General features: G+C 42.3%; 3 protein-coding genes across 5 annotated transcripts; 2 read left to right on the top strand and 1 right to left on the bottom strand.

Moving 5' to 3' along the window:
- Positions 1–37,345: 37,345 nt before the first annotated feature.
- LOC122739221 (zinc finger protein 79-like) lies at positions 37,346–43,597 on the bottom strand. 2 transcript variants are annotated; one of them, XM_043981031.1, is made up of 3 exons: positions 43,475–43,567; positions 41,548–41,645; positions 37,346–40,171 (listed from the first exon to the last, which is right to left on the bottom strand). In XM_043981031.1, exons 2-3 carry the CDS (start codon positions 41,569–41,571, stop codon positions 38,945–38,947), a joined length of 1,251 nt encoding a protein of 416 aa, XP_043836966.1. In that variant the 5' UTR covers positions 41,572–41,645; positions 43,475–43,567; the 3' UTR covers positions 37,346–38,944. The 2 variants fall into 2 exon arrangements, with proteins under 2 accessions (XP_043836966.1, XP_043836974.1); XM_043981039.1 differs by lacking the exon at positions 41,548–41,645 and having other exon boundaries at positions 43,475–43,597.
- A 10,247-nt stretch (positions 43,598–53,844) lies between these two features.
- On the top strand, positions 53,845–68,738 carry ZNF205 (zinc finger protein 205). Of its 2 annotated transcripts, none has more exons than XM_043976567.1 (6): positions 53,845–53,973; positions 56,387–56,588; positions 58,071–58,278; positions 59,324–59,415; positions 61,654–61,774; positions 66,874–68,738. In XM_043976567.1, exons 2-6 carry the CDS (start codon positions 56,532–56,534, stop codon positions 67,977–67,979), a joined length of 1,584 nt encoding a protein of 527 aa, XP_043832502.1. In that variant the 5' UTR covers positions 53,845–53,973; positions 56,387–56,531; the 3' UTR covers positions 67,980–68,738. The 2 variants fall into 2 exon arrangements, with proteins under 2 accessions (XP_043832502.1, XP_043832503.1); XM_043976568.1 differs by having other exon boundaries at positions 53,869–53,973; positions 56,441–56,588.
- LOC122735207 (glyceraldehyde-3-phosphate dehydrogenase-like) lies at positions 63,226–64,300 on the top strand. Its single transcript, XM_043976569.1, has one exon. The coding sequence runs from the start codon at positions 63,241–63,243 to the stop codon at positions 64,240–64,242; it is 1,002 nt and encodes a 333-aa protein (XP_043832504.1). The 5' UTR covers positions 63,226–63,240; the 3' UTR covers positions 64,243–64,300.
- Positions 68,739–71,237: the final 2,499 nt, after the last annotated feature.

The following is a 71,237-nucleotide window of genomic DNA, read 5'->3' as shown; positions in this document are numbered from 1 at the left end:
CATCTGTAAGAGGGCCGCACTCAGCTTCCGAAGGGCTACCTACAATTGATTCAAAAGCGAGTGCTCACCCCTGCAGTCTGGGGCTACCGGGCCGGAGCTGGAGTTAGGCCGGGGCCAACCCGAACTCATCCCTCTCGGGAAGATTCTCTTCGGGCTCGCCGCCCCGCCCCCCTCGGTACGGCGCTGGGGAGCGGCTAGCGCCCAGACCAGGGGAGGGGCGGAGTCGAGAGGGCTCCAGGGCGGCCCCGCCTCCGCTCGCCCCGGCAGAGCCTAGGGCCTGCGAGGCGAGACTTGGGTAGCCCCTTTTTGGAGGAGGGACTCTGCGGGAAGCTCCCGCTAGTGGCTTAGCTGCGCCGGCCTCCGGAGCCGCTGCCCCGAGTCCGGACTTTGAGCGGCTAGGGCGGGCTCGAAGATCCTGGGACTTCGGGCCTCACCTAAGTCGAGCTCGAGACTCGTGAAGCAGCTGCGCGGGGGAGAAGGGGGCGTGGATAGAACGTGCTGGGACCGGATGTTTAGAGGAAAGCGGGGGTGGGCGGAGGGAGAAGAGATAGGAGATGGGGTGGAAAGAAAAGATGGGAAGGTGGTGAAGGGATAGGAAATGGAAGACAAAGGATGGGAAGGGAGGTAGGGAAAGGAAAGGGGGTGGGGAGGGAGAGGGGAGAAGGGATAGGAAATGGAGGGCAGAGGAAGACGGAGATGGAGGAAAGGGAATGGAAGAGGAGAAAAGGGGTAGGGAGGGGAGGGGAAAAGGGATGGGAGTAGGGATTTTGGAGACCTACATGTTGGGGAGAAAGGGGTGGGATATTGGAGGGAGGCACACCGGTGGAAAACTGGGGGCAGGGTTGGCTCCGTTGTCGGTCCCTGGCCTTCTGGCCTTGCTTTTAGGATCCTCCCACCCACTAAAGCAGGATTTCTTAACCTGATGGCCCTGTTTATTTAGTGTTTTTATAGTCAGTTCTAATATAATTGGTTTCCTTTGTAATTACTTGCTTGTGATTTTCCAACTTCTGCAAACATTTTTTTGAATGTTCATTAATCAGGTTAGTTTACATCATAAAGAAAGGATTTCAGGATGCTTTTGTCTGGAGATTACTTACCCTAACTCCCCCAACTTTACAAGTGAAGTGACTCAGCTGTGGTCATGCTATTTTGCTGGAGAGAGCTATTGTATTTCCCGTCTGGAAATTTGAGGCTGGCCTCCTGGGCTTGAGGGCAGTAGCAGGTTTTATCAGAGTACTTTTATTGCCCAGATTTTAGGTATAGGTTTAACAAAATAACTTTTTGTGTGTCCTGGGTTTAGTTTCTGAACTGTTGTGTTTTTTCTTTTTCTTTTTTTGCGGAGGCAGCTAAGCGGTACAGTGGGTAAAGCACTGGCCCTGGATTCAGAAGGACCTGAGTTCAAATTCAGCCTCAGACACTTGACACTAGCAGTGTGACCCTGGGCAAGTCACTTAACCTTCATTGCTCCGCAAAAAAAAAAGCAAGCAATGGAGCGTTTCAGAGTCTGACTTTAACATAACTTTGGATTTTTTTCCTGTTTAGTTTGTTTTATTCCCTGTTATTTTCCTTACCGTTCCCTCTTCCAGTTAAATTGGCCTCCTCCTTTGGACTCCCCTCCCCACTACAACATTCCATTTTTGGTCCCCTACTATTTGTATTCGACTGGGTCTAGAAGGTGCTGGCATCTCACCTGCCTCTTGGAGTACCCAGCTTCCTGCAGGAGGGAACAGCTCGCTTGTTGCACCTGCCGGTAACCACTTAATCTAGTATTATTTTAAATACTTAGCTTTTTGTTGGGGGGGGGGGGGCTTTGCTTGTAATTCAGAGATTTCTTTGAAGTGCGTGCATATCTCTGTGTGATGGCTTTTCGGAGTCTAAAGGCTTCTTCCAGATCTGTCTCTAGACTTCAAAATGAATATTGATTTTTCTCGGTAGATAATACTGGGTTCCTGGCTGGTGTCTTAATTTTGAATATGTTGTATTCCAAGTTTTCATATCTCCTTTTTTTTCTTGAAAAGGGCTATGAATGATCCAAGACATCTCTGAAGGACTTATGAAAAATGCAGTCCATCTACAGAGAAAGAGCCTGATGGTATCTAAATACAGATGGAAGTATAATTTTGTTGTTGTTGTTAGTTCCTTTTTCTAAAGTTTTTTTTGTCTGCTATGTTTTGCATGACTGTACATGTATAGCTTATATTGAATGACAAGTTCTTAAGGGAAGGTAGGGAGGGAGGAAGAGAATTTGGAACACAGTTTTAAAAATCGACATTACAATTTGTTTTTACGTGTAAGGTGGAGAAAATTCTAAATAAATGAAAAGAGGGCTATAATCTTGACATTTTATAGATGTAATTTTTGAATGTGAAATCTTTTCAGTATAAATGGTTATAGTTGAACTATTATGTATCAGTTTTGGGCCCTTCCTGCAATTCTTTCTGTTTGTATTGCTAATTCATATGTTTTCTTAAAGATTTCCTGGAACATATCACTTAAGTGCCTTTTGTTTTTCTAAATTTTCTGGGTTGTCAGTGACCCTGAGATTGCTGGAAGCTATGATTCTGTCCAGTTTCTTGAATCTGCTTGCTTTCTTTTTGGAATTTAGTCAACTAACTCATGTTTATTAAACATTTAAATGGAGCCCTAGAGTATCTTGGGGGAAAATTCCTTGATTCTTTTCCCTCAATTTAGCAAGCAATTCTTTTTTACCTTTTTTTTCTTTTTGGTCAATAAACATGTATTAAGCATCTCCTGTGTTTCAGGCACTGTGCTAAACTATGGGGATACAAAAAAAAAAGGCAAAAGAGACTTTCTGCCCCTCTCCACGAATGTTCAATGTCACCATCATCCACATTCCAACACAATGTAATCTCTCACCACTTAGATTTTTGTTAAAAACTAGAATTTGGACAGCCACCCAGTGGATAAAGTTAACTCCCTAGTCATCTCTGCATGCAATCGATTTTTATAGCCAGGCAGCCTCTACAATTCTTTTCTTACCATGTAGTTTTGTTTCTCAGACTTGAATAATATTGAGAAAATTTTAAACATTTTCTTTTTTTTAACCCATTTTTTCTTTTAGCAACTTAAAAATTTTTCTCCAGTTTTTTACATTTCAAATTTTTATTTAATCTTATGATTTTTCTTAATAGTATTAGTTCTTGGGGGCAGCTAGGTGGCACAGTGGATAAAGCACTGGCCCTGGATTCAGGAGGACCTGAGTTCAAATCCAGCCTCAGACACTTGACACTGGTTGTGTGACCCTGGGAAAGTCACTTAACCCTCATTGCCCTGCACACAAAAAATAAATAAGTAATTTTTAAAAAAATAGTATTAGTTCTTGCTTAATTTTCCCAAATGTGCACTTTATTTGAAAATGTATTTCCAATTTTGATGCTTCTGTTACTTGGAATTAATTTTCTCTCCCCTTTTTTTTTGAGAGGTTGGAGTAAATTGTGCCCCCCAAAATTAGTAATGGCTACCATGACTTAAGAAAAAAATCAAAATAAAAAATAAAGCATTAACAGTCTATTAACAAAAATGTTGTATATAAAATATTAAACAATATTAAACATACTGTGAATTGATATTATAAAAACCAAGAACTTAAAGGACAGTTCATTGAAATGTAACAAAACAAGAGTAAAGCATTTAATAGTAAGAAATTTTAGTCTTCTATCAGAACTTGATAAGTATAACAGTATGAAAAATAGTTATAATCTTTAACAGAATGCTGAAGGAAAACTGGGATGGTTATAATTATGGAGAGATGTTAATTCAAATATTAAAAGTTTGGTCTAATGATTTTCTAAAATTTAATTAAATTTTTTTTTATTTCTCCCATCTCTTCCCTACTCTGTTAATTTTCAAGTTATTACAGCTCTAAGGGCAGCTAGGTGGCGCAACAGGTAGAACACTGGCTATCTGGTAGGAGACCAAGAGCTCAAATTTGGCCTCAGACACATTAGCTGTGTGACCTTGGGCAAGTCATTTAATCCGATTGCTCCCTCCATCCCCCCCCCATTTAAAAAAATGCATAATGCCTCTTTCTGTTTTGTTATTCTTGTGATTTTATCTTTGGTGTTGGGTTTGGGGGGGTGGGGAGAGGATCCACTTCTGCTGGTGCTTGCGGGCCTGAGGGAAGAACTGTGATTGGGATGGAAGAAATAGGTACTTGTGGAATATTATAAGTAGTCTGGCAGTCGGAACCCCTGAGGAAATACCTTTGTTTAACTGGGAAGGAACATTACAAGAGAAGTCTGGAGAAAATGCAGACAATCAAGGGGCCTTTTGTGAGAAGAAATCCTGCCTCTGGAGCAGACCTCTTGGTGGGGGAACCAAAGGCATCTGTAAGGGAAGTAATAAGAATTAGAGTAAAAAGTTACAACCTTTAGAAAGAAACCTGAAAAGATAATTGCTAGTCTCAAAAATAATTGTAGTCTCAAAAATATGGGCAAAATGCTGCTGAAACTAGAGAAACTAATTTAAATGGCAGAGGAAAGAGTTTCAAGTTATGAGACCTTAGAAGTTTGGAATTGTGGCACCAGAAAACGAGACCCAGAGCCTAGGGAGATATTTTTTGTATTTACAGGACTTGATTTGGGGGCTGTCTCTTTTAGTCAGTACTGGAAGATAAACATGTGGAAGCAGAGTTCTGACAATGGTCATAACAGCTGTCATTTATTTCATGCATCAAAACTTGAAAATTACTTATTTTAACTTGCACCTCACAACAACTCAGTGAATTAGATAGGTATTATTATACCTGTTTTACAGGTGAGGCAACTGAGGCTAAGAGAGGTGGTGTCTTGCCCATGGCCAATTACTAAGTATCAGAGGTGAGATTTGAACCCTGGTCTTTCTGACTCCAAGACTAGCACACTATGCACTATGGCATGGTGTTGTTCCAGTGTAGAATACAACACCTGTGTATGGCACTTTAATTGTTTCCTGTGAGGTAATGCAGGTACTCTCATCTTACAAATTATGATTCTACTAATAATGGCTGAAGGACCATATAATATAGAATCAGTCAGTCAACATTTACAAAGTGATCATCATAGGCCAGGTACTCTGCTCTGTGGAGATGAAAGGAAATCTGGGGAGGGAGTGAGGTGAGGAACAGATGGTGAGGAAGACTCAGAAATGCCTCTTGTAAAAAGGGAGGTCTGAACTGAGTCTGTTTTGGTTTTTGGTGAGGCAATTGGGATTAAGTGACTTGCCTAGAGTCACACAGCTACTAAGTGTTAAGTGTCTGAGGTCGGATTTGAACTCAGGTCCTCCTGACTCCAGGGTTAGCACTCTATCCACTGCACCACTTAGCTGCCCCTGAACTGAGTCTTTTTTTTTTTAATTAATAAACTATTTTATTTTTTTCCGTTACATGTAAAAATAGTTCTCAACTTCTGTTTATACAAGCTTTACAATTTCAGATTTTTCTCCCTCCCCTAGACAGCAGGTAATCTGATATAGGTTATATATATATATATATATATATATATATATATATATATATATATATATATATATATATATACACATAATAACATTAATCCTATTTCTGCATTAGTCATGTTATAAGAGAAAAAAAATCAGAACAATGATGAAAAACCTCAAAATAGAAAAAAAACAACAGCATCAAAAACAAAAGAAATAGTATGGTTCATTCAGCATCTATACTCTGCAGTTCTTTTTTTTTTTTTTCCTGGATTTGGAGATCCTCTTCCATCACGAGTTCCCTGGAACTCTTCTGTGCCATTGCATTGGTGAGAAGAATATAGTCCATCACAGTCGATCAACACTCAATGTTGATGATACTGTGTACAATGTTCTTCTGGTTCTGCTCATCTCACTCATCATCAGCTCAAGCAAGACCCTCCAGGTTTCTCTGAACTCCTCCTGCTCATCATTTCTTATAGCACAATAGTATTCCATTGTATTCACATACCACAACTTGTCCAGCCATTCCCCAATTGATGGGCACCCCCTCAACTTCCAATTCCTTGCCACCACATAAAGAGCAGCTATAAATATTTTTGTACATGTGGGTCCCTTTCCCCCTTCCATGATCTCTTTGGGAAAAATACCCAAAAGTGGTATTGCTGGGTCAAAGGGTATGCACAGCTTTATCGCCCTTTGGGCATAATTCCAAATTGTTCTCCAGAATGGTTGGATCAGTTCACAGCTCCATCAACAATGGATTAGTCTGAACTGAGTCTTAAAGGAATTCGGGAGATGGAGGTGAAGAGGGAGAGAGTATTGTAGAAACGGGGCATAGCCAGTGAATTAGTTCATAGTAGGGAGATTGAGAGCCATAGCTGAAGAACAACAAAAAGGTCAGTGTCATTGGATCAAAGAGCATGTGGAGGGCAGCTAGGTGGCGCAGTAGATAAAGCACCGGCCCTGGATTCAGGAGGACCTGAGTTCAAATATGGCCTCAAACACTTGACACATAGTAGCTGTGTGACCCTGGGCAAGTCACTTAACCCTCACTGCCCTGCAAAAACAAACAAAAACCAGGAGGGGTTTTTGGTGGGGAGGTAATAGGGAGCCACTGGAGTTTATTGAATGAGGGGTGATGGGAGTCAGACCTGTGCTTTAGGAAAATCACTGGCAGCTGACTGGTAGATGGACTGCAGTGGAGAAGACAGGTATGGAGGCCAACCAGGAGAGTTGGAATAGGCCAGGTGTAAGGTGCTGGGGACTTCTTTCAGGATGGTGTCTGTGTGAGAGGAAAGAAGTAGATGTGAATGAGCTTTCGTGAAGGTAGAAATAACAAGAATTGGCAACAAATTGGGATATTTGGGAGAGAATGCAATAGATGAGTTAGAGATGATACCTAGGTTGTGAATATGAGTGACTTGGGGAATGGTGGTACATAAAAGAGTAATCCAAAGTTGGGAAGAAGGGAGGGTTTAGAGCTAAAGAATAATGAATTCTGGGGCAGCTAGGTGGCACAGTGGATAAAGCACTGGCCCAGATTCAGGAGTACCTGAGTTCACATCTGGTCTCAGACTCTTGACACTTACTAGCTGTGTGGGCTAGTCACTGCCTGCAAAAAAAAATTTTTTTTAATTAAAAAATAATGAATTCTGTTTTGGATATGTTGATTTTGAGGTGTTTATAGAACATCCTGGTTGAGGTTTCTAGTAGGTAGTTAGAAATACCAAACTAGAGGTCTGGAGAGAGAAGTTAAGGATAGATAAATAGACCTGAAAATCATCTTCGTAGAGGTGATAATTAAACCCATGACAGTTTATGAGATTACTAACTGAAAGAGTATAGAGGGGGGAGAGAAAAGAGTCCAGAGCAACCCTTGGGGGAACACCTACAATTAGTGGACATCACTTGGATGAAGATCCAGCAAAGTAGACTGAGGAGTGGTCAGCTGGGTAGGAGAAGAACCTGGAGAGGTGAGAGTAACCCTAAGAAAAGGGTGATTACAGAGTTCTTGAAGGATGAGAACAGAGCAATTTCAATTAAATGATGAGATTGGAAGCCAGACTGCAAAGCATTTAGAAGAGAGTAAAAGTGGGCAGCTAGCTGGTGAAATAGGTTATGAGAATCTAATGTATTGAGCTGAGAAGTTAGACTGTATGAGGGAGTATTAATATATCTTTTGAAATCTCCCAATATGAAGGTAGGAGTTGGGGTGAATAGAGAGACTATGAGCCAGCCATTAAGCCATTAAAGAAGGAAGGATAGTGTCTTGAGGATTGGTAGTATAATGGGAGAAATGGGCTACTGGGGTTCTTAGGAATTCCTCTTTAAAGAATTACACCCTCTTGCACACAAAAGCAGTTAGAATAAGGTGGTAGTTTATTTAGGGGCAAGGGAAGAGAAGGGGGGAGGGAAGGGAAACCATGAAAGAAATCCTTGGACTTCTCATGGGGAGATAGGCACAAAGCATGTGGCTCAGAGGTACCAATATCCTCAAGTAGGAGACCAGCAGGTACTTTTATAGAGGACTGATGGGGGTAGACCATCTGCCTGTGGAAAAGTTCTTTTAGTGAGGGAGGACCATCCCCCACTGACAGTGACTGGAGGAATTGGGTGAGGGGTGGCTCTCTTCAGCACACAAAAGCCGCAGCCACACCCAAATTTATCTCCCCAGAATGAAGGGAGACCAATCCGAAGCTAGCTCAGTCTGATTTGGTTCTGCTTATCTCTCTAGGCCTATCTGCCCTATGGTTTAGCCTCTCAAGGACAAGATTCCTCGGTGTGCCCCAGAAAACTTCTGGGGTGCTCTGCACCCCATGACATTTGGCAACATCTACCAGAATCTTGGTGATTGGGTGATGTATTTAGACTAAGTGAACCTTATAGGAGAAGACGTTGTTGAGAGATGATAAGAGACGGAGTCTGGAAGAGGCCACAGGGAGAAAGGAGTATTCAGATTTTTCCCAGCATAACCAGTGAATCAGAGGGTGTGAGTGAAAGTACAGCTAGTATTGGAAAGGGTTTCCAGGAATGCTTTGCCATTAAGAAGAGCCAGGTTTCCGTGAGAGCTAACAGACTGAGGGAATGGATGGAAAGAGAGGTTTAAGCAAGTTTGTTAGCCATTCAATCAGCATTCTAGAAAGTATCTTGGAAGGAGCCAGTAAATGTGAAGTGGAACATTTAGGGACTAATGTAAAAAATGGTTTGTATCAATCAACTGATCAGTAAGCATTTATTAAGTACCTAATTATGTGCCTGGCCCAGTGGCTATGGTCTTGCGGATGAAAAGAAAAAAAACCCTCTGCCCTCCAGGAGTTTACCAACATGCATGTATATATATAGGTATATACAAAACACATAGACTCTGGAGGGCAGCTAGAAGGCTGGGAAGAACCTTACACTAAAGGTAGCCTTTGAGCCAAGTCTTAAATTAAACGAGAGGATTCCAAGAGGTAGAAGTGAGGAGGGAGAGTATTCCAGGTATTTTCAGAGACACAGAAGTGGGAGATAGTATCATAGTGAGGAACAGCAAAAAAGTTTATATGGCTGGATTGTAGCTGGCTTGGAGAGCAGCAGTGTATAATAAGTCCAGCTTTTATCTTATGTAGAAAATTGATCTTCAATTTGAATTCTGTGCTGAAACATACACCTATTAGGTGTTTTGTTTTGTGGGGCAATGAGGGTTAAGTGACTTGCCCAGGGTCACCCAGCTAGTAAGTGTCAAGTGTCTGAGGTCAGATTTGAACTCAGGTCCTCCAGAATCCAGGGCTAGAGCTTTATCCACCGAGCCACCTAGCTGCCCCCTACCTATTGGGTTTTTTATAGCCTCACTGAGCCTTTATTTTTTCATCTGTAAAATACAAGAATTGGACTAGAAGATATTTGAATTCTCTTCCAGTTATAGGTCTATTTTCCTGGGATCCAGATGATTTTTTGGGGACTTATTTTATTTTACATTATCCTCTTCCTCCTTTGAAACACAAAAACATTCCCCTTTCAGCCCACCTGTCCAACTTGCTGTTCTCATGCATCACATTTCATCTACTACCTCTGTGTCTTTTTTAAAATAATAAACATTTTTATTTATAGTTTTGAGTTCCAAATTTTATCCATCCATCCCTCCACTCCCCACTCCTTGAGGCAGTAATCAATCAGATATGTTTATACACATGATGTTATGTAGAACATTACCATATTAGTCATTTTGTACAAGAAAACTTGAATAAAAGAAAAAAATGAAAGAAAGTGAAAAATAGCATGCTTCAGTCTGTGTTCAATTAATTTCAGTTCTTTCTTTGTCGATGGATAGTATGTTTCATCAATAGTCCTTTGGGATTGTCTTGGATCATTGTATTGCTGAGAATAGTTAAGTCATTCACAGTTCTTCATAAAACAATGTCTCTGTGCACAACATTCTCTTTGTTCTGCTCACTTCACTATACATCAGTTCACAAGTCTTTCTGAAGTCATCCTGCTTGTCATTTCTCACAGCACAATAATATTCCATCACCATCATTTGCTCTTCAACCATTGCCCAGTTGATGGGCATTCCTTTGATTTCCAATTCTTAGCCACCACAAAAAGAGCTGCTATAAATATTTTTGTACACATAGGTGTTTTTCTCTTTTTGGGGATGTCTTTGGGATATAAAACTAGCAGTGGAATTGCTGGATCAAAGGGTATGCACAATTCTATAGCCCTTTGGGCATAGTTCTAAATTGTTCTCCAGAATAGTTGGATCTTTTCACAACAATACCAATAGTGGATTAACATCTCAGTTTTTCCACATGTCCATCAACATCCAATATTTTGCTTTTTATATTTGCTACTCTGATAGGTGTGAGGTGATACCTCAGTGTTATTTTAATTTGCATTTCTCTGATAGTGATCTAGAGCATTTTTTTCATATAATTATAGATAGCTTTGATTTCTTTGTCTGAAAACTGCCTGTTCATATCCTTTGACCATTTATCAATTGGGGAATGAGTTATATTTTTATAAATTTGATGCAGTTCTCTATGTATTTGAGAAATGAGGCCTGTATCAGAGATAATTGTTTCAAAAATTCCCAGTTTTCTGCTTCCCTTGCCATCTTGATTACATTAGTTTTGTTTGTGTAAAACTTTTTAAATTTTATATAATTAAAATGATCTATTTTAGATTTTGATTTGCTCTATATCTTCTTTGGTCCTATAAATCTAACAGATAAATGATTTCATGCTCTCTTAATTTGCTTATGGTATCATCCTTTATGTGTAAATCATGTACCCATTTTTGCCTTATTTTAGTATACAGTATGAAATGTTGGTCTATACATAGTTTCTACCATACTGTTTTCCAGTTTTCCCAGCAGTTTTTGTCAAATAATGAGTTTTTATTCCAAAAGCTTGGTTCTTTGGGTTTATCACATATACCTATTTTTATACCTGATAAAGAATCTTAATTTTAAATTAAAATATCGATTTTTTAAAAATATTGATTTTTAAAACATTGATTTTAACATGCATAGGAAGAGACATTGTTGGGTAGAAAACTGTAGGTATTTTATCCCCCCCCCCCCAATCAAATGCTTTTTAATAGTCAACAATGAATACAGTGATGTTTTTCATCTTCTACCCCTTTCAGTTGTGTGGCTGTAAGGATGTTGTTGTTTGTCTTTCATTCTCAAAAAGGACCTTGGGGCAGCTAGGTGGTGCAGTGGATAAGCATGGGCCCTGGATTCAGGAGGACCTGAGTTCAAATGTGGCTTCAGACACTTGGCACTTGCTAGCTGTGTGACCCTGGGCCAGTTACTTAACCCTCATTGCCCCGCCAAAAAAAAAAAAAAAAGAGGACCCTGACATGTCATGACTTGCAATGATTTAGATTTAAGTCAGGGAGGGGTGTGCAAAGTCACCAGCCTCACTCTGTCCTCCAGAACCATCTGGGTCCAGTGACAAGATATATAGTGATTTGCACAGGGTCACACAGCTAGTAGGTGTCAAGTGTCTTAGGTCAGATTTGAATTCACATCCTCCTGACTCCAGGGCCAGAGCTCTATCCATTTTGCCACCTAGCTGCCCTCTATAAGGATGTAGTCAATCATATCATTATGAAAGCCACCAGCCTATTCCCTTCTCATACCTTAGCCAAAGATGACCTAGAGATGTGTGTAGATTAGTAAAACTACATTACTCTTACAAAGATTTTGTAGAGATGAGAAAGTAGGCATATGAGTTTGTGATTATTAATATTTTATTGGTTGCTTATTTTCAGCAGTCCATGTTGTTTGTTTGTTTGTTTTCCCTTCCCAAGACTTCCTCTTCTTCTGATGTCTTGAGTGTCCATACCTTCTACTCAGAATTGTGGCTTTCAGTCATAGACTTCCTCCCAGATTGTTTACATATTTTATCTTACTGTTTTCCGTTCAGTGTCATCCTTAATGGCTGTAAAGATGATCTGGTATAATTTTTTTTTGGTCAAACTTTCTATAAACTTTTTTTTTCCTGTCCATTGAGTTTTAGTCTTTCATACAGTGATACTACTCTTTTTTTTTGGGGGGGTGGAGCAATGAGGGTTAAGTGATTTGCCCAGGGTCACACAGCTAGTAAGTGTTAAGTGTCTGAGGCCAGATTTGAACTCAGGTACTCCTGACTCCAGAGCCAATGCTCTATCTACTGCGCCACCTAGCTGCCCCATTGCTCTTAATCTTTTTACAAATGAATTTTTTTCCTAGTTCAGGGATCCTCAAACTTTTTCTGTGAAGGGCCCACATAGTAAATATTTTAGGCTTTGAGGGTAAAGTGGCAAAAAAAATCAAGGCTTATATAATGAGAAGGAAAAAAATTTTAATTGACAAAATCCAAAATATAATAATAAAGTACAATTTTTAAAATACTAATTTTAAACTAAGGTCTACCAATGAGAAGAATGCAATTCTTTTGGGGGTGTCAAGGGGTGCAGAGCACCCCAGAAGTTCTCTGGGGCACATCAAGGAATCTTCTCCTTGAGAGACTAAACCAGAGGACAGATATGCCTAGAGAGATAAACGGAACCAAATGGGACTGAGCTAGCTTTGATCTCCACCCTTCCCTCTGGTCTCCCTTACCCCTGGGGAAATAAGTTTGGGTGTGTCTTGGGCCTTTGTGTCCTGAAGAGACAACCACTCCTCACCCAATTCCTCCAGTCACTACCAGTGGGGGATGGTCCTCCCTCACTAAAGGAACTTTCCACTGGCAGATAGTCGCCCCCATCAGTCCTCTATAAAAGTACCTGGCAGTCTCCTGCTCGAGGAGATTGGTACCTCAGAGCCACATGCTTTGTGTCTCTCTCCCCATGAGAAGTCCAAGGATTTCTTTCATGGTTTCCCTTCCCCGCCCCCCCACCTTCCCTTCCCTTGACCCTAAATAAACTACCACCTTATTCTAACTGCTTTTGTGTGCAAGAGGGTGTAATTCTTTAAAGAGGAATTCCTAAGAACTCCAAGCCCTATCCCAAACCCGTACCCCATTTCCCCCATGTCAGGGGATAAGTTTAATTGAGGTTTAAAGTTAGTGTTCCCTATCATCAAAATAAATTGCAAATGCTCATCTGTTAATGCTGAAATGTATGGAATTTTATGTATTTCATCTTTGAAAATGACTTCACGCAGATAAATACTTGTTAAAATTGATTATCTAAAATAAAAAAGAAACTGAAGAAAAAATTACTGAGCCATCTATGATTTAATTTGCAAAGCTAATGTTTGCTTATCAAACCAGGGCATCTGATACCTCTGCGGTCAGAGACACAAGGAGTGATTTACAGAGTTGGTTTTGATGTTTTTTGTTTTTTTGTAGAGTTGGTTTTTATGACAAAAAAGGAATTTAAAATTAGAGAAATTTGTTTTGAAGATAATTCGATTGGACAAGGCAGGTCACCTGACTTGCTTCTCCCAGACTTTCTTAATCCTGTGCCCCAAATCCTTTCCTGCAGGTGGTGCCTTTTGTAACCAGAAAGTGTACCGGAAAGAGGACCTTGTGGTCAGTGGTTAACAGTCACTCTCCACCCAGCTTCCTTAGAAGAGTCCATTACTCAATTTAGACTAGCTCAAGAAAAAAACCAAAGGATTATTCACTAAGGTTGCAAAGAATTTAGCCACTGGCTGACCTTTCTCCAGCTGCCAGAAAAGAGACTTAGCTTCTGTTCACCCCGCCCCCCCCCACTCCTTTCTACCAGAGAGGGGAGCCTAGCTTTTTTTTTTTAAGTGAGGCAATTAGGGTTAAGTGACTTGCCCAGGGTCACACAGCTAGTAAGTGTTAAGTGTCTGATGCCGAATTTGAACTCAGATCCTCCTGACTCCAGGGCTGGTGCTCTATCCACTGTGCCACCTAGCTGCCCTGCTACCAAACAAGAAAATCTTCTCTATTCACTAAAGCTATTGGTGACCTAGACTATCTGTGTTAGTCGGGCTTGTGAGCTTAATCCTATAATCAAAGTAAAAATAAAAGTAATCAAAAATAACTGATTTCCTTTCCATACTGCCAAATACTGATACCAAATCCACAAGCTTATGACTTTAATTGAACTGTGATAAAAGAACCAACCAAATGTCATGGGGTGAAGAGCACCCCAGAAGTTCTCTGGGGCACATCAAAGAACCTTCTCCTTGAGAAACTAAACCAGAGGACAGATAACACCTAGAGAGATAAGAGGAACCAGTTTGGACTGAGCTAGCTTGGGATTCCCACCCTTCTTTCTGGTCTCCCTTACCCTGGGGAGATAAATTTGGGTGTGGCTTCGGCCTTTGTGTCCTGAAGAGGGATCCAAAGCCACCCCTCACCCAATTCCTCTAGTCACTACCAGTGGGGGATGGGCCTCCACTCCTCACCCAGTTCCCCCAGCTACCACCAGTGGGGGATGGTCCTCCCTCACTAAAGGAACTTTCCACAGTCAAATGGTCACCCCTCCCCCCATCAGTCCTCTATAAAAGTACCTGCTAAAAAAAAAAAAAAAGTACCTGCTAGTCTCCTGCTCCAGGAGATTGGTACCTCTGAGCCACCTGCTTTGTGCCTATCTCTCCATGAGAAGTTCAAGGATTTCTGTCAAGGTTTCCCTTTCCCCACCCTTCCCTTCCCTTGCTCCTAAATAAACTACCACCTTATTCTAACTACTTTTGTGTGCAAGAGGGTGTAATTTTTTCTTTCTTTCTTTTTTTTTTTTTTTTGGTGAGGCAATTGGGGTTAAGTGACTTGCCTAGGGTCACACAGCTAGTTAAGTGTTAAGTGTCTGAGGTCGGATTTGAACTCAGGTCCTCCAGACTCCAGGGGGTGCTCTATCCACTGCACCACCTAGCTGCCCCGAGGGTGTAATTTTTTAAAGAGGAATTCCTAATGAGTGGGATGGGAAGTACACCCACTGACCCCTGTAATAGAGACTGTAGGAGAAAAGAGGCCAAAGCACTGATTTTATTTCTTTCAAAAGAAAGGTGCACCACACTCACTGGGACAACCAGGAGGTGTGACACACTGAGGTTAGGAAACCAAGCAGTTTTTATACTCTTTACAGACATCTAATTTGAGCAAAATGCGGTAATTGGATTAATACTATATGTTCAGCAATAAATCTTTCTCCTGGGATGTTCAGCGATAAGACTCTCTCTCCTGGGCTGTTCAGTGATAAGTCTCTCTACTGGGTCAGAGTGCCCGATCCTCAGGGGTTCAGCCATAGGTTATTTTGCAAAGTTTCCTGTTTCAGCAACAATCTATCATATCTACATAATATCTCGGTGCAGACCCTATGAAGCAATTTTTAAGTTGATATGCCTATATTTAGAAAGGGGAATAGTAGCTTCCCATTATTGCCTCTCTCTAGAGAAAAACCAGAGAGAGAGAGAAATAAGGGACTCTAAGGAGCTTTAAGACTTTGAGATCAGATCACTAGGCCGAAGGGGGGGGGGGCACTTTCCATCTCAGTGGAGGGTCATATCCCTATGTCCCTCTCACTAAGAACTCCAACCCCTAACCCAACCTGTATCCCATTTCCTCCCATTACACAAACAATAAAGCCTTAAAAACAAGTGAATAAAACAATAGAATGAAACTAATTGAAGGCAAATAGTCAAAGAAGTTTATTTTCTCTAGATATATTTCTTTGGCTGCTGCAAGCACAATTTGATTCGCTATGGGTAAACTACTGTGGTCGAAGCATTGTCTTCACTTTTAAATTTTGTCAAGAAATTATGCTTTGATGAAATACATTGTTTTAGATTTTGGGGGGGAGGGACAGCTAGGGGGACCAGGATAACAGGATCCTGTGAGTAGAATTTGCATAATGTAAATTTATGTAAATTGAGAACTGTCAGTAATCCAGACTCCACCATATCTTAAAAGTAAGGATCTTGTTTGGACATAATGGTATGCACTAATGATAATATTTTAAAATGTGGGTTATGTGGGGCACTTATTAAAACATCGTCAAATTTTAACTTTGTCATGGGCTGAGCAGCAGTGGAAAGTGATGGGCTCTGTCCCTACTATTCAGCTCTGCCTTTGTAACAGAAAGCAGCCACACATAAATGAGTGTGCCTGTGTTCCAATAGAAACTTTGTGGACAGATTTGAAGCCATTCTTAGTGTGTTGGCCACACAAAAACAGGTGAGGGCCAGATTTGACCTGACTGGTCAGGGTTTGCCTGCTCCTACTGGGGTTGAGATTTGAATTAAAAAATAATGCCTCCAAAGAGAAGACTTATGGGAACTCCATGGAGAAGAAGATAAAGATGAGAATGATGAAAGATCATCATAATGGAAAATGAGTCATAGGAAAAAAATCAAGGAAAAGGAGAAAGACATGAAAAGTTGCAATAAGCAGTATTTTCAAAGGCTAGAAACATTCAGAAAATAGACAGCTTACTAATGTAATGGGGAGGGTGTCTGAAATTTTTTTGTTGATCAGTGTTGTGGGGTTTGGGTATGGGTAGGGGTTTAAGGTCCTTAGGAATTTCTCTTTAAAGAATTACACCCTCTTGCACACAAAAGCAATTAGAATAAGATAGTAGTTTATTTAGGAGCTGGGGAAGGGAAGGGAAACCACAAGAGAAATCCTTGGACTTCTCATGGGGAGAAAGGTATGGCAGAGTGTGGCTCTGAGATACCAATCTCCTGGAGCAGGAGACAGGCAGGTACTTTTATAGAGGACTGATGGGGGTGACCATCTTGATGCATTAAGTTCTGACTTACCACAATTATCCACATAGGAGAATATATCTCATTATCAATGAGACCACATTATCATTTCGTATCAGGACAAACTTCAACTAAATCAAATCTAGATTTCCAATCACTAATGACTTCAAGATCTCAATTTTCCCAAAGATCTTTTATTGCCAGGACTTCAAATTATAGGATCCTCTATTTTCAGTTAGTCTGCAACCAAAATTTAAAGGGATTGACTTGTATTGTCTTATTCCTCTCTTTTAGGATCCATGAGGACTTTATATTTCTCACATAATGACTAAAATATATCCTCATAATGGTCTTTCAAGGACATAGTTTTGGTATGGTATTCTCAAATCTGTGCTACAAATAAATTTTATATTTTCTATATCATAAAGAATAATCACATAAAACCCTTCCATACTGACCTTTCCTGTGTCCTTCTCTTATTCTAATCTGACGTCTCACTTGCTTTCTTGTTTCTCAGTCCTTTAGTCTTTATTTCCCAATTATATAGGCATTTTTCTTTCTTTCTTTTTTTTTTTGGCAGGGCAATTGGGGTTAAGTGACTTGCCCAGGATCACACAGCTAGTAAGTGTTAAGTGTCTGAGGCCGGATTTGAACTCAGGTACTCCTGAATCCAGGGCTGGTGCTCTATCCACTGCACCACCTAGCTGCCCCTATTTCCCAATTATATCCCATACTATCTGTAGAATATAGAACCAATCTTCTTCACGCCATTTAGCACAAGCTTTTTTTTATTATGTAATACCAATTACCGTCAAGACTTTTATAATTTAGTATCTAAGTTGATAAAGGTAACCGAATTACAAAAAGACATACAATAGAAATACAATAGGAAACTTAAAAAAAATTTTTCTCTCAGGCAGACAAATCTCACAAAAAGATTTTTTTTTTTAGTGAGGCAATTGGGGTTAAGTGACTTGCCCAGGGTCACACAGCTAGTAAGTGTCAAGTGTCTGAGGCCGGATTTGAACTCAGGTCCTCCTGACTCCAGGGCCAGTGCTCTATCCACTGCGCCACCTAGCTGCCCCCAAAAGATTTTTTAAAAAGGAAAATATGGAAGTGAACATTCTTGGAAAATTTAGAGCTGAGAGATTTGTGGGAACGTGAAAGCTTTTTCTGAAAGTATTTTCTTTGCTTTGTCCTCTTCATTATTTTTCTTCCCTTCTAGTTTATTTAGAATTTTCTTTTCTACAACTGAACAACAACAGGTCTTGATTGAGCAAGTCTGCTTCTATTTAGGCCTTAGTTTCCTCATCTGAAAAAGGAGGAGGTTGGATTTGGTGACCTGAGGTCACTTTCAGCTCTAAATCTGATCCTATATGCTTCAGCCTCTGGAAGAAAGCCTATAGATGTATAAAGTGATTACATTTTGACAGGTGAGAACTACAAAATTTACTGAGAACTGATTCCCCACCCAGTCCCCTCTTTCCCAGGCAGGTGAATTGCTTGGGGCTGACTGTCTTTGTCATTTCCAGACTCTTTTTTTTTTTTTTTTAGTGAGGCAATGGGGGTTAAGTGACCTGCCCAGGGTCACACAGCTAGTAAGTGTCAAGTGTCTGAGGCCGGATTTGAACTCAGGTACTCCTGACTCCAGGGCCAGTGCTCTATCCACTGTGCCACCTAGCTGCCCCATTTCCAGACTCTGGATGGATTTATGTACCTTCCCCCAAGCAACTTATCCCCTCCCAAGGTTCCCCACCTTACTCCCTGGACTTTATGTTATTATGTAAAAAGGGTCCACCTGCATTAAGTAGTTTCTATTCAGAATCAGTAATGCCTATACTTAAATTAGGAGCTGTTCTATTATTTCTTTTGTCAAAGGTTCATTTACATTAATTAGCCATATGTCACTCTGGAGCAATCTTTTTGTTCTGTTACCCCATTAAAACCCTGTCCTCTGTTCCCATCTTTGGGTATTCCTAGCTTCTGAGCTTTGCAATACCACTAGCTATAGTTCCTCTGCCCCGATTAAAGACCTTATTTCTCCAAAATATTGATTGTTTCCTTAATTTCCAGGTTAACACAGGCAATAAAATAGAAAAATTATGCCAATTATTTGGACACCTCAAATTTCCAAAGCAGCTTTTACCTCAATTTTTACAATGCAGGAACTACCTCCTAGATGAGGCCTTTCCTGGTGCCTCATTTCCTTCTATTATTTTCTGTTACTCTTTAGGTACTTTGTATTTCCTTATATCTATCTTGTATCCCCCAGTAGAATGGAAGCCCCTTAGAGGCAAGGCCTGTTGGTTCCCTCTTTGATTTCACAGGGCCTCCCCTATTGATATGCCCGCATCACATACCTAAAAAATCTTTGTTGAATTTATTCAATTCAGGCAGATATCCTGTGTCCACCTGAGCAGAATGCTATATGAAATAGACCTTAACTTAGGAGCTAAAGATTCTTTTTATCCAAAGAAACAAGAGAAGGTCATTAGCACCTAGAATAACCTTGGGATATTACACATCAGCAAGCCCTTAGGCATACAACTAAATGCATATTTTGTATAATAAGATGTCCATACAATTAAATGAATATTAGCTGTTTATGTAAAGCCTTGTCTTTACCCTTCTTAAGGGCCTGATTAGGTGGGGCAATAAGATAATTAACTTATTGGGAAGGTTTTGTTAAAGAAGTATGATTTTTATTATGTTTAGGAGATAGCCTTGCTAAAAGCAGCTTAGGTATATTTTTTTTCATTTAAATTTTATTTTATTTTTAATTAATAAGAATTTTCTCTCTCACTCCTCTCTTATCACTGAATGAAGAAAAAAACCCAGTAGTCTCAACAAACATGCATAGACAAGTAAAGCAAATTCCCCCATTGTCTCTGTCCAAAAATCCATTTCTCATTCTGCATTTTGAGTCCATCACCTCTCTGCGAGGAGATTAGAATTGTGTTTCGTCTTTGGTCCTCTGGAATCATGATTTGTCATCGAGGTGTCCAGACTAACAAATACCTGAGTTCAAATTTGTCCTCAGACAGTTAATAGCTGTGTGACTCTGGGCAAGTCACTTAACTTCTGCTTGCTTCGTTTTTCACAACTGTAGAATGGGGAATAATGATAGCACCTACCTTTCAGGATTGTTATGATGATCAAATGAAATAATATATATTTTAATTGCTTAGTACAGTGCCTAGAACTTAGTAGGCACTACAGAAATGTGTATTCCCTTTTCTTCCCCTTCCCAATGTAACATACCTTATGCATGACAGGAGCAAGATCCTTAAACCCCTCATTTACTGATTCCAAATCCAGCAGTTCTTTCCACTACATCACACTGTTATTCTAGTAAAATTATAACATCATAAATAAAATGGATTTTTAAAGTGAAAAGGCAAAAAAAAGTGTCATGGGGCGCAGAGCACCCCAGAATTTCTCTGGGGCACACCAAGGAATCTTCTTGAGAAACTAAACCAGAGGACAGATAACGCCTAGAGGAACCAAATCAGACTGAGCTAGCTTGGGATTCCTACCCTTCATTCTGGTCTCCCTTACCCTGGGGAGATAAATTTGGGTGTGGCTTTGGCCTTTGTGTTCTGAAGAGGGATCCATAGCCACCCCTCACCCAATTCCCCCAGCTACCCCCAGTGGGGGATGGTCCTCTCTCACTAAAGGAACTTTTCACGGGTAGATGGTCCACCCCCATCAGTCCTCTATAAAAGTACCTTCCAGTCTCCTGTTCGAGGAGATTTGGTGCCTCTGAGCCCTGTGCTTTGTGCCAAATCTCCCCATGAAAAGTCCAAGGATTTCTTTCATGGTTTCCCTCCCCCCACCCTTCCCTTCCCTTGCTCCTAAATAAACTATCACCTTATTCTAACTAAGTTTTGTGTGCTAAGAGGAAAGAGGAAAATCCCACGTCCCTACAACGTTCGGGCGCCTGATGATATGGTGGGAAAATGGGGTACGGGTTGGGTTGGGGTTCTTAGGAATTCCTCTTTAAAGAATTACACCCTCTTGCACACAAAACTTAGTTAGAACAAGGTGATAGTTTATTTAGGGCCAAGGGAAGGGAAGGGTGGGGGGAGGGAAACCATGAAAGAAATCCTTGGACTTTTCATGGGGAGATTTGGCACAAAGCACATGGCTCAGAGGTACCAAATCTCCTCGAAAAGGAGACTGGAAGGTACTTTTATAGAGGCCTGATGGAGGTGGACCATCCCCCACTGGTGGTAGCTGGGGGAATTGGGTGAGGAGTGGAGGACCATCCCCCACTGGTAGTGACTAGAGGAATTGGGTGAGGGGTGGCTATGGATCCCTCTTCAGGACACAAAGGCCAAAGCCACACCCAAACTTATCTCCCCTGGGTAAGGGAGACCAGAATGAAGGGTAGGATTCTGAAGCTAGCTCAGATTTGGTTCAGCTTATCTCTCTAGGCGTTATCTGTCCTCTGGTTTAGTTTCTCAAGGAGAAGATTCCTTGGTGTGCCCCAGAGAACTTCTGGGGTGCTCTGCGCCCCATGACATTCCCCACTTCTCTATATATAAGGAAAGGGGACGAAGATTCTTCTGAAACTGCTTCATGCTGACCGAGAGGGTCGAAGAAATCACGGCGCAAGGGAGGGGGAGGGGAGAGAAGTGGAGAAGGCCTGGAATGCGCGGAGTTGTGAGGGGCCCAGAGAGTCCAGAGGCAACACGTAGGCACAGTGTCATGAATCCTTGAGCCTAGATGGAACAGACTTAAACAAAAAAATTAAAACTGACCAGAGCAAAAGGGAAAAGGGGCTTTATCGAATCAGGAGTCAAGTGGGACCTTTTTGCAGGACAGGGTGTGGCCTGCTTTACAGGAGGGAGTTCAAGCCTAATTCTGTGATAGGCAGTGTCTGTCTATATTTAGGGTCCTTTTATCCCATCCCCACTTTGTGCCTTGATTGCATGCTAGGACCTGAACCAGAGAGTAAGACAGAGGTCGCCCCAAAACCATTCCTAGACTTGCCTCCTATGTCCAGCTTGGCCATGGGCCTGACAAGGTGCTGACCAGGAGAGCAAGCTGCAGAGTCCTGGATTTTTGCTAAGCCGATCTCTTGGGTGCTGCCCTGGGGACAAAGAGGTAGGAGGGCAGGCCTCACCTTCGTGCGGCGTCCCCCACTTCTGTGTCCCGGTTTACTGCAGCTGCCAGAATCTCGGCCAGCTGGAGTTCTGCTGGTAGCAGATGTGGTGATGGCTGTTGCCATTATAGAATCTTGGTCTATGGAGTGGGCACGAGCCATCTTTTCTCTCTCTTTGGTTACTGCAAGGTCCCTATTATTTGCAATGTCAAGGAGTTGTGAGGATGGGATCTGGGGACCCCAGTCTAACTTCTGGAGCTCTCTCCTAATGGAAAGAGCTGGGATTATTGACCTCTAAGAACTCCCCCATAAAACATGGGTCAGAAATAATGCACCTTCTTGAGGCAGTAACCCTACCTCGGGAGGTGGCTGTGATGCATTGTCTGGGGCACCAAAAGGGAGATTCCCCAATTTTTCAGGGAAACGGGAGAGCAGACCATGCCGCAAAGGCTGCAGCCAGAAAGGGCCACCACGCCCTTGCCTTAGCTCCCCTCCATCCTTCCCTTCCCCCAGGGATTTCTCCCTCTTATACTCAAGAGGAAATCAGCTTTGCTAGTAACCAGGGCTTTATCCTAGAAGCCACAGGGTGGTACAAGACTCCTGCAGGTCAGCTCCTCCTTCCAGGCAACAGGGTCTGGAAGTTAGCTTCAGGGCTGCACCAGACCACCCATTTGGGAAGGGAGTCTTTGACTACCCTAATTAAAACTCTGTTCACCGGGAAGGGCATTACCAAAGCTGTGGAGGAAGTCTGCCACAGATGTTCCCTATGTGCCCAGACTAATACAGGTGGAGCCTTAAAGCCTCCCTCCCTTTTGAAGCCCGTCCAGCACAGGGGGGAGCTCCCAGGAGAAGACTGGCAGATTGACTTCACTCATCTGCCCACATGCTGGAGATATAGAGTTCTCCTGGTCTTTGTTGATACATTCACTGGTTGGGTGGAGGCTTTCCCTAGCAGATCAGAGAAAGCCTCTGAGGTAGCCAAAGCCCTCTTAAATGAGATTATTCCCCGATTTGGTCTACCCAAATCTCTCCATCGTGATAATGGCACTGCCTTTACCTCTCGAGTTACTCAACTCATAACAAAGGCATTAGGCATTACCTACCACTTTCACTCTGCCTGGCATCCCCAGTCCTCAGGGAAGGTAGAACGCATGAACCAAACTCTAAAAACAACCCTTACTAAGATCTGTACAGAGGCAAAAATAGATTGGGTCCAGGCACTCCCCATTGCTCTGACTAGAGTACGGATGGCCCCTAGGGCTAAGCTGGGTCTGAGCCCTTTTGAACTCATGTATGGTAGACCATTCCTTGTAATGGATCCCCTCCTCGACCCAGACACTCATGCTATTACCAGTTTTTCCAGACAGCTAGGGTCTGTGCATCAGGCCATACGGGAATACACAGACCAAATACTGCCTAAACCTTCACTTCAGGATGACTCGGGCATCCAATACCCTGCCCAGCCAGGAGACTTAGTCTTCCTTAAAGTCTGGGACACAGGCAGGGCCTCAGACCAGCTAACCCCTCGTTGGGAGGGGCCTCATCGGGTAATCTTGTCTACCCCTACAGCAGTAAAACTGGAGGGGCAGCACTCCTGGACTCATCTTTCTCGGATTAAACCTTTCCTCCCTATAGCACCTGATACAGAAGACACAGCTGAATATTCATGCGAACCAGTCCTTTTATCCTGAAGTATCTATTTAAAAGAAAGAGCTGATCCTGAGACAGCCTGCGACTGGTCTGGTACCATCATCGGTGTACCTTCCCCTCACTATCACTTTATTATGTTATCTCTCACTGGATGAGGGACACACGTGAGCAGCTTTTCTCTCCTCACGCAGGTTCCTGGAGTTCTTGGTTCCTTTCTTGGTTCACTCCCTTCATTCCTATAGTGATATTAGTTGTTGTTCTTCTAATCTTTGGCCCTTGTCTCTTTAACCTTTTTGTTAAATTTGTCTTAAGCAGACTCAAGGCTTTCAACCTTATGGCAGCCACTACCCCGGCCTACATGCCTCTTCACTCCCTGGACCAGGCCCATAATGACTTCTGCTGTACCCCCAATGATTCAGGGACATCTCTACATCCATAACCAGCAGGAAGCAGTTACAGAAGATGAGACCACCGCCCTTTTTCCCTAGATATAAGAAGGGGGGAATGCCATGGGAGGATTATGGGCCCTGGTCACCCCAACAATTCTCTGGGGGGTTCAAGGAACTTTTTCCTTGAAACCTCAGGGGTTTTCCCTTGAAATCAAGTAGGCCTCTCCTTGAACACAATCAAGGACACACACACTCACCTAACGGAGATAAGCGGCACAGATTGAACTGAGCATGCTCCAGGACCATCACCCCACATTCCAGTCCTCCTAAGCATCTGGATGAGGTAATCCAGGAGAAGACCACCTGGAACTGCACATCAGCAGACTGCTTAGACCCATCAGGACAAAGTTGACACCCACCACCAGATCTCTCACGAGGGATTCTTCCTACCACAGCGCAACGAGGGAAGACCACCAGCCCCTCACCCAATAAGAGACTCTTACCCACCCCCATCTAAACCCTATAAAATGGCACCCCACAAGTCAGTTGGGGGGGGAAAGCGTTTTGTTCTGGCAAAACCTTCCTCCCTGCCGGTTTCTCTTGTACCCCAATAAACCTGTTCTCTTATTCCTGATTAGGTCTTGTGCAAGAGTGTAATTCTTTACAGAGGAATCCTAAGGACCCACGTGCTTTCTCCTATCGGTTACACAGGGGTCTGACGAAAATCCTGCTGTCTTCATGAGCCGCTTAGTGGACTCTCTGAAGAAATATACCAACCTAGACCCCCAAAAAGATGTAGGGATAACTGTCCTCAATATTCATTTTATCAGCCATTCTGCTCCTGACATTAGGAGAGAGCTCCAGAAGTTAGACTGGGGTCCCCAGATCCCATCCTCACAACTCCTTGACATTGCAAATAATAGGGACCTTGCAGTAACCAAAGAGAGAGAAAAGATGGCTCGTGCCCACTCCATAGACCAAGATTCTATAATGGCAACAGCCATCACCACATCTGCTACCAGCAGAACTCCAGCTGGCCGAGATTCTGGCAGCTGCAGTAAACCGGGACACAGAAGTGGGGGACGCCGCACGAAGGTGAGGCCTGCCCTCCTACCTCTTTGTCCCCAGGGCAGCACCCAAGAGATCGGCTTAGCAAAAATCCAGGACTCTGCAGCTTGCTCTCCTGGTCAGCACCTTGTCAGGCCCATGGCCAAGCTGGACATAGGAGGCAAGTCTAGGAATGGTTTTGGGGCGACCTCTGTCTTACTCTCTGGTTCAGGTCCTAGCATGCAATCAAGGCACAAAGTGGGGATGGGATAAAAGGACCCTAAATATAGACAGACACTGCCTATCACAGAATTAGGCTTGAACTCCCTCCTGTAAAGCAGGCCACACCCTGTCCTGCAAAAAGGTCCCACTTGACTCCTGATTCGATAAAGCCCCTTTTCCCTTTTGCTCTGGTCAGTTTTAATTTTTTTGTTTAAGTCTGTTCCATCTAGGCTCAAGGATTCATGACACTGTGCCTACGTGTTGCCTCTGGACTCTCTGGGCCCCTCACAACTCCGCGCATTCCAGGCCTTCTCCACTTCTCTCCCCTCCCCCTCCCTTGCGCCGTGATTTCTTCGACCCTCTCGGTCAGCATGAAGCAGTTTCAGAAGAATCTTCGTCCCCTTTCCTTATATATAGAGAAGTGGGGAATGTCATGGGGCGCAGAGCACCCCAGAAGTTCTCTGGGGCACACCAAGGAATCTTCTCCTTGAGAAACTAAACCAGAGGACAGATAACGCCTAGAGGAACCAAATCAGACTGAGCTAGTTTGGGATTCCTACCCTTCATTCTGGTCTCCCTTACCCAGGGGAGATAAGTTTGGGTGTGGCTTTGGCCTTTGTGTCCTGAAGAGGGATCCATAGCCACCCCTCACCCAATTCCTCTAGTCACTACCAGTGGGGGATGGTCCTCCACTCCTCACCCAATTCCCCCAGCTACCCCCAGTGGGGGATGGTCCTCTCTCACTAAAGGAACTTTTCATGGGCAGATGGTCCACCCCCATCAGTCCTCTATAAAAGTACCTTCCAGTCTCCTGTTCGAGGAGATTTGGTGCCTCTGAGCCATGTGCTTTATGCCAAATCTCCCCATGAAAAGTCCAAGGATTTCTTTCATGGTTTCCCTCCCCCCACCCTTCCCTTCCCTTGCTCCTAAATAAACTATCACCTTATTCTAACTAAGTTTTGTGTGCAAGAGGGTGTAATTCTTTAAAGAGGAATTCCCAAGAACCCCAACCTCAACCCGTACCCCATTTTCCCACCATATCAAAAGGAATTTTATTTTCTGATTTCATGCACTATATACCCTTATTTGTTCCTTTTTTAGTCTTTCTCTGTACCCTTTAAGGGGTTAAAATTTCTGAAGTACTAGGATTGAGTTCCCTCTTCTAATTTCTTTTACTGCCTTTATATTTCTCTTCATCCTCCTTTTTTCCCCCAACTCTGCCTCACTCTTAGGAATAATCACTTGGTGAGAGTAGTAGCAATGTTGGATGGGAGCAGCACTATATGGTAGAAATTGCCCTGTGTCCCTGCCCTCACTAAAAGTATTCTCTTTCCCACAATGCTGTGCCATCTCATCAATTGGCTATATTGTCATTCTTCTTCCTTTTCTACCTTTCTTCTAGCTGTCCCCAGAAGCTCTAATATCCCTTTTCCTAGGGCAGACTCCTGTCCATTGAGATATAACACTTTTTCAGAGAAAGCATCAACTTCCCGGAATGAACACATGGGGAAGTCCCTGTCTTCCACCATAGGCACTGACTTTCTCCCCCATGGGAATGCTCTTAATAGACAGGGAGGAGGTAGGAGCTCTTTGTTCCATTCCCTTGGTCTAAATCCTTCCCTTCTGCTGGCCTTCCCATTCTCCCAATTGCCTTCTTGTCCAAATACTATAGGAATTTCCATCTCCTTGCTGTCCTCCTATGAATTTAGTAGGTTTCCCTGTGCACCTCACCCTTCCCACTGATTCAAGTGCTAGATTTCAGCAGATGATCCGACTTCAAATTCCTGCTCCACGATGTACCTTTGTGAACTTGGCCAAATCATTCCAACTCTTTGAGATTTATATGTAAAATTAGTGTTCAGGGGCAGCTAGGTGGTGCAGTGGATAGAGCACCTGCCCTGGAGTCAGGAGTACCTGAGTTCAAATCTGGCCTCAGACACTTAACACTTACTAGCTGTGTGACCCCGGGCAAGTCACTTAACCCCAATTGCCTCACTTAAAAAAAAATTAGTATTCAAAAGACTGGACCTCTAGAGTCCCTGAGTTGGGGGGATAATGTATCTTTTATTTGTGATTTTCTTCTTTGTACTCTATCTCTTTAAGTAAAATTACCTTACTTTCCCTTTTAATTAAACAGTCACCCATTTTGATAATCTCTTTTCCAATAAAGTTGCTATGGGGACTGTGTCCTGATTTTCTTACAAAAATCACTGTCAGAGGATTCCTTGGGCTTGATTAAATAATTGTAATAATAATTACAGAAATAGTGTTCTGGCTAGGCTCAAGATTATACAAGAGAACTGGGACACATATGTAAATTTAGTTGAAAGTAAAAGCAGTGGGGCAGCTAGGTGGCACAGTAGATAGAGCACCGGCCCTGGAGTCAGGAGTACCTGAGTTCAAATCTGGCCTCAGACACAACACTTACTAGCTGTGTGACCCTGGGCAAGTCACTTAACCCCAACTGCCTCACTAAAAAAAAAAAACAAAAACAGAAAGTGTAATGGTGGGAAATGGGGTAAGGTTGGTGGGAGTTGGGGTATGGGGTTCTTGGGAATTCCTCTTTAAAGAATTACACCCTCTTGCACACAAAACTTAGTTAGAATAAGGTGATAGTTTATTTAGGAGCAAAGGAAGGGAAGGGGGGGGGGAGGGAAACCATGAAAGAAATCCTTAGACTTTCACGGGGAGATTGGCATAAAGCACATGGCTCAGAGGTACCAAATCTCCTCGAACAGGAGACTGGAAGGTACTTTTATAGAGGACTGATGAGGGTGGACCATCTGCCCGTGAAAAGTTCCTTTAGTGAGAGAGGACCATCCCCCACTGGTGGTAACTGGGGGAATTGGGTGAGGAGTGGAGGACCATCCCCCACTGGTAGTGACTAAAGGAATTGGGTGAGGGGTGGCTACAGATCCCTCTTCAGAACGCAAAGGCCAAAGCCACACCCAAATTTATCTCCCCTGGGTAAGGGAGACCAGAATGAAGGGTAGGATTCTGAAGCTAGCTCAGTCCGATTTGGTTCAGCTTATCTCTCTAGGCGTTATCTGTCCTCTGGTTTAGTTTCTCAAGGAGAAGATTCCTTGGTGTGCCCCAGAGAACTTCTGGGGTGCTCTGCACCCCATGACAGAAAGTAAAAGCAGCTTCACTGGGGAGGAAAAGATATAATACTTAGAAGAAAGTATTCTTAGAGAAAAAGAATAATACTTAGTTCAAAGGGAAAGTCATTTTACTTAAAAGGATAATGTACAAGAGAAAAGTTCACACATAAAAGATAATACCAAATCCCTGGTGCAGGAAAGCCTCAGATCTCCCCAACCCCAAAGTCTCTGCATTCTGGGATATGTAATTGTCTTTCTCTAAGTAGCCATTTCAAGTGTCACTTCATGCCCATATTGAGAAAGAAGCCCCAGATTGAGAGGCTCCCTTCATTTATCCTGCTTTAGGATAATGTTTTCCAGGCAATATATGTTAGATAATTTAGGACAAAAGATGACTATTACTCAAATACCGTGTAGGGATTTTTAAAATTAATGTATAACTGGCTATCTGTAAAGCTTATTTGATTAACTTTAGTGCCCCATTCTTTATGTCTTGTTCCAAGATGTTGACCACTTGTTTAATGCCATTCCACCTACGCCTGAAGAGTTTGAGGTTTTTAACCTATTATGGTTGCCAATAAATCTTACAACTGGGTAGCCCAAGTATATACCTTAACACCTAACTCTCTTCAGATCTGAGGGCATGCCACACAAACCTTCATGCTGGTAAGATAGGTAGGGCAGATATTAGTATTTCTTTTTTTTTTTTTTTTTAGTGAGGCAATTGGGGTTAAGTGACTTGCCCAGGGTCACACAGCTAGCAAGTGTCAAGTGTCTGAGGCCGGATTTGAACTCAGGTACTCCTGAATCCAGGGCAGGTGCTTTAACCACTGCGCCATCTAGCTGCCCCCGGGATATTAGTATTTCAATTCTGCCCTCCCTGTTAAGAGTTCCTACTCTCTTTTTCTTTCAACAGAAACTAAAGGTGTGGATTTAGGTGAAGGACTTGCCAGTAGAGGATCTCAAAGGATGCCCTCAGCCCAGACAAGGAGAGGTCCCCTCTGAATAAGGGGAAAGCCATGAAGATGAGACTCAAAGACAAAAGAAAGAGAAGCTCTACAAAGGTTATTGTAGCTCCTGAAATGCTGTCTTGTCCTACTGGAAGCAAAAAGATTGGGAAAGCCCTTTGGGGGCCCTATCACTGTGATGACTTGGGAAGAGCTTCAGGAAGAGCTCCAACTTTTCCAATCACCTGATTCAGGTGAGAAATCCTACAATCCTGTGGGGTGTGTGGCATCAGCTTCTGACAGGGTGCACACCTCATCCATCACCACAGAACTCAGACTGGAGAGAAACCTCATCACTGTAGTTAGTGTGGCAGAAGTTTTAGCCAGTGTTCAAGAATGAGAGGACCCACACAAAGGAGAAACTGTGCAAGTGTCCTGAGTTTGGGAAAGGTTTTAGTCGGGTCTCTCACTTCATTACCCATTGGAGAATCCACACAGGGAAGAAGCCCTATCCATGTCCTGTGTGTCTTGAGAGCTTCAGTCAGAAAGCCCAGTTTGTTAGACACCACAGACTCCATACTGGAGAAAAGCCATAAGCCTGTGATGAAAGAGGCAAAACATTTGCAGATTACACTGTACCAAACATACATAAGAGGACCTTGACTGTGGTGAAAGCTTCACCAGTGAACGGCTTTTCCCTTGTCATACACGGGAGGGCCCACACTGGAGAGTGCCCCTATCTCAGTGGTGTATGTGTGTCTGCCAAGGGCTTTAGTTCCAGCTACTATCAGGCTTGATACCAGAGTAACCACAATGGAGAGAAACCCTACCTGTGTTGGATGTGTGGTGTGAGCAGGAGTTCAGTCAGTGATCCAAATTCAACAAGCACAAGAGGACTCATAGTAATGGGATCCCTCCAGAATTTTGGAAGGTTATTCATCCTTACTCCCAAAACAATTGTTAGTAGCCAAAATTCACCCAAGTCACAGATCATTTGTTTTATAGAATTTTTTCTCTTCTGACTCAGTAGGAATCAAGCCAAGTCTAAAGCTTCTTATAGTCTACCACTATTTAAAATGTTTTTAGAAATAGGCGCTTTGTATTTTCTTAAGCAGAGTTTTGGGAGACATGTATTATCGCTTAGGTTGAGAGTAGAGGGTATTTAGTTTGTTTCCTCTTGTGCCTCTTTCCCCACAAGTTTAAAATGAGAATAATGGGAAATAGCTTGCAGATGAAAAACCACAAAAGGTGCTTTCTATCTGGACCAAGGGAGAGGTTCCCTCTAAATAAGGTGAAACCAATGGAGATAGGTCTAGAATATATGACAGAGGGACAGCTAGGTGGCGCAGTGGATAAAGTGCCAGCCTTGGATCCAGGAAGACCTGAGTTCAAATCTGCCCTTGGACACTTGACACTTACTAGCTGTGTGCAGAGAGAGAGAGAGAGAGAGAGAGAATATATGATAGAAAAACAGTCCCAGCCAGGGTTCTTGAAAACACTAATCAAGTGATGAAGTAGAGAAATTCTCTACATAAGGAAAAAGGCTTGGGGAAATACCAGATGGGACTGTTTAACTGCAATGACTGTGCAAAAAGCTTTAAAAAGAGTTCGTATTTTACAATCATTTGACAATCCATACAAGTGAGATATGTGAAGTGTTTGAAATCAACTTTTTTTTTTTAAGTGCGGCAATTGGGGTTAAGTGACTTGCCCAGGGTCACACAGCTTGTAAGTGTTAAGTGTCTGAGGCCAGATTTTTGAACTCAGGTACTCCTGACTCCAGGGCCGGTGCTCTATCCACTGTGCCACCTTGCTGCTCCTGGAATCAACTTTTGCCAGTGCATTCATCATTTACAGAGGGTCCACACATAGGAGAAATTTTGTGTTTTGGCTAAATTCCTTGAGAAGACTGTCCACAATCAATGTTTCTACTTCCTTTCCTCTCACTATCTTAACATTCTGCAGTCTGGCTTCCAACATCATTATTCAACTGAAAATACTCTCTCCAGTTACCAATGATCTCTTAATTGCCAAATATAATGACCTTTTCTCAATCCTCATTCTTCTTAACCTGTATGCAGCCTTTGACACTGTCGAAAATCTCCTCTCCCAAAAGGCTATGGGACTGTGCATACCCTTTGACTCATTAATACTACTACTAGGTCTGTATCCCAAAGAGATCATAAAAAAGGGAAAAGGACCCACATGTACAAAAATATTTCTAGCAGCTCTCTTTGTGGTGGCAAAGAATTGGGAGAGAATGCCCATCAATTGGGGAATGGCTGAACAAGTTGTGGTATATGAATGTAATGGAATACTATTGGCTGTAAGAAATGATAAGCAGGCAGATTTCAGAAAAACCTGGAAAGACTTAAGTAGATTGATGCTGAGTGAAGTGAGCAGAACCAAGAGAACATTGTACACACTGAACATTGTACACATTGAACAGCAACACTGTGTGATGATCAACTGTGATAGACTTAGCTCTTCTCAGCAATACAATGATCTAAGAAATTCCAAAGAACTCATGATGGAAAATACTCTCCACATACAGAAAAAAGAACTGTGGATTCCGAATACAGATTGAACTATTTTTTATTTAACTATTTATTTATTGAATTGTTTCTATTTTTGTTTTTTGTTTTTTGAGCTTTTTCCCTTTTGTTCTGATTCTTCTTTCACAGCATGACTAATGAAGAAATGTTTAATGTGATTGTACATATATAACCAATATCAGATTACCTGCTGTCTTGGGGAGGGGAAGGGAAGAGAGGGAGGAAGAAAATTTGAAACTAGAAATCTTATAAAAACAAATGTTGAAAACTATCTCTACATGTAACTGGAAAAAAACAAAATACTTTTATGATTTTAAAAAACAAACAAAAAAAACCCCTCTTCTCTTTGGTAGTCTCTTCTCTAGGTTTTTATGGCACTGCTCTCTCCTTGTTCTTATTGTCTGACCACTCTTTGGTGTCTTTTGCTGGGATTTTCATTCAAACTGTACCTGCTAACTGTGGATGTTTTCCAAGGCTCTATCCTGGGTCCCTTTTCTCCATCTATGCTATTTTGCTTGGCGATCTGGTCAGCTCCCATGGACTCAATTATCCTTTTAATGCAGATGATCTCAAATGTATTTATCTAGCCTAAACGTCTCTCCTGACCTCCATTCTCACATCTCTAATTGCCTACTGAACTGAATGTCCACTCCACCTTGCATCTGCTGCCCTGCCTGGTTTCAACTCCACCAAATAAGGTGCTCCTGTGCTGGGTACCCCCTGGTGTCCTATCCCTTCCCACTCACTTTCCTGCCTCCTTTTGTATGTTATCTCCTCTTTTAGACTGTAAGCTCATTGAAGGCAGGAACTGTCTTTATTTTTATTATATTCCCAGCATTTAGCACAGTGCCTGACAGGTTGTAGGTACTTAATAAATGTTGACTGGGGGCAGGTAGGTGGCACAGTGGATAGAGCACTGGCCTTGGAGTCAGGAGGACCTGAGTTCAAATCCAGCCTCAGACACTTGACACTTGGTAGCTGTGTGACCCTGGGCAAGTCACTTAACCCCAATTGCCTCACCAAAAAAAAAATGTTGACTGGATTGGATTGGATGTCCTGTAGACATCAAAAACTCATGTTTTTGATGAGCAGAAGTTCAGAGAAACCTGGAAGGACTTGCATGAACTGATGATGAGTGAGATGAGCAGAACCAGAAGAACATTATACACACTATCATCAACATTGTGTGTTGATCAACTGTGATGGACTGTACTCTTCTCACCAATACAATGGTACAAGAGAGTTCCAGGGGACTCATGATGGAAAAGACTCTCCAAATCCAGAAAAAAAAAAAAGGACTATGGAATATGGATGCTGATTGATCCATACTATATCTTTTGTTTTTGGTGCTGTTTTTCTATTTTGAGGTTTTTCCTTATTGCTCTGATTCTTCTCATAACATGACTAATGAAGAAATATGTTTAATGTTATTATATATATATATAAAATCCAGGGCCGGCGCTTTATCCACTGCAGCGCCACCTAGCTGCCCCTGCTGCTTCTTTTCAGTAGTGATAAATAGAATTAATAATCAACTTGAGTCATGAATGAGATGTATGGTTTGGTTGGCCCCATATGCCATTAGCTTTTCCCATTGACTTGTAATTTATTTTCCATATTTCTTCTTCTTTCTTGCTGCTTCTAATATTTATTTACCACCTACCATGTAATAGGTGCTATTTCATTGTCTCCCTTTGCTTTTTTTTTTTCTTTTGCGGGGCAATGAGGGTTAAGTGACTTGCCCAGGGTCACACAGCTACTAAGTGTTAAGTGTCTGAGGTCAGATTTGAACTCAGGTACTCCTGACTCCAGGGCCAGTGCTCTATCCACTGCACCACCTAGCTGCCCCTCTCCCTTTGCTTTTCAAGAATCTGTATCATAGTAGGGATATAGATTTTGGGTGTTTATGAAATAGGAGTTTGGGTCTGCCTGAAAAAGTTGCCAACATCTGACTGATTATAGTAGTATAGGTTCTTTCCAATAAAGCCTTTCTATTAGAGAGCATCATTAACATGGGTAAGCCACATCCTTTCTCTGAGCCTCAGTTTCCTTGTCTGTAAAATGAGAGGGCCAGACTATTTAATAAGGTCCCTTCCAGCTCTGTTTCAGCCCCACTATTAAATCCATGATATCAAAGCCATGGTATAGGTGTCCTGTTCAAAAATTTGAATATCCTGAATACTAGGATGTGATAGAAGGACCTAGATTAATCTAATGCTGAGACTTGGGGCAATGTCTCCCCAAAGATATCATAAAATTAGCCTGGACACTCTGGTCATAATCTGGGAGGAGGGAGAATGTAGTGTTGGATCAGATTGTGTTTTTTCAGGGAAACATGGTTGATGTTTGGGACAAGGGTGTTAAAGGGCTTAAGGGAAGTTGTGGCACATGCTAGAGGATAGAACAGGAACTGAATTCATCATTATTGTAGGACCTTCTAAACTTAGAGAATGGTTACTTTCTAATTTGCATGTCACCCAAATAATAGGAGATGACAAACCTCCCAGAAACCTAAAGAGGGAATCTAACTCTTTTATGTGCCTGAGAAACAATGCCCTGCTTATATGTGACATCTGATATAGGCACTTTTTTGTTTGAGGAGTGGTATGGAGTATGAGTTGGATGAAGATCTCTGAAGGTTCTTCTGACTCTAAGATTCTACTAGTGTGACATTTTACCGTCATCTTTACTTTTCTCATCTTTTCTTTCCTGTCCACCTTTTAAATAAAATTTCTTTTTAAATTATTTGACTGGGGGCAGCTAGGTAGCACAGTGGTTAAAGCTCTGGCCCTGGATTCAGGAGGACCTGAGTTCAAATATGACCTCAGACACTTACTAGCTGTGTGACCCTGGGCAAGTCACTTAATCCTCATTGCCTGCAAAAATTTTTTTTTTAATTATTTAACTAATCAGAGGTGTAACTACCACTTGAGCAGTGATAGTCACTCCCTCTCTCTTGCAGGGAGTTGCTACACATCATGTAGTCACCTATATACATTTTTGATTTCTCCTTGGTTTAACATATATGATCTACACATCCCCAAAAAGATTCATGTAATTGAAAAGGTTTTCATGGTGACATTTTCACTACCAACTCAGTCTTTATTATCCACTGCAATGTCACTTACATCCACTATTCCTTATTTAACATTCCCACTGACCAGGATCTGTTATAATTGCTTCCTACCTAGTGTCCTCCCTCTCCTATATCGCTTTTATGCTCAAAAGTTCAATGCCTTCCCAATGTATAATGAAAAAGACCAAACACGGCATCCAATCATGTTTCCTCTAACTTTCCATTAATTTCCCAATACTCCTCATAACATATTTTATGCTCCACTCAAGGTAGAATACCTGTCTTCCCCTGATTTCCTGTTTTGAAACCCCACTCCCCCCCCATATATCTTATACCTGGAATACCCTTCCTCTACCTGTTGACTTCTAACCCATTTTTCAAGGCCAGCTCCTCCAAAATCATTACCTGATCTCTTCTCTAATTTCATAGTACTTTTTACTCTAATGCACTAAATGTGTGTGTGTGTATACACACATATATCTATATGCACATATAAATATACATATATGTCAAATCTACTCTTCTATATTATAAAGTACTTGAAGTGTGGTTAGAAAAAGTACTTAAGATACTTAATTCCATTTAACTTTCTACCTTTCCTAATATACTACACATCTGAAGTACTTAATAGATGTTTGAACAAAAGGTTTTTTCCCTTGGATCCATTATGACAAAAAAATAGCACCAAAACCAAAAGAAATAGTATGGATCAATCAGCATCCATATTCCATAGTCCTTTTTTTTTTTTTCCTGGATTTGGAGAGCCTTTTCCATCATGAGTCCCCTGGAACTCTCTTGTACCACTGTATTGGTGAGAAGAGTCCATTCCATCACAGTTGATCAACACACAATGTTGACGATACTGTGTATAATGTTCTTCTGGTTCTGCTCATCTCACTCATCATCAGTTCATGGAAGTCCTTCCAGGTTTCTCCTACAGGACATCCAATCCAATCCAGTCAAAATTTTTTTCTTTTTGGTGAGGCAATTGGGGTTAAGTGACTTGCCCAGGGTCACACAGCTAGTAAGTGTTGTGTCTGAGGCTGGATTTGAACTCAGGTCCTCCTGACTCCAGGGCTGGTGCTCTATCCACTGCGCCACCTAGCTGCCCCTAAATTTCTTTCTTTCTTTTTTTTTTGGTGAGGCAATTGGGGTTAAGTGACTTGCCTAGGGTCACACAGCTATTAAGTGTCAGTTGACTGAGGTCGGATTTGAACTCAGGTCCTCCTGACTCCAGGGCTGGTGCTCTATCCACTGCACCACCTAGCTGCCCCAGACATTATCAAGGGCATTTTTTTGGGGGGGTGGGGCAATGGGGGTTAAGTGACTTGCCCAGGGTCACACAGCTAGTAAGTGTCAAGAGTCTGAGGCCGGATTTGAACTCAGGTCTTCCTGAATCCAGGACCGGTGCTCTATCCACTGCACCACCTAGCTGCCCCCTCCATTATGACATTTAAAGTTATGCTATGGGTATAAGGAAAGGTGATGTAAAAATCCAAGAAGCCAATTGTCAAGCTCCAGATGATGTTTTTGTGTCTAAAAAACCATAAAATTCATCTCTAGAAGGTAGGACCATAAGAAAGCCGGGTGGCCTGGAAAAAGAACTGAGATAAAATTTAGGGTGATTTCTGCTTAAGTCCTGAAATAAGTCTGGCCTGAAACTTCTGGTCTGCTTTCCTGCTGCCTACATCCCGGTTAGTTTAGTTGTCTAGGAGACAGTGAGACAGCTTTGTGGTAGGATCAGGAAAACAGTTATCTCACATAAGCACAATCTACAATTAGTCTTTAAAACTCTAAGTTTGGGGCAGCTAGGTGGCACAGTGGATAAAGCACAGGCCCTGGATTCAGGAGGACCTGAGTTCAAATCCAGCCTCAGACACTTGACATTTACTAGCTGTGTGACCCTGGGCAAGTCACTTAAAACTCTTAAGTTCCCTGAGAAGTGAGGGATTGTACCTTCCCCTTTCCTCAGTGCCATGAACATAGTAGGCACTTAACATTTGATAAACTGAATATAGGTTCCAGTTTCATATATTAAAGTGCCCAAAGTTCATTTCATTTCTTTTTTTTTGCAGGACAATGAGGGTTAAGTGACTTGCCCAGGGTCACACAGCTACTAAGTGTCAAGTGTCTGAGGCCGGATTTGAACTCAGGTCCTCCTGAATCCAGGGCCGGTGCTTTATCCACTGAGCCCCCTCCAAGGTTCATTTCTTTTTAAAAAAAATGATAAAAGTATTTTATTATTTTCTAAGTACATATAGAGATAGTTTTCAACATTTGTTTTTATACCAAGTTTCATTTATAATGGGAATGTAAGTAGTTTTGGTTTCAAGTTCCAGTAACATGAGAAAAGGACTGTTTTATAAAATGGCCAGCTACCCGTTTATAGACCTGTTCATTTAAGTCTCATTCCTTACCTGTTCCAGTGGCTATAAAGTATATTGGGAATTGTGTGACTTGTCCTATTAATTGGAACCAATAGTCCAATCTACCTTATGGGAAAATGTGCTGATTCAGAAGGGATAATTCTTTGGTGAGTCTTTAGGTCACTTCTAGGCCCAACTTCGAGTTTTTGAATGATTTTAAGGAGGGGCAGCTGGGTGGCGCAGTGGATAAAGCACTGGCCCTGGATTCAGGAGGACCTGAGTTCAAGTCTGGCCTCAGACACTTGACACACTTACTAGCTGTGTGACCTTGGGCAAGTCACTTAACCTTCATTGTCCTGCCCTCCAAAAAAATCCATTTTTTCCCCACAGAACTCCTTGTCCCCTGGGGGCTAGGCAAGCCTAGAAGTTGGTCTGATCCAGGAAGATGAAGCAGTCTGGAAACAGTATCCAGGCCTTTCTGGTAGGTATCTTGGCCCTATCCTTGCCAAACCTAGCATCCCATTTGGAGCCTTTAACAAGTCTCTGTTCTACCTCCATGTTTCATTGCTCTTTAATTCTAGCCTTCACATTATGAAGAGCTAATTTTCCTAATCTGAAGGATTGATTTTTGGTCTTCCTCTTCCCCAGTCTCCCATGCCTGATTCTATCTCTTGGTTCCGTCTCCTCCTCAAGAATGCCAACCCATTTTTTACTTGAATAATTCCCTAAATATCCAGAAATGCTAACTACTATCCCCACATACTTTGTAAATCATTTTGGAAGAGGAGGGGATCATGATGGAAGGCCCAAAGGAAAATTGAGAGAAGGCACTGAATGGGAACTGTATCAGGAGGGTGGATAAACTATATATAACCTAGACTTTGCATATAACTGGCCAGAGCCTACTTCCTGACTCCACTTTACCAGTCTGGTGTCACCCAACTTGTCTGTTCCTGAAGCCCCATACATTTCTCTCCTTGGCTTACTGTACCACATTTAAAGGTTTGTTATTTGTTATTCTCATTTCTTTTCCAAATCTTTTAGCACTCAACTGCTATTACAGTACTCTGGCATTTATGGTTTCTGATGCTAGATAATCAGGAAAGATTTTTATTTTTTAGAGAGTAGGTAATAAACCCTTCTATAAGAAGTAGGGACTACTAGAGCCTAAGGGTTAGAGTTAGAACTGTTTATCTCAGATGAAGGGTAAATGCCATATGAACATGTGGATTTTCTTTGGTTCAGTTCACACCCTAGCTTGCTGGTAAGGACTGGGTGATGTTTTCCTTTGTAGGAAGATAAAGAATAGTTCTTCTGCCTCTAGTCAGAAGCTGCTTCCCCCAGGTTAGACTGTTATCAGTGTATAAAACAACCTCTTTTAGAAGTTAAAGGGTCTATGTTGAGGCCCCCACCCCCATGCCCCAGCCCATGATATCTTGGGTTATAATCCATCCTCCTTGATGGAGGTTTTTTGTTTTAAAGGAAGCAGCTCCGTTGCCACCTGGTCCCTACTGCTCCCTACAGTGCTCTATCCCTCCCATCCTCATTGTACTGATACAGGTGAGTGGCAGCACTGCTCTATGTCCTGTAATTTCATTCTCACACAAAGGAAACTGCCCAATAGGGTCTTCCAGATAATAGAATGGGAATAAAATAGAGGGGAGAAAAGAATATGGAAATAGGGCATTATTTTTACATCTTCTGCCAAAACCTCTTGAAGTTCCTGTCAGCCAATCATTTGGGTTCTCCCAAGTTCTCAGGTCTATCTTCCTCCCTTCAGTAATGGTTCTCCCACTTTCACTGCTGGCTCATTTAACACAATTTAGATTTTCTTTGGCAGCACAAACATTATTTCACTTTATCCCCTTCCCTGCTGCTGCCCATTTCTTCCTAGGTCTTTTTTTAGGATTTGCCTCCCATGTGGGTTTCCTGATGCTGAATCAGGTTGGAACCAGATCTGAAGCCTTTCCCACACTGCAAGCATTTATATGGTTTCTCTCCCGTGTGGGTACCCTGATGGGTGATGAGGTTGGAGCTTCGGCTAAAGGCCTTCTCACAGTCTGGGCATTTGTAGGGTCTGTCTGGACTGTGGGTCTGTTGGTGCTGGAGGAGGTTAGATGCCCGGTTGAAACTCCTTCCACAGTCTGGGCATTTGTATGGTTTCTCTAGTGTATGACTCCTTTGATGGGTCAGGAGGTTGGAACTCTGGCTGAAATTGTCCCCACATTCAGGACATCTGTAGGGTTTTTCCCCAGTATGAGTCTTCCGGTGGCGATTCAGGCTGGTGCTGTGCTGGAAGCTCTTTCCACATTCTAGACAACAGAAAACTCTCTCAGAAGCATGGGTACGCTGGTGATGGACCAGATTAGAGGGCCGGGCAAAGCTCTGGCCACAGTCTCCACAGTTGTAAGGCTTCTCACCAGTATGAGTACGATGGTGTTCCACGAGATCTGAGCTCTGCCGGAACCCTTTGCCACACTCAGGACATATATAAGGTTTTTCACCAGTGTGGGTTCTCTGGTGCCGGATGAGACCAGAGCTCTGACTAAAGCTTTTCCCACATGCAGGGCACTGATAGGGCTTCTCCCCTGTGTGAACCCTAAGGTGAGTGTTGAGATTGGTAGCATCACTGAAGCATTTTCCACACTCTGGGCAGGTGTGGAACCTTTCCCGTCTGTGGTCCTTCTGATGGGTGGACAGGGTAATATAGTCCCCAAAGTTGTCCCCACACTGAGGACATTGATATAGTTGCCTTCCAGTGTGTGACTGTTGGTGGGTCAGAAGGTTGGACTTTAGACAAAAGCTTTTCCCACAGTCAGCACAATGATAGGGAGTTCCCTGGGGAATGGATACTTGTGGAAAGGGGCTGAAGAGGAAAGGTTTCAATTGCTTTTCCCAAGAAGTAGTTTGGTTCCATCTCTTCTCCACAGTAACTCCATCAGTTTGATCCAAGGGAATCCCTTGTGGTTTCTTAGCCTCAGGACTTTGGGAAGAGACTTTGGCTAACCCATTTGAAGGCAACATGTAAGATTCCTCATTCCCAGGATGGGGCCCAGAGAATATCCAATCAGATCCCTTTTCTGGAAGTCCTTCTCCCATTGCAATTTCCTCTTCTTTCTTCTCTAGCTCCTATAGAAAGAGACAAAACAGTCTGGACCTATTACCTTTTTGGGCCCATTGGGAAGTAGGCAGAAACACATATATTTATACATATGTATATATGTATATATATATATGTATATATATATATGAGAATATCTGTAAAGTGCTTAGCAGAGTGCCTAGCACATAGTAGGCACTTACTAAATCCTTGTCCCCTTCTCCCTCCCCCTATATATGAAAAATAACTAGCTGTTCATAATCTAGTCAACTTTCTTCCACCATTCTCTAATATTAATCCTCTGATTCAGACAGTGGTCTGTGCACTGGCTTGGAATACACCCAAATAGTTCCTTCTTCTGTCCTGAAAAGAGGTTTAAGTTAAAGTCAGGAAACTGGAATTCTGTCCTAGCTTTGCTACTTGCTGGACATGTTGCCTTATCTGGACCTCCCATTTCCTTCTCAGTAAAATGAGAGGGTTGGATTATATCACTAAGGTTCTTTACAATGCTAATATTCCACAACAGACTTTGCTAATTGTTTTTCCCGTTCAGAATCCTCTCCTCTCTTTACCCTAATTTATCTTTCAAGGCCCAACTTGTGGCTTTAAAGCTAGACTTTAAAGATTATCTAATCTAATTCTCTCCTGTTGTAGGTGAGGAATATGAAGATAAGAAAGGCTATTGAACCTGCCCAACATGATACTAGTAGTAAATAGGAAAGGTCAGATTCAAACCGAGTTTCTCTGACTCCTAATGCAGGGTTCTTTCCATTGTAGCATGCTGACTATTAAATTTCAGTTCTTCCACAAAGGCCTTCCCACTTGAGGCTACAGTGAACTCTTTCTCCTTTTCAGCACAGTATTTATTGCCCAAACTTCTTTTTAAGGATTTAATATTTTACTCTTTTTGTTAAGCTCCTTAACGTCAGAAATTGTGGGTGATGTAGCTGCTAGAATGTTGTATTTGGAGTAAGGAAGTTCAAGTTCTATTTCTGACATTTAGTTTTGTGACCCTGGGTAAATTACTTAAGTGTTCTCAGTCTCAGTTACCTTATATGTAAAATGGGGATAATAAAATCTACCTCAGATTATATGAGGCCCAAATGAGATTATGTCTATAATTAACCAATTAATTAATTATTACACATTTCATTATATGTTTACAGCAGGGTCTAACAGTTCTATGTACAAAGTATTCATTCAACAATTATTTGCTGAAGGAATGAAAGGCAGGAATATTGAGCCTCAATTATCTGGCTGTAGCAAATGAAGACTGGTTGTAGGTCAGATATGAACTTAAAGATCATCATTAGAGCTGAGGAATCTCTGAGGAGGCAGAGTATGGGCACAGGATGAGGAATAGGAATACCCAAAAGGAACATGATGCAGGCTTTCAGAGCATCACCTGAATGGAAACTCCTGTCCACATCTCTCTTTTCAGGATTCTATGGCTTTACTCCCTGTTCTATTCAGAAAATCATGCCCATTCTGGTCACCGGAAACCTGTGGGAAGAAAATAAGTAACTTCTAGAGTCCAAATCTCTCGGCAGGAAGTCGCCTTGCCCTTTCCCTTTTCTATATGTTTTCTCTGATTGCTGCTTCTAATAGCCTATTGCAGTTACTCTTTTTCCATCTGCTTACTTAAATTTCTAAACCTTCTCCTTGTTACTGTTCATAGTAAAAGTAAAAAGTGTGGGGCAGGGGAAGGCAAAGAAGAAAGTAGAAGTCTCAAAAGTACTTTGTATTCTTTCTGTGCTTCTTTATTGATTTGATCTATTTATTTATTTATTTTTGCGGGGGCAATGGGGCTTAAGTGACTTGCCCAAGGTCACACAGCTAGTAAGTGTCAAGTGTCTGAGGGACAATGGACTAGGAACCATAGTGCCTTGGACTGCTTTGGATAGGGAGGGTTGAGGCATCTTTAAATAATTAAAAACTAAGAAGTCACAGCACATGTCCCTGTATCAGCTCAGGGCCCACTGCTACCACTCTTTTTTTTTTTTCAGTCTATCAAAATGATATCAGCATAAGACAAAACAAAGAAGTTACCCTCAGGGAGAGCCTGCCTCTCACAAGATCTAAATCCTTCTGTCCCACTTCTCCAAGACTCACTATCTCTTGGGGGATTACTCAGTTTACATGTGGACAGAGGAAAAAGAAATTCTCTTTTAGGGATAAATTAATTTGAGGTAATTCTTGGTTCAACAGATTGTAAAGTTCCCCTAATAAAGAGTAAACTTGTGAACTATATCTTGGTTTTGGTAGTTACCCAGCACTTAATACATTGCATGTTAGCTGAATTAGTGTCATTCTGTTTCCTCTCTTTCTGGATATATGATTGATGAGTTTTGGTTTCTTTTTTCTTGTTTCAGGATGGGGTGGTGGTGGTGGTGAAGGGGAAAGAGTCAGGGAATGACAAAGCACAGCTCTTCCAGAGAAGAAGCTTCCATTAGTTTTCTGTTACAATACATTAGTAGTGGAAGTAGTAGTTGTTGTAACAACAATAATACTAACAGCTTATACTTTCCTCACAACCCTGTGAGGCAGGTAGTTCAAGTCTATTAATGAATAGTATATATTAGGGGCAGCTAGGTGTCACAGTGGATAAAGCACTAGCCCTGGATTCAGGAGGACCTGAGTTCAAATCCGGCCTCAGACACTTGATACTTACTAGTTATGTAACCCAAGTCACTTAACCCCAACTGCCTCACCCCCCACCCCCCAAAAAAGAATAATACATATTTGTGTAGGACTCTAAGGTTTAGAAAGTGCTTTACATACAGTACTTTGCTCCTCACAAGGGGTAAGTACTACAGATATTATTATTATTGTTTTGCGGGGCACTGAGGGTTAAGTGACTTGTCCAGGATCATACAGCTAGTAAGTGTCAAGTGTCTGATGTCGGATTTGAACTCAGGTCCTTCTGAATCCAGGGCTAGTGCTTTATCCACTGTGTCACCTAGGTGCCCCCCAGCTACAAATATTTTATTATCCCCATTTACGGATAAGGAAATTGAGGGGTGGGGGAGGAGTAGCTAAATGACTCCTGTGGACTCACAGCTAGGAGAAGGTAAGTGTTGGAGGTAAGATTCCAAGCCCAGAACTCTCCAGACTCGAATCCAAGGCTCCTTTCTCCTCACTATTATGAGAAAGGATTCACATCCTAGATATGCCAGCAAATCATCATGTGACCTCTCAGGGCCTCAGTTTCCCCAAAAGTTAAATAGGAAGAAGGGGCTGGAGACCGATCTCTGGAATATGAGATCGTTTGAAAAGTGCTCTTCTTTAATCCTCAGCTACAGACATATATAAAGGTGCTCAGTATTACTCACAGGGCAGCAATGAAGACTTAATGTCCCGCTTTAGGCTCAGTCAACTCCGCCGAGCCGGTCATGCCTTTTTCCAGCTGAGTATGCACAGGCCCGCCCCCAGGCAGTGCACCAACAAAAACATACCGTACGGCAACCAGACCCCGCCCCCCCCACCCGAACTCCAAACGCTCCTTTCCTAACGGGGCTCCGCAATTAGCGTTTGAAATTTGTTGAGGGCTAGTTCCCTCCAGAACCCCTTTCCTCAGCCTCCGCGATGTGGAAAATTTCCCTCTTCCTCCACTCTCGCAGTAGGTTTCATTGCTGAGTCCAGGGAAGCGAGAGATCCACAGTCATCAGAGTGAGTAAACGGAAGTACATTTGCATAGTCGTTCCCCCATGTAGAACCATTTCCTGCCGTTCTAGGATGGTGGAGGGTGCCTTCGCTCTATGGTATCCTAACTCGTTCTCCTGTTCCAGTGACAAGTGAAACTACAGGAATGGATGGTTCGAGGAGGTTTCTGAAACATCTGGATGGCTGAAGGCTGAGGGATCCATATAGAAGCACTTAACATTTCTTTTTGGAGGGGAGATTGGGTCTAACCTATGTCACCCAGACTGGGATTGCAGGGGTCCCTCATAGGCTCAGAAACTTTGACCTGCCCTTTCTCCGCTGGGCTCTTCCTCCCTCCTTGGGCAGCCTGGTTGGCCCCTCACTCCCAGTCTCAAGCAATCCACCAGCCTCAGTCTTCCCAGTAATAGGCAATACAGGCACATATTCCTCCCTTCCCTGTCCAATGAATCGACTAAAAGAGGAGATTCCATATGCAGGGTCAGGGCCAAATCTGTAGATTTCCCATTTTTACTATTTTTGAGCAGTAATTCATATTATCCCCTGATTTAAATTCAAAATACAACCTATGCAGCAAGTCACCTGGGGCTATATGGTACCGGCAAGAGGGAAGCATTTTCAAACAGTGCTCTCTGGTGGAAAATGGAAATAGTTCAGCTTTTTAGGGGGCTGTACCATACATATTCCAGGTGGCTCTGGGCTAGTCGTTAAGGGAGAGTGCCACTTGGTGGATAGCTCAGATATGACACTCTTGTTGAGTAATTAATAGGACACAATGCTTTCTCTAGAAGTCTAAGGACGGCCAATTGTTTTGGACTGTTAGTATTACTGCAGTTTCCCACTGACTCCCTAAGTGTCAAACATTTTACATATACATATATATGTGTGTATATATATATATATATATATATATATATATATTTCAGATTTCTTATCATTGCTTTTGGAATTTAAAGGTGAACCTACTTATTAATTTTGACATCAGAAATCTCTTACTCAAATGGATCTGTGATTGTATCAATCTGGACATTCCAACAATGTAGATAGTAGATAATATATGACTGTCCATCCTGTATGACTCTTGTCCATGTCTTCCCATAAATTCACCACAGGAAGTGATGTGGGATGGATTTAAGGGTCAAATTGATCGTGAGTCATCCCAAAAGAATTACAAGACTCAGTGACTCAGTTTCCCAAGTTTTATTGCAATACTGTGAGTGATCACAGGGAGAGAACCAGAAAAGTGGAAAGGTATCTCTTGACTAAGGAAAGAAAATACAGTTATATTTATAGTATGGATAAATTGATTATCAGTCTCATTATAATAATCTCCACCATAGGGAGGTGCAGGGGAGGGTTTATCCTAATTTAGAGTTCCTGGGGGCTTAAGCCCACCCCCTAGGCAGGTACCTTTTTCTATGGTGGTGTGTTTTGGGGGTTTACATGTCATAAGGTGAATCTGGGGACAAATTTGACCTTTTCTGCACATGTCTCTTTCTGGTTCCCATGCTTAGTTTCAAAATATTTTCATTTATCAGTTTAAATTTCTATGCCCTGTCTGTGTATCATTGTTATAGTTAAGGTTTCTATGACCTGCCTCTTTATGTTCTTGTTGATTAATGTTGGTAACAAGAACCTAGGTCCTTACTTGTATTAATGAAGACTCAAGTCTTAAGTTATCTATTAACTGGGGTCTGAATCCCTCTTAGAACTCAGATCTAAATTAGAGCTTGGGTCTTAGGTTTTTCTGTTAACCCCTTTTTTGCCTCCTACATCAGAAGAAATTCTATTCTGTGTGCCAGAGGCCTTCCTCTATGGTTCCTGACACAAGAGCATGTCAGCGGAGAATTTATATGATATACTTGTCATCCCTAGCTATTGCCATGTGACTAGCCCACCTTCTTTAGGTAGCTTGGTGTCATAGTAGATTGAATACTGACAGAGTCAGAAAGGCCCAAGTTTAAATCCTCACCCAAATACTTACTGGTTGTATAGCCTTGGGCAAGTCATTTAACCTCTCTGAGCCTCAGTTTCCTCATCAGTAAAATAGGGATAACAGTAGCACCTACTTTATAGGATTGTTGTAAAGATCAAATTTATATATGTGTGGGGGCAGCTAGGTGGTGCAGTGGATAGAGCACCGGCCCTGGAGTCAGGAGTACCTGAGTTAAAATCCGGCCTCAGACACTTAACACTTACTACCTGTGTGACCCTGGGCAAGTCACTTAACCCCCATTGCCCCGCCAAAAAAAAAAGAGTAAAAAAAAATTTATATGTGTGTGTGTGTGTGGTATGTATAGTATATATAAATATAGAATTATTATGTAAAACATCATGTATACATGTAAAACACTTCATATATCTTAAAGTACTACATAAATGTTATTTATTATTATTTTCTTCCTATTATTAACTTTCAAGATGACATCTTTTTACTCCTATAAAGTTTTACACTGGTTACATGCTGCATTACAGCTATCATTTATGTCTCTTTTGCATTCTTTTTTTAAAGTAATTTTCTTTTGTTACTTTGTTTCTTACACCACCATATTTATTTCCCTCCCTCTACCCTGAGAGCCATCCCATATGACAGGGTTTTTTTTAGAGAAGGAAAAAAAAGTTAGAGCAACTGGTTGATATATTTAAAATGTATCAATGTGTGCAATGTATCAATATGTTTCAGTTACAGGTATATTTTCTTGGCTCCTACTATTAGTGATCTGGAACAGTTTTCATGTGGTTGTAAATGCTTTGTAGTTCTTTTGAGAATTTTTTTTGTTCATATCCTTTGACCATTTGTCTACTGGCAAATAGCTATTTGTTTTATATATGTGTTTATACACATATAAGTATAAGTGTATATACATATACACACATATCTGGATCATCTGGCTCTGAGGGAGAGAGTAAGGTTGATGACTTTGCACAGCCTGGGCTTCTAAGGACCACTTCTTAGACCCAAATAATTCTGCCTTTCATTGATTGGCCAACAATAGATTCCAGCCCAGGCCTCATTTGGCCATTGTTTGGCTTCTTGATGGCTGTAAAACTGAGGCAAACCTCTCTAAACTGGAATTTAGATCTTTCATTCTCCAAAGTGGAAGACCGGAGTATACTAAGGTCAATTCTTGAGATTTAAATCCCCTTCTCCCCCAAAGGGAAGGAAAACCAGAAAGACAATGACTGTAAAATTAAAGAAGGGTTTTTATTAAGCAGAGAAGAAAAAATTAACAAATTGCATGCTATCCTGCCTGTGCTGAACAGGATATCAGGCAGTAGATTGTATGGGTTTGTATACATTTTAATCTTTTTTTTTTTTTTTTGCAGAGCAATGAGGGTTAAGTGACTTGCCCAGGGTCACACAGCTAGTAAGTGTCAACTGTCTGAGGCTGGATTTGAACTCAGGTTCTCCTGAATCCAAGGCCAGTGCTTTATCTATTGCGCCACCTAGCTGCCGTTTGTATACGTTTTCAACAAAGGCAGTTAAGAAATTTGGGAGGGAAAGGTGGGTTTAGAAAGAAATGAGTCAGTGGGTTCCATTCCCAAGGGGAGGGAGAGTGAGGAATTCCAAGGGTTAAGGAGGTGGCCTTGGTACACAAATCAGAAAGCATACTTGGTGATAAGCAGTTCACAGGTTCAAGGCTTGATTAGGAGATGTCTTGATAAGGAGATCTCTCAAAAAAACAGGATAATTCTGAGAGTTCCATAACCAAAGTTGGGGGAGAGCTGAAAACAGTAAGACCATAAACAGGATATGTTTATAGTCTCATAACTTGCAGTCAGGTAAGATAGGAATGTCTCTTGAAGGTCCATAGGCCACCATCACCAAATAGTTCAGGATCTGCTTCAATGCTGATATGAGCTTAATTGGCTTCTGAGTTACTAATTCTCCAGCTAGGTTGACTTTGGTCTCTGAAAAGGATTGTTGGTGTGTTAGCCAATGCAGCCAGCCCTCATAAGTTGTTCTGATTACCTGGATAAGTGGGGGACTCAAGCAAATCAAGGTATCTATTTCCACACGGCTCAGTAAATAGCAACTGTTTTTACTTTGTCCAGAAATCCACACACACATGTGTGGGACAAAAGACCACATACTCAAATAAATACCTGGAGTCAGAGAGTTAAAGAAAAAAAAATTTAATTTCTTTCCCGAGAAAGAGGCACACACCCGTGTATGGTGAGTGAGCCCCCAAGTCCAGAAACAAAGTATTATATATAATCCTAACACAACACCCTCTCCCACCTTTGTCCAATTCCCACTGGCTGGTCCTCAGCATTTACAATCTATATGTGACATCTAACCCAATCAGAGAACAACACAATGTATAGTATACTCTGATCAGAGTTGAAAATGAGCTCAAGCTGGGGGGGTTAAGATTTATGGTACAGCCTGCATGTCCCTGATGTTACACAATGGCAGGATGTAAGCTAGAAACTAAGGAAATATCAAAATATATGACCAGGATATGGTTCCTCTGAGGAAAACACAAAAATTTATCTCTCACAACACACACACACACACACACACACACACCTTATTTATTTATTTATTTATTTACTACTAGGTGAAAGAGGGCTTTCTTTGCTTCATTTCTTGCCTAGCCTTAATCACTTTGCATTGCCTCAGTCAAACTGTGTCCAGTGAAAGGCCTTGACTTAAAAGGCAGAGCTCTCTCACTGCATCTAAGGCCATCTCCAGTATCTTATAGCTTAGAAAGGTATATGATCTATTTCTCTTCTAATTTTTAATAGTATGATCTTTAATATTAAGGTCACCTATCCATTTAAGATGTATTGTGGTGTGTAGTGTAAAGTGTTGGTCTAAGCCTAATTTCTGCCAGACTGCTTTTCAGTTTTCCCAGCCATTTTTTTTAACCAAATAAGTTTTCCTCTAGGTAACTAATGTTTTCTACTTTATCAAAAACTTGGATATTGAATTCCATTGTCTTTGAATCTTCCTTGGCTAATCTATTCCATTTATCTATCTCTATTCTTTAGCCAATACCAAAGGGTTCTTTTTCTTTTTCCTTTCTTTTGTGAGGCAATTGGGGTTAAGTGACTTGCCCAGGGTCACACAGCTAATGTCAAGTATCTGAGGATGGATTTGAACTCAGGTCCTCCTGAATCCAGGACTAGTGCTCTATCCACTGTGCCACCTAGCTGCCCCAATACCAGAAGGTTTTGAAGACTGCTGTTATAATATCATTTGAGGTCTAGAAGTCCTATTCCTTCTTTGTCCTTACTTCCTTTCTTCATTTCCCTTGATATTCTAGATGCTTTGTTTTCCAAATGAATTTTGTTATTATTTTATCAAGCTCTATTAAATATCCTCCTGGTAATTTGATTGGTATAGTATTAAAAGTATAAATTAATTTTGTAGTATTGTTATTTTGACATAACCTAGCCATGAACATTGAAAATTTCTCCAAATATTAAGGTTGTTCTTTATTTCTTTTTTTGTTTGTTTGTTTTGCAGGGCAATGGGGGTTAAGTGACTTGCCCAGGGTCACAGAGCTAGTGTCAAGTGTCTGAGGCCAGATTTGAACTCAGGTACTCCTGAATCCAGGGCTGGTGCTTTATCCACTGCACCACCTAGCTGCCCTCCTGTTATTTATTTCTTTAAAGAATGCTTTGTGTCACGGGGGGAAATTGATTGTGGGGGTGTCCTTAGGTATTCCTCTTTAAAGAATTACACCTGGGGCGGCTAGGTGGCACAGTGGATAAATCACCCGCCCTGGATTTAGGAGTACCTGAGTTCAAATCTGGCCTCAGACACTTGACACTTATTAATCCTCACTCCCCAAACAGCTGTAACCTTTCAGGTCTAAGTCTATCTCCCCACCTGCTTCTATCATCTATAAAAGTATTGTCTTGGCGCAGCTAGGTGGCACAGTAGATAGAGCACCAGCCCTGGCTTCAGGAGGACCTGAGTTCAAATCTGACCTCAGACACTTGACACTTACTAGCTGTGTGACCCTGGGCAAGTCACTTAACCCCCCATTGCCCTGCAAAAAAAAAAAAAAAAAGAATTACACCCTCTCTCACATAAATCCAATTAGAATAAATAATCTTTTATTTAGACTCTACAGAAAGGAGACCAAGAGAGAGGTCAAGGACTTCTCTTGGGGGAAAATAGTTTTGGAGACATGATTCTCTAAGATACCTATCTTGTCAAACAGGAAAAAGGCAAAAACTTTCATAGATGGTAGATGGGGTGATCACCTAAGAGTGGAATGTCCCTTATTGGGGGTGAGTTGGGAGAAGTTGGGTGAGGGGTGGTTGTTCTGATTTCTGGAGTTATCTCTGTCCCCTTGGTGTCATTCAGGCAGAAGCCACGTCTAATGGGCTTATCTTCCTTGCTTTTCAAGGTGTGTTTGTCCTTCAGTTTAGCTGGCTAGTTTAAATTTTAATAGTCCCAAATTCCTTGATATGTCCCAACCCCATAACACTTTGTCATCAAATTTATTCAAGTCTTTTGTATACTTTGGGAGGTTGGTCCCCAGATATTTTATGTATTTTGTAATTATTTAGAATGAGATTTCTCTTTCTATTATTGCTTCTTGTGTTTTATTCTTATTATACAGAAATGTTATTGATTTTTATTTCATTGATTTGGGAGGGGGCAGGGCAATGAGGGTTAAGTGACTTACCCAGGGTCACACAGCTAGTAAGTGTCAAGTGTCTGAGGCCACATTTGAACTCAGGTCCTCCTGAATCCAGGGCTGGTGCTTTATCTACTGTGACACCTAGCTGTACCAAGACAATACTTTTATAGATGATAGAAGCAGGTGGGGAGATAGACTTAGACCTGAAAAGTTACAGCTGTTTGGGGAGTGAGGATGCTAGCTATTGGGGAGTAGGATGCATGAAACAGTAAATATATCATATTCCTAATTTAAGATTATTGTCACTTCCAAGTCCTAATCATGTAGCAAGCACATCTTGTCCAATTAGGCTCCTGCTATAAATTTCAAGACTCCCAACTTTCTGGGTGCTCATGACATGTCTGCTTTGTTATCTATTTGACTAACCACTATCTGGTTAATTAACTGCTTTGCTTTTCCAAGGAAAGAGTACCCTCTAACTGACCCCAGCAAGCTAATCAACTGTATTATTTCTCATGGTCAGAGTATCCATAACTGGACCCAGGCCTACTAGGCTGCTACTACACCTTTCCCATGAGAATGTGAACTCCCTGAAGGCAGGTTTTTGCTCATCTTGGTATCCCCAACTAGCACAGTGCCTGGCATTTTTTAAGTACTGCTGTTGAATGACATTGCCTAACTATCTCCATCTGAGATCTTAAACCTCAAGTTAACAAAAACACTGGAGTGTTTGAGTTTCAGGGGATTTATAGACTGGTAATTGTAAGCTGAGGAGTTGGTCCACTAGCAAGGTGTTTTCTGGATGTTCCAAAATGCTTTCCAAGTAGGTATGTGTCAAATGATGATGAAACAGTCCCTGAAGAAGGCATTTTGGTCTGACAGAGAGGCTTTGCTCAGGGACCACTATATAACAGTCATTTATTTAATCCATTCCTGGGGTTCTGCTGCTAGGACAAATAATTCCCTTTTTGCTATATTTCCCTCACCTGTATATCCCACTGACTTTTCTTTGTCACAGGAAAGCTGCCCAGGTCCTAAATCTCCTATAGTGAACCTCTAGTTCCAGGTAGATCAGCTCGATTTTACCCCTATGTAAAATTATTGGTTGGAATTATGAGGCCAATAAAACAATTCAGATTAGAGGTAGAGAAGGACCAGGACTAGGAGAATAGTAATGGAATTAAAGGAGGAAGTCTTAGGAGGCAGCATCTGGGAAAACTAGACTACAACCTCAATAAGTTTTCTGTCTTTATGGGGTAGGAACTCGGAAGTGAATGAAATGTTTCACTTTGATACACATATCTATTGCTTTGATTGTTTTTACTATCATCTAATCTAATGCAATCACATTTTGTCTCTGTACCTGTCTTCCTACCACAAAAAACCCACAAAAAAACAGATCAGAGAAGTGCTAGGGAAAACATAGCACTGGTTAATTTGTTCCAAGAACAAGCAGGCATGAATCACCCAGTGATTAAGGCTAGGCAAGAAATGAGGCAAAAAAAGGTCTCTTTCACCTAGTAAAAAAAAGGAAATAAATAAATTTTGTGTGTGTGTGTGTGTGTGTGTTGTGAGAGAAAATTTTTGTGTTTTTCTCAGAGGAACCATATCCTGGTCACATATTTTGTTATCTCCTTCCAAAGAGCAAGCTCAAAAACTCCTCTGTGTGTGTGTGTGTGTGTGTGTGTGTGTGTGAAGGTATATAAACAGGGTGTTATCAGTTTCATCAGCATGACACAATTCAACTTAAAAGCAAACATTATGACAAGAATGTATAAAATACAAATAAGTTTAACAATTTCAACTATAAGAACATATGCAATGCCAATCAGTTTGATAATTTGACTTAAAGCAACCACTATGATAAGATTATATGATTCAAAAAGGGGTTTGTCAAGGACAAGGATGCCCAGATGTTTTTACAAGATAGGGACTTATTATCCTGGGGAAAGAAGTCAGTAGATAGGGACTTATCTGCTAGGTATCTTGGAGTTCAGTTGGAGGGCACTTTGATCCAGGGATTCATAAAATTCTTTTGGATAATAAGGCAATGTCATCAAATCCAGGTGGTTTATATATTCATCATAACACTAATTAAACTGGTCAACTATGAAAAAAAGTTATTGGTTGGCCTCTGCTTAGACACATGTAACTTTAGCAAGAACAATGCAAGGTTACCCTCTTCCAAGTATTTAAAAACAATAGCAATAATAAAGCCTATCAATGACCAATGTCTTGGGCCAATATTTCCACTTTTGGAGGTCAAAACAACTCGATGAGAAAGCCTAGCACTTTCCCTGGTAAGGATTCCTTCTGTGAAGCAGGTGTAAAGTTTGAAAAGGGGTCCAGCTGATCTTAGTGAGTAGGCCTTAGAGGTCTAGTGAGAAGGGCTACACTTAGCAGTGTAAAGAATTACCAGAGCCAGGAAAGAAGAAAGGGAGGGAAGGAAAAAAGGAGGAAGGGAGGAAGGATGGGAGGGTGGACAGAGCAAAGGAGGAAAGGAAGGAAGAAAGAAAAGGAGGAAGAAAGAGAGGGAGGAAGAGTGGGAGGGAGGATGGAGCAAAGGAGGGAAGGAACGAAGGAAAGAAGAAAGGAAGGGAGGAAGGGAAGGAGGAAGGAAGGAAGGAAGAAGACAAGTTTCATTTAGAAGCCTCCTAACATGTTAAACTCCTAAAGGGTTACAGGGGGTCAGAGGTTCTTAGGGGAGGGATTCATATTTATTGTTCTTCTTCTGTTTCTAAGTAGAGTCCAGAGACCTTTCTGGGATAGGTTGGGAAGAATGACAAAAAGAATGAAGAGTTTTCCTTTCACTGGACCAGATATTAGTTTTTAGAGACTGTGCCAAAGTCAGAGCTGGGAGCTGGTGTCTGATGCCAGAAATCTTTTGGAGGTTCTCATAGTACCATGGTAACCACACATATCCTTGTCTCATTTTAGAGAGTAGGAAAGCCTGGGACTTGGAAATGTACCTGAAGGGTTAGGGCTAAGAAAACGCATTTGTTCCAAATCTTCTGCAGAGTCCCATGGAAGGGGCTTGTGGCTCTTTGTGGCTCTCCAACAATCATTAGAACCGGAGGGCTTTCAACCGGTGTGTGTGTGTGTGTGTGTGTGTGTGTGTGTGTGTGTGTGTGTGTGTGTGTGTGTGTGTGTGTGTGTTCAAAGGAAGCTGATGCATAGTCCAAAGAGCCTCTCTTGGAACTTCGGGGACCCGCAGATGGCTCAGGGACAAAAGCTGGTTAACACTCTATATCCTGAAACACTGGCTCTCCCTTATCTCATGGGTCAGGTCAATAGGGGTAGGGGGAACCCTCTAAAACTCAGCTCTGGTTCTCACAAATCCCACAACCCTCTAATCCCTGGAAGCCTACAAGGCTGCAGCTGCGCAGGGGCACAGGATCTGGGAGGCAACTTCCTGTCGTGTCCACGATCCCAGCCCCCATCGCTGGCTCCCAGCAACCAGTGCAAGCTGCAGAGCCTGCTTGTTTTCCCCAGGGCAAGAGGGAATCACTCCCCCCCTCCATCCCTCTCCTCCTGCAGGCATCCCCTCCCCCTCTGCCCTCACATAGGTGAGTCCCAGGGGGCTGATGGGGAAAGATCACCTGGGACCTGGGACAGGTGAGGACTGGGCTAGATAGGATGCCAGACCGTGGCAACCTGAGTGAGGTCAAGGTCAGGAGCTGGGAGGGGCCATCACCTGGGTTTGGAAGAGGGGGCACTGAAGGAGAGAAAGGATGAACAGGATGCCTCAGCTTTGGGAAGATCTAAAGTGAAGGAGGCACTGTATTGGGGTTCTTGGAGGTGGGTAATCAAGTCTGGTTAGAGGGGATCATAGAATGTTGGGGCTGGAAGGGGACCCCTGCAAGCACATCTAGTCCGATCTGATTTTACAGGTTAGGAAACTTAAAGCCAGAGAAGCCAAGTCACTTACCTGGGGTCGCAGCAGAAAAGGCAAGATTTAAACCCAGATTCCCTGATCCTAAATCCTCTGATCTTGCCACTGATCTTTCCACACTGACGCTGGTGACAGAACAGTATATTAAGCCTGAATCAAAGGGTTGCAGTTCTTTATTTACTTTCTTTTTTGAAGGACAAGGGGGAAAGATGTCTAAGCACACTCAGCTCAATTCTACAAGCACTTCGGTGCCTACTATGGTTAATATACTGGTTTGGGTCCTGGTGGGATCTGAAGATCTTCAGCTGTCACCTTTCTTCCTTTGGACCCCCCTCCCAAATAGGAAATATTATGACTTCTTATTTCAGCTTCAGCTTTCTACAATTAACCTTAGCCATTTAAGCCAGTCTGGGATTTGTAGCTCTTAATTTCATATTAAACAGGAAAATAATCGATAATGCTCTTCTTTTTTTCCCTTTTTATTTATTTTTTATTTTTATTTTTTTAGGCAATTGGGGTTAAGTGACTTGCCCACAGTCACACAGCTAGTAAGTGTTAAGTGTCTGAGGCCGGATTTGAACTGAGGTACTCCTGACTCCAGGGCCAGTGCTCTATCCACTGCGCCACCTAGCTGCCCCCTATTTTTTATTTTTAATAATAAACATTTTTATTTATAGTTTTGGGTTCCAATTTTTATCCCTCTTTCCCTCCTTCCCCTCCCCCCTCCCTGAGGTGACAATCAGATATGGGTTATACATGTATGATTATGCAAAACAGTCCCATATTTGTCATTTTGTACAAGAGAACTTAATTAAAAGAAAAATGAAAGAAAGTGAAAAATAGCATGCTTCAATCTATTCCATCAATATCAGTTCTTTCTTTGGAGGTGAATAGTGTTTCATCAATAGTCCTTTGGTTTTGGTTTTGTTTTTGGGTTTTTTTAGTGAGGCAGTGGGGGTTAAGTGACTTGCCCAGGGTCACACAGCTAGTAAGTGTCAAGTGTCTGAGGTCGGATTTGAACTCAGGTACTCCTGAATCCAGGGCCGGTGCTCTATCCACCGCACCACCTAGCTGCCCCTATCAATAGTCCTTTGGGATTGTCTTGGATCATTGTATTGTTGTGAAGAGTCAAGTCATTCACAGTTCTTCATCAAACAATATTGCTGTCTCTGTTTACAATGTTCTCTTAGTTCTGCTCACTTCATAGTACATCATTTCATACATGTCTTTCCAGGTCTTTCTGAAGTCATCCTGCTTTTCATTTCTTATAGCACAATAATATTCCAACACCATCATATACCAGAGTTTGTTTAGCCATTCCCCAATTGATGGACATTCATTTGATTTCCAATGCTTAGATAATGCTCTTCTTTTTTTTTTTTTTTTTTTTTTTTGGTGGGGCAATGGGGTTAAGTGGCTTGCCCAGGGTCACACAGCTAGTAAGTGTCAAGTGCCTGAGGCCAGATTTGAACTCAGGTCCTCCTGACCCCAGGGCCAGTGCTCTATCCACCACGCCATCTAGCTGCCCCAAATGCTCTTCTTATCAAAAATGATGCATATTTCCATAATGCTTTATAGTTTATGAAGCCCTTCCCTCTTTTTTTGTGGTTTTTTTTTTTTTAGTGAGGCAATTGGGATTAACTGACTTGCCCAGGGTCACACAGCTAGTAAGTGTTAAGTGTCTGAGGCCAGATTTGAACTCGGGTCCTCCTGACTCCAGGGCCGGTGCTCTATCCACTGTGCCATCTAGCCCTTCCCTCTTAATATAGGTAATGTATTATTGCCTCTATTTTATAATTGAGGTTAGTCAAACCAAGAGAAACTAAATTATTTACCCACAATCACACAGTCAATAAGTGTCCTGGAGGAGACTTGAACACACACCTTTGACTCTAACTATGGGGCCCTGGCTACTATCCCACATTGCTTGTTTTTGTTTGTTTGTTTGTTTGTTTTTTGTCACATTGCTTCTTGAAGGGAAGACACGGGGCAGCTAGGTGGGCCAGTGGACAAAGCACTGGCCCTGGAATACTCCTTTCTGACTAGGAGCCTCTTTGAGTATCTAAAAGGGACTCTTTTGCTTGCAGGAATTAGAGAAGCATGTGCCTGCTGATCCCCTCTATTTCCCACCTTTCTCCAAGGATCCTGGTCAGAAGTTGGGACTGCTTGGACCACAAGAGGGAAAAAGGACACAACAGTCCATTGGAGTGAAGCCACTATCAGACACAGAAGATGGCTGCAAAGTCTGGAGAATTCCTGGTTCCCTGGGACAAGGAGAGAATTTCCCAGGTAAGAAACAATGATAGGAATCAAGGCAAGTGGAGTGGACCTTTCAGTCCAGATTCCTTGGACTGCTAAAAGCATTAGAACCAATACAATTATAGAGTTTTAGAGCTGGAAGGGACCTTCAAAGCCATCTCATCCAACCCCCTCATTGTACAGGGGAAGAAGCTGGAGGCTAGGGACAGTAAGTGACTTGCCCCAAGATGACAAAGGTAGTAAGTAGCAGAGTCCTTTGACTATGATCCAATATTATTTCTTTTCTTTTTTTTTTTTGTGGGGCAATGGGGGTTAAGTGACTTGCTCAGGGTCACACAGCTAGTAAGTGTCAAGTGTCTGAGGCCGGATTTGAACTCAGGTACTCCTGAATCCAGGGCTGGTGCTTTATCCACTGTGCCACCTAGCCGCCCCCCAATATTATTTCTACTGTCCCACAATTAGATTTGTATTTTCAAGGGGAGAGGAGAGCTATAGATAGTGACAGGGTGAGGAAAAATCTATTAAATCAATAATCAATTCCCACGAAAATCTTTGCTTTTGGTCAGCGAGTTCCCAGTCAGAAAGAGGAAGCCTAGGGGGCAGCTAGGTGGTGCAGTGGATAAAGCACCAGCCCTGGATTCAGGAGTACCTGAGTTCAAATCTGACCTCAGACACTCAACACTTACTAGCTGTGAGACCCTGGGCAAGTCACTTAACCCTTGTTGCCCTGTAAAAAAAATGAGAGCCATTTGGAAGAAAGGAACAACAAATCTGAACCTTAATGTCCTTAATTTCCAATAGATCCAGTAGTTCTCTGCCAAAGTCCTATCTTGGTGCTTCATCAATGCTCAGAGTTGATGTTATGCTAGGTCCTTGAAAGCTATGTTATTTATCTTAGCATAAGCTCTGACAGTTTCTACTAAGTTGGAAAACTTTTCAGTTGAGACACAATGATAGCCTTTGTGTGTTTCTGATCCAAGGATCAGCCCAGCTAAGTTCCAAGACTCATCTCTAAAAGATTGACCACTGGGTAATGGTATTTTTTTGGTCCACCCATAAATTTATTGTTGTTCAGTTGTTTCATCATAACCCCATTTGGGTTTTGGGTTTTCTTGGCAAAGATACTGAGTGGTTTGTCATTTCCTTCTCCAACTCATTTTACAGATGAAGAAACTGAGGCAAACAGGGTTAAGTGACTTGCCCAGGGTCACATAGCTAAATCCATTCCAATGAGATTGGAAAGATAGGTTTGGGCAAGTGCTTTAAAACCTAGAGGACTTTCTATTTTATCTTAGAGGCCATAGGAAGTCACTAGAATTGGTTGAGTATGGAAGTCACGTGGTCAGATTTATGCTTTAAGGAAAATTACTTTGGCAGCAGTGTGTAAGATGGACTAGATTGATGACAGATCCATTAGAAGGTTTGGCAATAATCCTGGTGAGAGGTAATCAGAGCTATTTTAGGGATATCTTCCCCATTGCCTGCTCTTGTGGTAACTGGAGTTCTTTCTAGGTTCCAGGCACCATCCAAAGACAACAAGCACTTTTAGAGAAGAATGTACCCTTGGGAGCAGCACAAGAGTTGTCAGGCTTCAAGTCAGAGTCAAGAGAATGCCAGTCTGAGGTGGTATGCCAGGAGGAAGGGGTGCAAAGCCTATTACTGAGACAAGAGACGCTGAATTGCTGCCTTAAGGAGCAACCCCAATCCAAGCCAGACAGAGGTAAAACACAGAACCAAGGGGAGAGGAATTGGCAATCGATTATGGACAGGTCAGAAGGCATTGGTTTAGAGAGAAGAAAGGCGAATGGGGGGAAGTGGGGGAAGATGATCTGGGGGTCTAGAGATATGACTCAGTACCTGCTCTATATAGGAAGTCCTTATATGGAGTCAGATATATAATGATTGTTTCTTTTTTTTAAATTAAATTAAATTTTTTTTAATTAATAAAGTATTTTTTCCCATTACATGTAAAGATAGTTCTCAACTTTTGTTTATACAAGCTTTCCAATTTCAGATTTTTCTCCCTCCCTTCCTCCCCTCCCTCCCCCCTCCCCTAGACAGCAGGTAATCTGATATAGGAGATATATATATATATATATATATATATATATATATATATATATATATATATATATACACACACACACACACACATAATAAAATTAAACATATTTCTGCATTAGTCATGTTATAAGAGAAAAATCAGAGCAATGACGAAAAACCTCAAAATAGAAAAACATCAGCACCAAAAACAAAAGAAATAGTATGGTTCATTCAGCATCTATACTCCACAGTTCTTTTGTTTTTTTCCTGGATTTGGAGATCCTCTTCTATCATGAGTTCCCTGGAACTCTTCTGTACCATTGCATTGGTGAGAAGAATATAGTCCATCACAGTAGATCAATACTCAATGTTGATGATACTGTGTACAACGTTCTTCTGATTCTGCTCATCTCATTCATATAGTGATTGTTTCTTTTTCTTTTTTTTTTTCTTTTTTTTTTTAGTGAGGCAATTGGGGTTAAGTGACTTGCCCAAGGTCACACAGCTAGTAAGTGTCTGAGGCTGGATTTGAACTCAGGTATTCCTGACTCCAGGGCCGGTACTCTATCCACTGTGTTACCTAGCTGCCCCTAGTGATTGTTTCTAAAGCTTAGAGAAACAGCAATCAATCCTCTTATGTCTGGAATAAGAACTGATAGATCCTACTCCTACTTATGGTGAAGAGGGCTGGTCTCCCTAAGGACTCCTTTATTCTCTCTCAGCTCTACCCATTCCACAGATTCCTATTTTTCCCCAAGAGGGGAGCACCAGAGATGAGGAAATGGCAGCTACACTTCTTACTGCTTGGTCCCAGGTGAGTATATTTGTTGTCTGTCTTTGTCTTCCTCTCTAAAACCTTTTTACCCCCTTCATCTTCTTTAGTTGCAGAGACCAGTGACCCACTCCAGTTCCTGGTGTTCATGTGGACATGTTGGCACAGTGACCTCCTGAACTAGTGGTCCCTAGGTCCTCACTCAGGTAGTTGCTACAGTTGGGCCAGAAGCCAAGGGACTTTAGGAGAAAGCTCTGATATCAGCTTCTGTTCAGCCCTAGGCTCAGTGAGGCTCCAGAGCCAGAGAGGTTCTCTATCTGGGACCAGATCCCCTGAAAAGGAATCAGGATTAAAAAGCATTCTTCAAAAACAAACAAACAAAAAACCAAACAAACAAACAAAAGCATTCTACACAGTTCCCAATCAGTAGAAGAACCTGAAACTGTACTTTCTACCACTAATGTGGTAGAAACCTTGAGAGGAGTATGTGTGAATATCAAGAACCTCCATCTCTTAGGGACAGATTGAAATAAAGTAGTACAGTTCTGTCTGTCTTTCCTCTTCTCCCTTACATACCTCCTTTGCCCTTGACATGTCTAGTCATTGATATTGTCATTTCCAAGCTAAGACACAATAGTAAATATAGGTGCTCACATACTTGTAATGCTTATAAGTCGGAACTTTCTCCCAGGACTGGAAAGGTCTTCAGAGGTCATCTTGAGGTAGGATCATATCTGACGTGGCTCAGTGAGATATATGGCCTCACAGAGAAACTTGGTGCCCAGGAAAGGCTTAGTTTAACTCAAGTATGGGAAGTCTTCAGGTTCAAGGAGTTATGAGTCCAAAGCAGAGTGGGTATATGGGGGCAACAAGGATCAGATACAAACAGCAGTCACTGTCCCTTGTGCATGATAGTCTCTGGACCACAGTGGGAAGAGTAAAGGGGTTTAATATTAGCCTACTTTGGCACTCCCAACTTCAGCTCTCCTAATTGATATGGGAAAAGGCTGGGGTTTTGTATCCTCCATTAGAGCAGCATGATGTCTTGCCGGCACAGGAGTTGGGAATTGTGCCTTCAAGATTCAAACAAAGGGGATAAAGTACCAGACCTGGATTCAGGAGGACCTGAGTTCAAATCCAGACTCAGACACTTGATACTTACTAGCTGTGTGACCCTGGGCAAGTCACTTAACCCTCATTATCCCACAAAAACAAACAAAAAGGACCCCCAAGATTCAAGCAAAAGACTAACATGACCCCATACTGAGACAGCATATTTAATAGGGAAGCCCAACCATTGGAGCTTGAGACAGGCCAGAATTAGGATTTATAGGGATGGATGGAGTCTTTTTTCATAGTCACCCCCCAAATCTTGGATTTCTTTTTTAATAATTTCTTTTTTCAATTACATATAAGTATTTTTAATATTCTTTTTAAAAAATGTTGAGTATGGATGGAGTCTTGATCAGGAAAAGCTGGTGTTTTCAACTCTGATATTACAGGTAGAACCAATTATCAAGGTGCTTTGGGGGCACAGAAGTTGTTAACATGGAAAACTCAAGGTATAGAAAAGGGATGGGGCACCAAGTTTGAGGAGGACTTAGATCTAAATGCCTGAAAAAACAAAGGGTTTTTGTTTTTAAAACAGCTGTAATGAGGAAGCTTATATGTTCTTGACTTACCCTTACTAGAGTTGAAATATAGTTGGTGGGGGCAGCTAGATGGTGCAGTAGATAGAGCACCAGCCCTGGATTCAGGAGTACCTGAGTTCAAATCCAGCCTCAGACATTTAACACTTACTAGCTGTGTGACCCTGGGCAAGTCACTTAACCCCAATTGCCTCACCAAAAAAAAAAAAAGAAAGAAATATAGTTGGTGGCTACTTTCTCTTTGATATAAAATTGGTAATTACTTTCTATATTAAAATCTTGAAACTAATGCTTTAAAGTCATCCCTTAGGGGCAGCTAGATGGTGCAGTGGATAGAGCACCAGCCCTGGATTCAGGAGTACCTGAGTTCAAATCCGGCCTCAGACACTTAATACTTACTAGCTGTGTGACCCTGGGCAAGTCACTTAACCCCAATTGCCTCACTAAAAAAAAAAAAGTCACCCCTTAGGCTCCTTTTCCTTAGGTTAACGTAGTCATCATAGGTCCCTTAATTTGTCCTCCAGCTCTGTTTTCTGATTCTTTCAAAATTATAGAATTATAAACCTCATGCCTTGTGGGTCCCTGACTTTTGCTTGTAGAGACTGAGAGCTAGATTGTCCTATTTTCTCAGATGCCAGTGACTTTTGAGGATGTGGCTGTATACTTTTCAAAGGAGGAGTGGAAGCAGCTGGACCCTGCTCAGAGGGGCCTTTATGGAGATGTCATGCAGGAGAAAAATGGCCTGGCCTTAGGTGAGGATTCAGTTGCTTGTGGTTTCTATGCTGGGAGTGGCCTCTAAAAATGCTCTGTGTCCCTGAAGTTTGAACTCTGCTCAATTTAACTCATGACCTCAACACTCCATTCCTCTCCTCCAATTGATATTTCATTGACTGAAACTTGTATTTTTTTTCCTGAGTCTGGAACCACTTCTTTGATGCCCATTTGGGAGGTCTATATTTCTTGGGTTTTTCCTTCATCTTACTCTGTCCCTGAATTCTTCTTAGGAAAGTCAAAGAGAGAAACAGAAATCCAGTATCTTCCAAGGCAGTCACTTTTGAACAGCTCTAAGTTCTAGGACATTGTTCCTTACATCAAGCCTAAATTTGCACCTTCCATCTTTAGCTCCTCGTTCTACCTTCTAATAATGACAGGTCCCGTTTTCTCTGGTGCTTCACAGTTTGTGAAATTTGTTCCTCACAACAGTCTTGTAAAGTGATGAATGCAAAAGAGGCCTAATGAGTAGCAGAGACAAGGTCTTCTGGCTTTAAGCCTAGTATTTTTTCAACTTACCATGTTTGATGGAACTGGGCATTTGGTTAGAATGCCAGTAATGGTGGCCCATAATGTCAAAGAGCACAAAGCAAACTCCAAGGAATCCATGACCAATCTTTCCTAGGAGGAGAGGAGCTTGCATTTGTAAGATTTAAGTTCTTATATTTTTGCTACCTCATGCCTCTGTACCTCGAATTCCTCAGCTCTTTTTCTCTTACCAATTCAATTCAATTAGACATATGTTCATTAAGCACCTTCTATGTGCAATGTATTGTCCTGGGATCTGGAATTCCAGGAAAAATGACTGTTTTCAGAGAGCTTACAACACACAGAGTCATCACTCTGTATTTTCTTAATTTTGTTGTAGCCATTGTGTCTAAACCTCAGAGTTTATTTACAGATAACTATAAAAAATTTAGAAAATAATCAAGTGAATTGGAGAATACATTGAGAACTTCATGGGGAGAGAAATGACTTCTAGATGGGGAAATGAGCAAGGATACAAAGAAAGAGCATATGAGCTGGGCTGAAATAAATTCAATTCAATGGATGATTTTGAAGAGCATTGTTAAGTGATGAGGGAGATGCAGAGTTTAGGTAAATGGTTGGTTCCTGCCATCATTGCAGTGCCATTGACCCTATATTCTAGCAGGGGAATATGACATACATAAATAATTGTAATACAAAATGCTTCCTGATAAGTGCCTAACAGAGGAACACCTAGTTGGATTTTGTCCTTTGTGCTTGAAGAAGACCAAAATGACACCACTATGTTGAGATCGAGGTACAGTGTGATCAGGCGTTACTGGTCAGACCAATACGAGCTCAGAAGGCTCTACCACAGGTTGGGCCCAAATAATTCATTAGAAAATTTGGAGTGGGCTCTTAGCTCCTCTCCCAAGCTCGGTTCCAGGATCTGCTGCTTCAGTCGCATCCCTGAAACAAGATGGTGAAGGTCGGAGTCAACAGATTTGGCCGTATTGGACGACTGGTAACCAGGGCTGCATTCAACTCCAGTGGAGTAGATGTTGTGGCCATCAATGACCCCTTCATCGACCTCAACTACATGGTTTATATGTTTCAATATGATTCCACCCATGGCAAGTTCAAGGGCACCATCAAGGCTGAGAATGGAAAGCTGGTGATCAATGGAAAAGCCATTACCATCTTCCAGGAGCGGGACCCCACCAATATTAAGTGGGGAGATGCTGGAGCTGATTATGTTGTAAAGTCCACTGGTGTCTTTACAACCATGGAAAAGGCTGGGGCTCACTTGAAGGGTGGAGCCAAGCGGGTCATTATTTCTGCCCCTTCTGCTGATGCCCCAATGTTCGTGATGGGAGTGAACCATGAAAAATATGACAATTCCCTTAAGATTGTCAGTAATGCCTCCTGTACTACCAACTGCTTGGCCCCCTTGGCCAAGGTCATTCATGACAACTTTGGCATCGTGGAAGGACTCATGACTACAGTCCATGCCATTACTGCTACCCAGAAGACAGTGGATGGCCCCTCTGGCAAGCTGTGGCGTGATGGGCGTGGTGCTGCCCAGAACATCATCCCTGCTTCCACTGGTGCTGCTAAGGCTGTAGGCAAGGTCATCCCTGAACTGAATGGGAAACTCACAGGCATGGCTTTCCGTGTTCCTACTCCCAATGTATCTGTTGTGGATCTGACCTGCCGCCTGGAGAAAGCTGCCAAATATGATGATATCAAGAAAGTGGTGAAGCAAGCATCAGAGGGACCCTTGAAGGGCATCTTGGGCTACACAGAGGACCAGGTTGTATCCAGTGACTTTAACAGCAACACCCACTCTTCTACCTTTGATGCTGGCGCTGGCATTGCCCTCAATGACCATTTTGTGAAGCTCATTTCCTGGTATGACAATGAGTATGGTTACAGCAACCGTGTAGTAGACCTCATGGTCTACATGGCCTCCAAGGAGTAAACTGGAAAGCCATGGATCTTCATCCCCAGCCAAAAGGAGAGGTCCACCACTGGGGAGCCCACTTCCCTAACCTATGTTCCCGTACTAGGGATCCCATGCCCCATTCACATTGTTGTCCCAAAGCACCCCTGTAGTAGGGGGGAGAAGCCTAGAGTCCTCTATTGTGTACGTACCATCAATAAAGTCACCATATTCAGTGCAAAAAAAAAAAAAAGAAAATTTGGAGTGGAGGTGTCCCTAAATGTGTGCATCTCACATTTTTTTTTAAGTATTGTGATTCTGTTTTGCTCATAGAGCACCTTCTTTGATATAGGCATCCTATGCTGGGTGGTCCTGTGTCAGTGTCTCTCATGTTTCACAACAGATTCCAAAGTTCTTTAGAGAGATCTTAAGAATGTCCTTATATTGCTTCTTCTTCTTCTTTTTTTTTTTTTTTTGGCACGGGGCAATGAGGGTTAAGTGACTTGCCCAGGGTCACACAGCTAGTAAGTGTCAAGTGTCTGAGGCTGGCTTTGAACTCGAGTCCTCCTGAATCCAGAGCTAGTGCTTTATCCACTACCCCACCTAGCTGTCCCCTATATTGCTTCTTCTGACCTCCTTGTGAGTACTTACCCCATGTGAGTTCTCTGTAAGATCACAAAGGAACAACCAAAATGATATTGGAAGTCTGAAGGAACAAAGATCTTTTCCAAATGGGTGATCGGGGAAAGTGTTTCTGGAGGATTTGACATTTGAATTAGGCCTTAAAGGATGGGGAGGAATTTAGCAGGGGAAGTTACCTGGGTTCTCTCTAGCCATCCCCCTCCTCCCCATGTCCTTGCAGAAATCTCTTGGTTGACTGCCTTATATGTTGGAGTGTGTCTGTGTGTTTTGACTATAACTCACATGAGGAAGGGGACCTTCGGGGCAAATGTTGATGTTAAATGATTCCATTGGCTCTTTTGGGGGTGATAGATATAGGGAGCCTCTGCCCTATGAATGCTATGATGAAAGCCTGGGGCACCATGCCTTCATTGCCATTTTGGTTTTTTGCTTGTCTAAACCTACAGAAGATAATACCCTTTGAGAAATAATTGTTAAGAGCCTACTGTCTATACTCCTAATTCTCAGGCCCAGGACTATAAGTGGCAGCAAAAAGGGACTGGTGGTTTTGATTTTCAATTATAGTGATTTTGAATTTTCCAGCTTCCTTGGCTTCCTAAATCTTGGCTCTTCACATACCCTGATTCCGGGTACTAGATTTTCAGTTCTTTCTTTTTTTTTTTTGTGAGGCAATTGGGGTTAAGTGACTTGCCCAGGGTCACACAGCTAGTAAGTGTTAAGTGTCTGAGGCCGGATTCGAACTTAGGTACTTAGGTACTCCTGAATTCAGGGCCAGTGCTCTATCCACTGCGCCATCTAGCTGCCCCTAATGGTTTTCAGTTCTTTTTTTTTTTTTTTTGCGGGTACCAGATTTTAGCAAAGTACACTGACAAGCTAGAGTATGCCCAGAGGAAAGCAACTAGGATGGTAAGGAAACTAAATACTATACAACTTGAAAATTAGTTGAAGGAGATTGGGGAGCCTTAGGAAGAGAAGATGATGAGAAGACACAATAGGTGTCTTCAAAAATCTAAAGGGTAAACACATGAAAAAAAGGATTAGCTACAGAAGACAGAAGCAGGAGTAAAAGCTACACTGAAGTTGATTTCTGCTCAATATGAAAAAAAGAACAGCCCGTTAGAGCTGCCCCCCAAGTAGAATGGGCTGCCTTAGGTTGGGCAAGATTGCCATCACAGGAGGCTTCTAGTAGAAATTGATCAACCTCTTTTATGGAGGGCATTAAAAATCTGAGAAAGGGACTGGATTAGATGACTTCTCAAATGCTTTCTAACTTGATAGCTACGATTCCTAAAATGGGCTGTGAGCTCTCAAATACTCCCTTTGCAGTGGTAATGTTTGGTGCTGGGTATATTAAACCTTGCTTACAACGACCAAGCCTTGTCTCTTTCTGAGCAGGGTTTCTCTTCAGCAGAGCTTCCCTGGCACCTCTATTAGAGGGAAAGGGGGAGTCAATTAGCTCTTGTCACCAAGAGGTAGAGGAGACAGAAAAAGAAAGGCATCTACATGGGCAAGGGATGGGCAATAGTACTGAACAGAGGGTTGGGAGAACTGAGCTCAGGTCCCAACTCTGTCACTTGTGTTGGAGCCTATCTCTTCTCTACTGAAGAATTTGGTTACTCATTCTTTGGAGAATCTCTTTTGTTTTTCCCTTTCTCCTGTATGACTAGACTAACTGGGCTTCTATTTTCTCTATCAGATGAGTGTGAACTAGATACCTTTTAAAGTTCCTTTCTCCCTTTCAGATTCTTTCTTTTTTAAAAAATCATTTATTTATTTATTTATTTTTTGCGGGACAATGGAGGTTAAGTGACTTGCCCAGGGTCACATAGCTATTAAGTGTCAAGTGTCTGAGGTTGGATTTGAACTCAGGTCCTCCTAAATCCAGGGTTGGTACTCTATCCACTGCGCCACCTAGCTGCCTCAGATTCTTTCTTACCTTCTTAGAACTGAAGTGGTCTGCTGTTTAAAACTTAGCATATTCTCCTAGTTTGCTTTCTGAAATCTTTATTGGTTTCTCTTTTTATCCAGAAGCTGTAAAGTTTGGAAAAGTAAGGTTTATACCTCCATTGGAAGCTGCTAGTGATGCAAAGATGCTTGGAATTGGATTGGGAAGAGCCCATGGGGATGTCCCAAAAGGCATGAAGCAAGAAGACACCAGGGAAAGCTCAAGTGAAAGTCAGCAGCTCAGTCTCTTGGAGAAGAGCCAGAAGAAACTGGTCCTACCTGATAAAGACCTCAAAAACCCCCTTGACATTCATGTTTTGGAGAAATCCTGCATCACTGAGAAACACTATCAAGAAAGCATTGGGGAAGGCCCAGCTGCCACCCCAGGAGGAGAAAAACTTGGACCAGAACTAGAACTCATGGCCCCCCAGCTCATGCTTCCCACCAAAAAAACTTACACATGTGAAGAGTGTGGCAAGGGTTTCAGTTGGCATTCTCACCTTGTGACCCACCAGCGTATACACACAGGGGAGAAGCCCTATACATGTACAGACTGTGGCAAGTGCTTCAGTAGAAGCTCCCACCTCATCCAGCATCAAATCATCCACACTGGTGAGAAGCCCTACACCTGCCCTGTCTGCTGGAAAAGCTTTAGCCACCACTCAACACTGATACAACACCAGCGTATCCACACAGGGGAGAAGCCTTATGTATGTGACCACTGTGCCAAGCGCTTCACCCGTCGCTCAGACTTGGTGACCCACCAGGGGACCCACACAGGGGCCAAGCCCTATAGATGCCCAGAATGTGACAAGTGTTTCACCCAGAGCTCAGCCCTGGTCACTCACCAGCGTACCCACACAGGCGTCAAGCCCTACCCCTGTCCTGAGTGTGGCAAACACTTCAGCCAACGCTCTAACCTCATTTCTCATCAGCGTACCCACACGGGGGAGAAGCCATACTCTTGTAGTGACTGTGGCAAGAGCTTCAGTCATAGCTCCCACCTCACTGCTCACCAAAGAACTCATCGTGGGGTCCGGCCCTACCCTTGTCCCCTGTGTGGCAAGAGCTTCAGCCGCCGTTCTAACCTTCTTAGGCATCAGAAGATTCACACTGGCCCCAAGGCCCTGGCTATGCTGATGCTGGGGGCAGCAGGGACTCTCACCAGCTCCCACCCTGCTCCCACCTAAAAGGCCCTGGCCTTTTATGATGAATGGTATGATGAATTGTGTGAGGATATGGAATCCAGGGCAAGTGCTGATGAGCCTATCCTCAGGATAGGCCTAATCCAAGGACCAGAGGCAGTGAGAGATGGAAGACAGATAAAAAAGACAGGGATAAGATGTCTAAAAGGGAGAGGGGTAGGCTATTATGGGGATAAGGGGTGGAGTTGGGAGTAGGAATGTGATAGGAGCTAGGGGCTACAAAGAACAGCACTTCTAATTAAAGGCCTTTGAAACCAGGTAATAGTCTATGACTCCAACCAATGTGACCCCAACCAACTGTTAAGCCTGCAAGATAAAAGGATGAGCTTTTGGACTGACATTGCACTGGGCTGACCTGAAATCATGCCCTCTGCAACCATCCTCTCTTAAAGCATAGGCACTTTCTTCTCCTCTGTTTGGACTTGGAATCTTTCCTCTTTAGCCAAAGGCATATCTTAGTAGGACCTAATAATGTCATCATGTATCTGTCATTAGGGAAGATAAGACAGTGCTGCAAAAGTAGAGAAACATAGATAGTCTCTGGAAAGAGAGATACCAAATATCCTAGCTATTCCCCTATAATACATTCATCAGTTGGGAAGAAATCCGCTCCCCACAATTTAATGCTATGCCATCACCTACCTGCGTGTCTCCTGCCTGCCCTAAACACCATGGGCATCAGTATTTTTGGCTGGAAGCACTATTCTCTGTGCCTCAGTGGTCATTTACTCCATTTCCCCTATTGACTACTGCAATATCCAGAGACAAGGAGATAATATCTCACATTTCTATATGACTTTAAGGTTTACAAGTCACTTTTCTTACAGTTAGATAATACAGACATTATTATCCTTGTTTTAGAAGGGAAGAAAATGCAGGAGACCAAGTTATTTGCCCCCAGTCAGATAGCTAGTATTGCATTCAGGACTCCAAGGAAAATCTTCTGACTGACTCCTTTGTATTAGACTCCACTGCACTAGAGTGCCTCACACAGAGATCTCAGATAGTCACCTACCCTAATGCTCTCTTCTCTTGTTGTTTTTTCGTTTGTTTATACTCTGTGTCTGCCCTCTAGTGTCCAGACATAGAATTACACTGGGAGTGAAATTTTTTAAGTCTGTACCTTGGACAGCACCTCCTACTTTACAGGGTCTAGGCCACAGACAAGCTAAGCTCCCCATCCTAAAGGTATAGGATTTCTTCTGCTTCCCATTTGCTTCCCATTTCCAGTTGGCTTCCCTTGCTTCTGAAGAATCTCTCATCTCCAAATGTGAAAAAACCCAACATATTCAGTTGGAGTGGTACATAATACAGAGTAGGAGAAGGAGCATGGAACTTGGTGCTCCAACTGTGCTTTGACTTCTGGCTCCTCTATTTACTAGCAGCAGGACCTTGGGTAAGACATATTATATTTTTAAACCTGTGTCTTCACATGGAAAATAGGACAATAACATTTACACTCTCTACCTTACAGATATGCTATTAGGAAAGTATTTATGGGGCAGCTAGGTGGTGCAGTGGATAGAGCACCAGCCCTGGAGTCAGGAGGACCTGAGTTCAAATCCGACCTCAGACACTTAACACTTAGTAGCTGTATGACCCTGGGCAAGTCACTTAACCCCAATTGCCTCACTAAAAAAAAAAGGAAAGTAATTATTGGGGGGCAGCTAGGTGGCACAGTGGATAAAGCACCAGCCCTAGATTCAGGAGGACCTGAGTTCAAATCTGGTCTTAGACACTTGAGACTTATTAGCTGTGTGACCCTTGGCAAGTCACTTAACCCTCATTGTCCCACAAAAAAAAAGCAAAAGGAAAGTAATCACAAAGTAATATATACAGATATGTTACATATGTGACTATATATACATATATATGCATACACATACCACACATGTGTGTGTGTATTCTCTAGCCCTATAATTTCATCAGTATAGGGAATTCTCAGGGGGGAAACTTCTTTTTACCAATATAGATAGATAACTGTTCTGTAATTTATAGTCTTAGAGAACTGCCTAAAGCACTGAGAAGTTAAGTACTTATTCAGGGTTTCCTAGCCTTTCACCATTTCAGAGGTGAAATTTAAACCCTGTCCTCATTTATATTATGTTTTGTTTTGGTTTTGTGAGGCCATTGGGGTTGTGACTTGCCCAGGGTCACACAGCTAGTAACTGTCAAGTGTCAGAGGCTGGATATGAACTCAGGTCCTCCTGAATCCAGGGCAGGTCCTCATTTATATTCTTGAGACCAAGTCATTTTCCTTCCTGAGGCTTCACATGTAGGCAATTTGAGAATATTTTCCTCATCTGAGTTTCTGTTTTGCTCTTCCCTATCCACACAGAAGTTCTCATTGGCAAGAGCCCTCTTCTGTTTCTTACTCATATTGCAGCTTATTTTTTTAAAGTTGAGGTTTGCTCCTGGGCACAAGGGTGACTGTTTCAAGCTTTTTGTGCTGGGGGATTGTGAGGGAAAGCAATCCTCTTCTCAATAATTCTCAGGAACTCAGCAGTGATGTGACAAAGGCTCTTTTATTTCCTTCTCATGAGAAGGAGGCACCTTAGTGTGCAGCTAGTGGGTGCAAAGAGAGGGGGTTTTCACAGGCCCTGTTTTAAACCCTAGTCCCTAATGTGAATGGACCCTCCCCTTTTTCATCATTGGTCTGATTACTCAAGGGTTACAATCTACATGCAAAAACTAGCTAATCAGAATGCAGTATTCCCATCCCTTTTCCTTATATGGGCATAACTCAGGAGTGGACCTTATTTTTCCTTATATGGACACAACTCAGGAGCTGACCTTATTGAGACCAGGGCTCCTTGAACCATGTGATTTTGTTAGCCAGAGGGGGAGGAGAGGATCTGAGACCTTTGTCCTAAAAACAAGTCAGGAGGAGTATTATTGACTGTTATATCCCCATTGAGAGGAGACAACTACCCATTTTCTCACAGGGATAGGGGCTGTGTCACTGGCTTTCTACTCTGAGGCTTCTATGGCTTGTGGATTTCTCACTGCCCTGGGCTTGCTCCCTGTGCTTGCTCCCAGTGTGCTGGGATGGCCAGGTCTGGTTGCGCCCATCCTGTGGGTGGCCCTCCAGCTGGCAGCCTGCCCTCTCAGCTGGAGCTGGTGGATCTCACCACTGACCTGCTGCACTACCAGCTTGCTGAGCCAGGATCAAGGGGCCTCAGTTGCTCCGCTGTGGCCTAGAGCTTTCTGCTGACTTGCCCCTACCCCCTCCATGCTGCACTG

The sequence above is a fragment of the Dromiciops gliroides genome, chromosome 1, assembly GCF_019393635.1.
Source record: "Dromiciops gliroides isolate mDroGli1 chromosome 1, mDroGli1.pri, whole genome shotgun sequence".
Taxonomy (NCBI): domain Eukaryota; kingdom Metazoa; phylum Chordata; class Mammalia; order Microbiotheria; family Microbiotheriidae; genus Dromiciops; species Dromiciops gliroides.
This window is presented reverse-complemented; position numbering and strand designations above follow the sequence as displayed.

Bases quoted from the DNA above. Each gene is read 5' to 3' on its own strand.
- LOC122735207 (XM_043976569.1), top strand. From the start codon at position 63,241: ATGGTGAAGGTCGGAGTCAACAGATTTGGCCGTATTGGACGACTGGTA.
- LOC122739221 (XM_043981031.1), bottom strand. From the start codon at position 41,571: ATGTGGACAGGAGTTTCCATTCAG. The intron at 40,172-41,547 runs GTGATGCTCTGA...CTCTTTCTATAG, and splicing joins GGACAGGAGTTTCCATTCAG to GAGCTAGAGAAGAAAGAAGA.
- ZNF205 (XM_043976567.1), top strand. From the start codon at position 56,532: ATGGCTGCAAAGTCTGGAGAATTCCTGGTTCCCTGGGACAAGGAGAGA. The intron at 56,589-58,070 runs GTAAGAAACAAT...AGTTCTTTCTAG, and splicing joins ACAAGGAGAGAATTTCCCAG to GTTCCAGGCACCATCCAAAG. The intron at 59,416-61,653 runs GTGAGTATATTT...CTATTTTCTCAG, and splicing joins TTCTTACTGCTTGGTCCCAG to ATGCCAGTGACTTTTGAGGA.